Below are 56,074 nucleotides of genomic sequence, written 5' to 3'. Positions count from 1 at the left end.
TGCTGAAGAGATCCTGGCTCCTCTCTGAGCAGTGACCTGCTATGAAAGCCCAGGTGAGGAGATGAGGTGCATCTGCAGCTCAGAAGGCATTACCTGCATAGCATTCATCTTAGGAAAACTGCAATTTGTTTTACTTCACGCATTGTTTATAATAATTCCCAGGAGAGCGGCAGGTAGGAGAGATTAGCATCAGAGTTTTTCCCTACCCAAAGCTAGCTACAGTGAGATGCCTTTTGAAACACTGAAGGACTGTTCTTAGCTCCCTTCCCCCCTTCCTCGGTTTTCCTAAGGACTCAAACAGCCTCAGTCTTTCCAGCTACGAACCGACAAAACCCACCAGCTGTTTCTCGAAAAAGCATTTAGGAGCAGCTGGGCCATAGCCACACAAGGGCAGAAGGGAAACGGGAAAAGACAATTTCCCATGCTTCTCATGTGTCACACTCACTGTAGAGCCCCCTCCTTCAACACATCACCTGCTGCAGTGAGATTTCATTGCCTTTGCTGGCGATAGAGGAAACATGCCTGACTGCAGATGGGACTGAGCGTCAGGAAATGGCCAGCACCTGCCTCTTGACTCTCCCCAAGAAGCCATCCAAGGGAGAAGCTCTTAGAGAAGCCTATTTCTTCTTGTGACCGTCACCATCTGTGAAACACCCTCAGCAGAATGAAAGGGACCACCATCACCCCACCAAGTGTATGGAAGAAAAAAAAAGTAAGGTTATTTTTAAAGAAGAGCATTTCAAATCTCATAGCCAATTTGCAAAGAGATATTCTGGCTGCATTGTTTTAAAGCAATATTTAGCAGCGCACGTTGTGGGTCCAAGTGGCACAGAATTCAATAGCAAGATCAGTACACAACTTAGGGCCCTCCTAGTACTTCATTTTCTGAAAGTCTCTTTTTGAATGCTTAAGGAAATAGCAGCTGAAAAGGTGAGTGCCCTGATGGCTGGCTATGGTTATACCCATCCTGGAGCCAGATCATCTAGCAAGGATCTCACTGCCCATCATGATACAAGACTGAGATATAAGCATGCTCACAATGACCACCCACTAGCTGTCATCCCTGGTTTAATGCAGAATGAGGCTTCCCAAGCCCTGGCTCAGCAGACATTGTGACTTTTTCTTCTGAAGATTTCATTCTCTGAGTGGTGAAGGTTGCTTCCTTGGAAGCTGAAGGGAGCTCTGGAACTGCAAGCTTCCCAGGTCCTGGTTGTGACACAGTGTAAGACTTAAATCACTCTTGCTAGTATGGAAACCGGGGTGCTCTTGTCCTTTAGCCGAATACTTTACCTTTTACCAGGCATAGGGGCCTCCTTAGTACCCGGCAATTAGGCAGACAATGAAGGAAACACATTTGCATAACATACTCAGACCAAAGGTTTCTATGAGTCACCCGGGATGCACTTTCCAGGAAAAAGTGTTTCCAGTGTTGCTGGAGGGCAACAATAAATTGATTAGCCTCTTTAAAATTTCTCATAAAATTGTATTAACAAAACGGTAAATACATTACACAGAGACTGTAACCACAGGATGTTTACATAATGCCCATAGTGGACGAATACTAAATACCATAAAAGACCTGAGACCCCCCCAAAAAGTCCACAAGTTCTGGCTCTCATGAGGCAGCTAGAGCACCATTGTTCCTCCTCCTCCTCTTCTTCCTCTTCTTCCTCACATTTCAGCTTCGGCATTGTGAACTTTGCTGGTGGTTATTGCAATTCCTATTGCTAGGCTTCCGTTGTCAGAAAAGAGCTGAGCCAGGGAAGTGTTCAGCACAAGGCAATCCCCATCTGAAATGACAGAGTCAACACACTCCAGTACCGACCTGGGGGTTGCCTCCCACTTAAGACGCCTCTGGTTCCTGTTGAGCTCGAGCCGGTAAGTGAAGTTGTCGGCTTGGGTCGGCGTGCCAATTAGCATCATCGTAGCGAAGAACTGGGGGTGGCCTTCATACTTCTCCTGCTTCCTGAGGACCAGCAAAAACTGGTGGCCAAGGCAAGAGTGCATGATGATCCAGTCTGTGGGTGCAGGCAGGTGCATGTCCGTGGCCAAGAAGACAATCTCTGCCCCCTGAAGGATGTTGATGCGGTGGGTCTGCCTCAGGTGGGACACCACCACCTCCAGGTGCCCTTCCCATGGGCAGGAGAAGAGTGGGCATGTGCAGGGAACCAGCTGGGGGTCGTGTACTGCTTCATGGTGATGGCAGGGAGGAAGGACGCCTTGTTCCACAGACGTCTGTGCAGCTGCACAGCGGGTCGGTGCATACTACAAGAAGAGAGAAATTACATGTGATAGCAGGTGGACCAGGAATCTGCATAGGTATTCAAGGTACAGACCCCACAGACACCAGACACCTAATACCCCACCTAAAACAGCACCAGTGGGAACACCAGGAACCCAGCACTGCTGAAACCAGGGGCAATCCAGGCCTCAATCTGCACAGCAAAAGGTGCTGGCAGTTGCCTTGCTTTCCAGGAGAAGAGAGAAAACATTTAAGCCATGATAAGTCACTTCAAATGAAAGTGATGTATGTGTTTAAAGAGCGATTTCATTAGTTTGGGGGAGAAAATCTGATTAAAAAAAAAAAAGCCCAACAAAGCAAGGACAGCATGGAGCGTTTTATATAGTTAAGGCTCTTGCAGCTCAGAACAAGGAAATGAAATATGTATGGCTTTATTATTCTTTAATGAAACACACTGGCAAATACTGGTGTTTCTCCTGAAACAATATGCTTTATAACACCCATAATTTGTGAAATAAAAGTCAGGCTTTGTTGCATATGATGCCTTCATTTTTTTTTTTTGGTCAATGTATTTGTATGTAATTGATGCGCTTACCTCCATAAATCTTAAATAGCTCTCAAAAGTGGATGGATGGCAAATTAAGGGCATTTTTATACTAAAGTAAATATGGATTAAGGTAGGGCAGCTAGCTGAAAAGGCAGCAGCTCTTGCAGAATAATTCCACATGAGGACTAGGAAGCAAACTGCTCTGCCTCTGTCAAGTGGATGTTGTTGAAGAGAAATGAGTAAGTCTTATTCAACCAAAAGTGTATCCACATGTAATGCTATTCAGGAAGAGTAATGGCTCTCTGCAATAACTCTGTGCGTAGACAAACCCTAAGGCACAGGGATGCCAGTCATGATTCATCCTACTCAATTTTAAGCATTTACTTCAGCCACCTGAGATGGAGACCTGGTAACACTGGACTGCCTCTGCAGTCAATAGAGGGAGGCAGCCCTTCCCAGTGGCGGAGTCAGATTTTGGCTGGAGTAATTCACCTCCTAAAGGTGGCACTGGCTGCTGCCAGAGTGACTGAGGCTGGGATCCAATCTGTCTAGTTGTACTTAAATTTTAGATGCTTAAACACAGGAGGACAATGGCTCCTTCTGAACTCCTTTGAGATGCTTATAAGGTGTGTAAGTATTAAGAGTACATATATATACACATGTACATTTTGCTTTACCGTATGTTTTAGGAAGATTCATGTAATTCCCCACATACTGCCCCACATCTGCTCATTTTAACATATGTATCCAAAATTACAGGAACTATAGTATGGTTCTTCCCAACACACTGGATGTAAAAGGGAGATGTTTCTTCTTCCTCTGACATTTGATATGAAGAATAATTGACTATTTAAGCCCTATTATTGAACCTTGCAGCTTTTTCTTGGGAGAATTATTACTTCAACAGTACTGTTCTACTTTTCCTCCCTCATTTTTTTGTTTTGCTGTGTAAAATTTAAGAATATAAACTTTCCAGCAAGATAATGAATTGAGGTCAGATAAATTACTGTCATTGTCTGGGAAATAAAACAGGTCATTATAAAGCAATTGAGGATTGTGGTTTTTAGCTGCCTGCTTATCGTGGTGGGATTGCTGGAGAAGACTGGTTCACACTTAATTCTACATTAATTTTTGCATCCCATTAGGATGAAAGTTATGGTTAATTTAAGCTCTTTTGGTGAAGGAGACTACTGCAATGGCAGATCGTAAAAGCCTTTTTAAAAAATCCCTGAAATGCTAATTGCCTCATAAAATGAATTCTAATCTCCCAATCTAATACAGTGGGTGTGAGCAATTACTTTCTCTCACCAAACTGTTAATGCAACATTAGTGATTATACTAATTAAAACTAATGAACTCATACTCACATGCTGATAAACCTCTCAACCGCTCGACAAGTTCCAGCCTTCTATCAGTTTTATTTAACTCCTCTTTAGGAAGATGAATCTTAAATTAACCTCTTGAATAACATTCAAAATTAGGTTTTGAAATGTGAAGCTTTATAGACTGTGTATAATTCCTCTCCAAAGATTACCAGAGTCAGAGAAACCGTTTCCACTGAGGACGTAATTGAATTTAGAAATGCATTCTTCTAATTTGATAAGCCTGGAAAGCAATGGTAGCTCATCCATCTAAACTATATCCAAGGTAAGAAAAAACAAGTATCTCCAAAAATAACTTTATAAAAAGCACATTTTTTGGCTCAGGAACTAGAAAAATAAAGTAAGATGAGCAATTTATTCATTGTATCTTTCTTCTTTCCTTCATTTATGATTTTTTGTGCATGTGTTCAAATAATTGAGAATTGTCTTTCACATCTCACATTTTTGAAACTTTTCCATGAATCACTGCAGCAAAGGATTTTTGGTCTGACTTTGTTCAGTTCAAGTTTATTGAAAATTCTGGAAATCCAGCACAAACCACATGATCTGTTTTTGTTCTCTGACTAGGTGAGAATCATCTTCAAAATCTGGTTTCTGAATTATTCAACATTCCTGTTTCTAAATTCTAAATTTTGTAATATTCTGAAAGAAATACTTTAAAATTATCTGTCTCTGTAAAAAAAAGTATCACAGAAAACTATTATTTTACCTTTACTTTTGAGGTATAAGTGTAACTGTTGGGTGCCTGTGCCCTTGTTGGTCATTCATATGGCTGTGAATAAAACCTCTAAAATTGAAATGCAAAATGGGCATAAAATGGTCACCTTGAGTGCATTTAAATGCTTAAATAAATATTTATGAACATCTTTTCCATGTTTAATCCGCTCCAGTATTTACTTTCCATCATTTATTGCCCGATTACCTAATAAAATTAGGTTTATTATATTGTTGTGTCAGTCCAGTATTATTCTGAATTCTATTTTTGCCTGTTGGCCAATTTCAGTCAAATTTAACTGTGTGATAGAAGTCTTCAAGGCTTTAATTTTCAACCGGTTTTGTGAGAAAAAGCAGCAAGGTAGAGAAGTATAACCCTTTTGTGCCTCCAGGGAGGAAGAGCTTGCCATGTGGGCAATATTACATTGTCAGATAGGAGAGAAAGGAGAGAACCTAAACAACTGCAGTTTGATCCCAAATGTATTATAGACACCATAGAAGCCACATGAGAAAATGTCTTTATGAACAGGAGAAAAGGCTTCAGCCAGGCTGTTCCTCATTAGATGCACGATAATCCCATCACAAGACACCAAGCCACAGGAAACCAGGCTCTGTCTGTCACAGAGAAATTTCTTTTTAATGATGCACCTTATTACAGTGCAATTCTCTTTAAGAACAAGTCATTTGGCAACGAGCAATTTATAAACACACAGTGCTTTTCTTATTAAAAAAAAAAAAAGGTGGTTATATTTGGATCTGGGACATAGGGCTTCTGGGTCCTGCCCCAGCCTTTCTACAGCCTTTCTGCTAAAAATGCCACAAGCGTCTCTAGGTGAAACTCCTGTGTTCTGACTTTGACGTCTGAGGAGTAGGTGGCTAACGCCGAAGACCATAAATTCCTTTTACAACCCATACAGAGCCCCGGAGTATAATTCACTTCATCCCAAGAGGTGCTGAAGGAACATCTCCCGGACACCGCTCTCTATGTGCAGCCAGGACCAAACCCATCCTTGGGGCAGATCCACAGAGGTTTTATTGGTTTCTAGCCGAGGAGCAGAAGGGCACCCCTGTTTCAGACAGGAGATACTTGTACCACTATGGGCTTCTCCTGCTGGAGGTAATGCAGCCTGTGGAGGGAGAAATGGACGCCTGTTCAGACAAGGGTGTAAGTGTGTCTCCCTACCACCATTACACCAGCGACTTGATAGAAAATCCAGGGCAAGGTTGAAGGGTAGATCCAAGGGGTAGAGATCTCTGAGGCAGAGAAGACACAAGCATATCTCTGAATCTGCAGCTGTAAAGCTGAGGCACCCGCCCAGGAGAGAGGGCTTTGGTGTTGCTCCTTATGCTCTGGCAAAACTTTTGTATTTTAAGTAGCAAAGACTTTTGGTCAACTATGCTAAAAATAGTGGAAACAGAGGCAGCAACTTACACGGTACCCCTGTGGGCTGAGCTCCCTGCCCTGTGGGCTGTAGGCACCAGCTACACCGTGATCCCTCAAGCCCTGCTTCTCTGCTTCACATTGGCACAGCTTCAAATGGGAGAGCAAAGGTGGCTGCTGCCCTGAGCAGCCAAATGCCTTGCAATTAAGGTCCTGACTTGCAAATGGGGAATTTCCTCGCTGTAAACTCCTCAGGGTGAGAGAGGGTTGAATCCAGTCCTCCCACACCATGGGAGAGGACCCAGACCCTGATGAGCTGGAGTAAAAGGAGGGTGAGTAGCACCACTGCATTGTAGAAGAATAAACGCTGCTCAGGTCTTCAGAGTGAAGGTTAAATGCCACCTTTCTGCACTTTCCAGTGTTCCCCAGTGTTATACTGGGAGCCTGGATGCCTCATTCATACTTTTACATACAGTAATGCACATAATATGCAAAAAATCAGCCATTTACATGCTCATGAACAGTGCAGCATGTGCTGAGGAGAACTTCCCAAGGAGTGAGGACAATAATTCGTTTGCTGCCCAGTCAAGGGACTCTGACAACAAAGCAGATGCTGTGAAAGATCACCCTTTTCCAGACACTTCACATCTATTCAACTGCATTTTATCCAGTGATCACACACAACTTTGCAAACACTGGGCTATTTGCTTGGGGAGGTCAGTGGCGTAGTCTGACAGCTGTTACAGTAGAGCTTCTTAGCAGTGTCACACTGAAAATGGCAGAGATGAAAACAAAGTCATCGGACATGCCAGCCAGCCTGAACCATCAGAGGGTGTTCCCTCTCTACCCTCATCCAGCTTTAGTACATTCTAAGACACTGCAACCTAATCTTCCTCCTGAGAGGGAACGTCTATCTGCTCCTTCTGTGGATCCAAACTCTTTCCTCCTCAGCCACAGCTTTCTTGGCTGGGTTACAGCAGACTTGGTAGGACCCGTGCATGTTCACAGCACCTTTGGTGGGAGCCAGGGGTTGAGAGGGGCTGTACTTATATCTGCTGTTACAAATCCACTACCTGTGATAATGCTGCCTCCTGCTATGGCTGACCCCACTCTAAGATTCAATTTGCTATTGTGTATAACTCTGTAAAACATGCAATGTTTGGGATAACGCCTGATTCAGGCTGACTTTGAAATATATATTAAATTAGATATGCACTTATGCAAACACATGTATTTATATATAGACTCATAACACTTGCAGGTCTGTTTAAAATGTTTCTGAGTGGGGAAAAAATGCAGTGGGGAAAACCACATTATTTTGTCCAGATTAAACCATTCTGGTACCTTTTTTATTTTAAAAGTTCTCTGTGGGTGGGACTTGGGGGATGGAAGCCCATGCATTTTGACTATGAGCTTATTTTTGTTGCCCTTGTGAAAATAGTCCCAAATTTGAGACTGCATATTTTTTAAAAACCTGTCTCTAGTTCTTTTTATCATGTATTTTTTCTTCTGTAAGGCTCATTGCTGTGGGCTGTGTCTGTCTGTGCATCACAGGCATCTGTCAGATGATACCAATGATGTTGAGCAAAGGTACAACTGCAGTATTATTTCCCAGTTTAGGGTCAAGGAATTTAGGTACAGAGAGATTAATGATCCAAGTGTATTGACCAAATTTTGTTGCCCAGCTTATATCACACAACACTGGATTTTTCATAGTAGAATTGCCTCATAGAGCCCTTGATATTTTCACAATCTGGCCTCCATTAACCTCAGATGCAGCTACAAGTGATCAAACTATACTCAAATCAGGTCTAAGATTTTAGGTTGAGCAACTCAGGAGCAGAGATTTTCTGACTAGAAGCTATCCATGAACAACTTGCTGTAAATGACTCTCCAGTATCATACAGGGCTTTCCAGGCAGACGCATGAACGGAGCTCAGCTCTCCAGGGCAACGTGGTCTTCCTCTCAGCTATAGGACCTCCTTGTTAACCTGCCATCACTTATCTGCTCCATCATCCTATGTGTGACAAGGGACAACAAGGGATGCAGTCACCGTGTAGGCAGGTGAGCAACCTGGAAACATCCAACCTGGAAACATTTGGCTTTGACCTAAAGATTTCTGCAGGCAAGGAGGCACCTGGGCCTGCAGCTTTGGGATGCTTTGAATAAGAGCTCCATGGTGAGTTTCAGGGTTTCTGCTGAAACAAATTGGCTTTTGCTTGGCCAGTGAAATATGCCATTTATCCAGTTTTCTTACTGTTTTCCTCCTCTTCCCTGGCTTCTTAGGGTCTGATTGCTTCTTCTCATCTGTATGGAAACTGTTTCCAAGAATTTTCTTATCCTCAGTTTCTTTCTGCCTCATAAAAGCTTTGCCACCCACCAACATCCACCTCCATGTTACTTACACCCACCACACAGGCACAGCTACTATAAAGGTGACATGAAGAAACTAGTGAGTCTTTTAATCCTGGTCTTCATTTAATTTCTATTCTGTTTTTTAGTATGCTAATGAGATTTTGTAAATCTCTCAGATGAACGAAAAAAGAAAGTAGGAAAACCCCCTGCCTCAACCTATTTTGTCAAAAGCTGTACCATATCTGAAATTAAGAAGTCCAAGCCAGGGCTCATGTTGGAGATTTATTTAAAATTTTAATTACACAAAATCCTATTCATTATGAATGCATGAGTTGAATTTCTTAAGTACTGAATATTAGTTGCAGCTTTGGCAGTGGAAGGATTTGTTTTCCCTGCTATCAAATGGCAGCAAGGGGACAACTTCAAGCTCATTTTGCTAATCTCACTTTGCAACATAATCAGGCGTGACTTGGTGACACAGCACACGGGATGTGTTAATGGCTGTCCTCATGTTAATTACACGCCTCTGAGTGTGCAGAGAAAATGCCGCTTTAGTACACGTCCACACTGTAGCACCACACTTCTCTATCAGAGGGCCCTGAATTTTAGATGAAGCCACATATTTTCAGAGGTATTTTGGAAAAAAGAAGTATGTTTTTGTGGTAGATGTAGCAAAAATATGTTACAGCATTTTAAATATATCCCAGATGGAAAGAAAGACATTATTCTCAAAACTCCTTGCTGGCTTTTAAAAAATCAGGGTTTCAACACAAACCGTCATGCAGTCTTGAAGTGCAAGCAAAAAATATCAAGAAACTTGACATTTTTCAATGTCTTGAAAACAATGTCATTATAACAAAATATAAACAGGATACGTACTAAAGCATTTCAGTCTCGTAGATGCTTTCTGGGAGAGATCTAGACAAAGACAGCGGCAGGATGGAGTAAGGTCATGCTCTCCAGCTCTACTGCTTTAAAACCAAATTTGATGAACTATTCCCAGCTCATGTGGGAGGACACCAAAACTTCCCATGTTTCAGACTGAAGGGAGATGCACTACCTTGCTGACCCTCAGCCAAAGCTGCAAGTGGGTCACAGACACCCAGACAGATGATCCCGGTTTAGCTGCTGTGTTTGCTGGATCCTACTCTGCAGCTAACCTGAGATGATTTTCTGTGCTTTCTTTGAGGAATAAAATACATTGAGTAGATACAAGGAAAACCATGCACACAGGCAATTCCTGTGGAGCATCTGGCACAGTTATTTGCTAGGTGATATAAATGAAAAGCGTGGAGATGAAATGGATGAAATGGAAACATCTGGACCTGTGGAGGTCTGGAAGGTTGGCAAGTTGATCTGCATCACCTGCTCTGGGGTAATTGGCCTTTGCCTACTCCAAGGGCTTAGCCAAGGATGAATCTCAGCTTTAAGATCTGTAGCGACAGAAAAAAGGCATCCTGGCTTTGAGTAAAGACAGTATTAGGCCATGACTGTGGGAATGGATAGGGCCAGACACGCTTGTAGTGTTCGGAGCATCCTTGCTCAGTGCAGGTTTATCTTGCACTCATGCTCACTACCCTCACCCCACATTGCCTTTCTGCTCTGTTACTTGGGTTTGGGACCCCCTGGCAGAAACATTGGCTTCCTGGAAATTTTGAAGGGTTTTTAAAACTAAGAGGAACAATAGAAGACAATTAACTGCTCCTGTTCCTCAAAGAGAAGCCCACAAGGGTGCTCCTTCCAGTACCATTTAACCCCTTTGCAGAGGCACTGAAGGAAGGAACTGAACTGAGGCTACTTTGGTTGTGGTTGTGCAGGAGTTGGTGTCCCCACTGTGATCATGGAGGGAGTGGAGACAGACTCTGCCATGGGAAGCTTCCCTTCCCCAAAGTGCAGACAGCTACTGGGAGCAAATACAGACCCCAGATCCTGAGGACAGCTACCATCAGCAACAGAGGTGGAAAGGGTAGGCAGCTGCACATCAGAAACATGGGCTTCCTCCTCTGCTGGTAGTTTAGAGATAATCTGATAATTTCCCTCTCTATTTTGGTCCTAGAGGACCCTGAACATTCTCCTGGAACACTGCCCAGCCTTGCAGAGGGGCTGTAACCACTACAGATACAGAAGAAGCGAGGCTCGAGAGTGGGATGTGCCCTCAGGACCTGATTTGCTACTTGAAATCCCTTTGCTGCATTTTAGGACTGGGCACAGTGCAGTGACAACAAACCATAGTACAGAGTATTTGATGTTGCATTGCAACTGCTGAGGCACTGGGGCATGGAAAAGTTTACCTTCTCCTTGGACTAGAAAATGATTTTATATCTTGTTTAAGCAAGGGTGATGCCTCTAAACACTGTCCTCTATAGCCACACAGGGGAAGTATTGGAAGCCAAGGCACACACTGTCAGCTCTTCCTCCTGAAGGGCGGTGTGTAACCACTGTTTAGTGCCAGATTGCTCATGAAGAAATGCTGGTTGTGGTTCTGGGTGATGTAGTGAATGGCCTGCATATGTAAAAGGAGATAATCCAAAATATAGAATTATCTGAAGATTCACTTCACCCTTTATCTGCTTTGTATTTTCTATAAAGCCTGTTAACAAAGTGCAAAACCATTATAGGCTTTAATTAAAAGCAAAGTGATAAAGTAGTTCCAGGCTGCATCTGTTCTGTCTGATAGGGGAGGCAGAGTTCACAAAAGCCCTATATCTGACCTGTTGATTTTATGTTTTACATTCACACTGAGGAAGAAATTAATATGGAAAAGGAAAAAAAAAAAAAAGAAAAAGAAGAAATTATTGCCCATTGTGCTCATAAACTTTCCAGTTCAGGCTGGCTCTAATAACTCATCATCCAATATTCATTTACAAGTTACTACAGTAACAGCATGTCTCCAAGATGAGCAGATTTGCTGGTGTCATCTGAGATAATTAGACCAAATCCACCCCGAGACAATCTAAATGCTTCCCTTCTATCAAGAAACCTCCAGCTATCACAATTATATGACATTTAAATTTACTAACTGCTCTTTCAGGAACGCACCCTGGGAGTACCAAAAGATGGCACAAACATTACTGGTTTGCTAGAAGGAGAGAAGAGATGAGGTGAGGACTGCTGAGCAAGGCTGCAGCCTCTCTTGGTGGGACCCCTGTCTCCAGTGCCATCCACAGACACCTCCTGGACAAGGATGGTCTGTGTCATGTTGTTCTTGCAACTGGCATGGGCTAATAGGCAATTAAGCCTACACCAGGCAGGTCACAGATGAGTTCAGATCCTGGGCTGGGGCCTCCCTGCAGGTGGGGCAGGGAGGGAGCACAGGGCACCCAGTGCTGCTGACACTGGCTCTCTGTCCTGCCTCATAGGCTGTGCCTGTACCTACATCTCTGTAACAATCACTGAGCAACGTATCAACCATAAGATACTCCTAATTTTTGGCTAGGACTTTCTCCTGAGAACTGTGTCTGGGGGAACACAAGAGTGGCTTAAAATCACATCTACCTCCCTCATGCTGAGGCTGGTTCCAGTGAGCGACAGGCATCTCAAACTCATACACAATTGCCTGGTGTGGTGGAGGTCATGCTTGGGTTTCAGGAGCATTAGAAAGAGAAGAGGGGAAAACAAATTGTGCCAGGTCAGAATAACTCTCCTTTCCCCTACACAGGCCTGCCCCTTCTCCACTTGTGACGTAGCCCTGAGCTTTCAGCTTGCGCTTGCTCTGGGTACCTGCAACACGAGTGAGGTGTTGAATGAAAAAGCTCTTCCTGTTACAAGACAACACAAATTTCATCATTATTCCTCTGTCAGCTGAAAGTGTGGCTTGACTTTGTGCAGTCAGTCTTAAGAAAGGGAAAAATCGCAAAACAATCCAGAAAACTAATGTGAGCCATTAGTTTTGGGCTTAAAAAGCCCTGCAAGTCTGGGGAAACCTTTTTAGTTTGTGCAATGTATGCTGTTGCTTCATCGATATATTCTTTACAGTAAGGAAAGGGACATTTCTGTGGGAACATTTGGCTTGTGTCACAAATACTTCTTTTAATTTTGTGCAAATCATAGCCTGTTCCTTCTTCTTCCTCCCCCTCAAATTCTCAAAGAATAGTTCTTCTAGAAGTTTTCTTCACATAGGGAAGATGCAGGTGGAAAGAAAGAACAGAAAGGGAGGTTCAGCTTAGCCAGAGAAGACAATGTTCCACCTACAGCAAGAAAATTGCCTTTGTTAACAGAGTGAAAGTTTAAAGGGTTTTGTTGAAGAGAAAAAAAAATCTACAGAAAATGTTCAAGTTAACTTTCATGGTTATGGAAAGGTACTCTATTGATGGCCCCCAAGTTTGCAGTGCTCTGCCTGCAGGAGTAGATCACAGAGAACAGCAGCCTGCCCTGTCAAAATGCCTCAGATCTGAGACAAAAAAGAGGACAAGAAGTCAAGTCTGCCTCCGTGCTGTCCCTCCCCCAGCATTGCTCTTTTGGGGAGGGAATCCCCTTGTATCCCTGAACCCACTGGCACCTGTGCTCTGACCTCACGTGCTACCAGCAAAAGGGATCGTAGAATCACAGAATCACAGAATGGCTGGGTTGGAAGGGACCTTTAGCGATCACCTACTCCAACCCTCCTGCCATGGGCAGCGGCATATGTAACTCGATCAGGTTGCCCTGTCCAAAGTGACCACGAACACTTCCAATGATGGGGCATCCACAAGTTCTCTGGGCAACCTGTGCCAGTGTCTCATCATCCTCATAGTAAAACATTTCTTCTCTATGTCCAATCTAAACCTATACCCTTTTGGTTAAAACCATTGTCCTTTTTCCTGTCACTACAGGCCCTGGTAAAAACTCTCTCTCCATCTTTCTTATAACTCCCCTTGTATATTGGAAGGTTACAATAAGGTCTCCCTGCAGCCTTCTCTTCTCCAGGACCAACATCCCCAGCTCTCTCAGCCTTTCTTCACAAGAAAGATGTTTCATCACTCTGACTATTTTTGTGGCTCTCCTCTGGACCCGCTCTAACAGGTCCATGCCTGTTTTGTCCTGGGGACCCCAGAGCTGGACGCAGTACTCCAGGTGGGGTCTCACCAGAGCGGAGCAGAGGGGCAGAATCACCTCCCTCGACCTGCTGGTCATGCTTCTTTTGACGCCACCCAGGATACAGTTGGCCTTCTCGGCTGCAAGCGCTCATTGCCAGCTCATTTTCAATTTTTCATCCACCACAATTCCCAAGTCATCCTCCGCAGGGCTGTTCTCAATCCCTTCATCTCCCAGTCTGTACTGATATCAGGGGTAGATGATGCAGGGCAGGAAGGCCCTGCAAAGGGACCTGGACAGGCTGGATCATTGGGCTGGAGCCAACGGTATGAGATTCAACAAGGCCAAGTGCAGGGTCCTGCACTTGGGTCACAGCAACCCCATGCAACGCTACAGGCTTGGGGAGGAGTGGCTGGAGAGATGCTTGGAGGAAAAGGACCTGGGGGTGTTGGTTGATGGATGGCTGAACATGAGCCGGCAGTGTGCTCAGGCAGCCAAGAAGGCCAACAGCAAACTGGCTTGTATCAGGAATAGTGTGGCCAGCAGGAGCAGGGAGGTGCCCCTGTACTTGGCACTGGTGAGGCCGCACCTCGAGTACTGTGTGCAGTTTTGGGCCCCTCACTACAAGAAGGACGCTGAGGTGTGTGTCCAGAGAAAGGCAACAAAGCTGGGGAAGTGTCGGGAGAACAAGTCTTATGAGGAGCGGCTGAGGGAGCTGGGGTGGTTTAGTCTGCAGAAGAGGACGCTGAGGGGAGACCTTATCGCTCTCTACAACTACCTGAAAGGAGGTTGTAGTGAGGTGGGTGTTGGTCTCTTCTCCCAGGTCACCAGTGATAGGATGAGGAAATGGCTTCAAGCTGTGCCAGGGGAAGTTTAGGTTGGACATTAGAAAAAAATTCTTCACAGAAAGGGTTGTCAAACATTGGAACAGGCTGCCCAGGGAGGTGGTTGAGTCTCCATCCCTGGAGGTATTTAAAAGAAGGGTAGATGTGGTGCTTGAGGATATGGTTTAGTGGTGGCCTTGGCAGTGATACGTTAGCGGTTGGACTCAATGATCTTAAGGGTCTTTTCTAACCTTAATGATTCTATGATTCCCTCTAGTGAATCAGCTGCACTGCTTAGTTTGGTGTCACCTTCAAACTTGCTGAGGGTGCACTCAATCCCACTGTCTGTCATTGATGAAGATATTAAATAGTATTAGTCTCAGTATGGACCATTAGGGACACCATTCGTTACTGGTTTCCACTTGGATATTAAGCCATTGACTGTAAGTCTTTGGAAGCTGCCATCTAGTCAATTCCTTATCCATCTAACAGTCCATCTACCACACCCATCTCTCCAGCTTAGAGGTAAGAATGTTGTGGGGAACAGTATCAAAGGTCTTACAGAATTCTGGATAGATGACATCTATAGCTCTTCCCTTGTCTACTGACACAGTCACTCCATTGTAGAAGGCCATTGTAGAAGTCAGGCATGATTTGTCCTTGGTGAAGCCATGTTGGCTGTCCTTAATCACATCCCTACCCTCCATATGTTTCAACAGAGAACTCGAGAATCTGCTCCATGACCTTACTGGGCACTGACGTGAGGCTGTCTGGTTGGATGTCGCCAGGGGATGACAACATTGTTCATGGGGAAACCATGGGCAATCCAGCAGCTAGAGACTTGTCATCCAGCAGAGCTGCAGCTCCTGGAGCCTAGTTATTTTTAAAGTCGGAGAGGCTCTTGCTGGAAATCCATTGGCATAGGCTGTGCAGCTCTGGCTGCAGCATCACTGGCTCTTTTTATTGGCTCTGGTCTCTCTGGCTCTCCATCCTAAAATTTCCTATTTCAGTGCAAGTGTAGCACTGGAGAAAGAGGGTGGAGGTGCCACATTTCTTATTTAAAGCCATTCTTTCTCTTTAATGTCCCCTTTCACACCCTCACTTGTCTTGTGGGAAGGTTTTATGTTTTAACTTCAGCCAGGTCCTCCCCAAGCAGGCAGCTTAATACATGCTCTTATAAACTTGCCTGGCTGTACAATACTCTGTACCCTGCACATCATAAAAGCAAATAATTGTACAACTATTCTGATACACTTATGGGTTTTGAGGATTTGAGAATGGGGTGGATTTTTTTTTCCAGCTTTCTACAGACAGCTTTTTATACAGCTTTCTGTGTGACATGTTATTAAACAAGCTGACAAACCACCCATTTCATCATGTCAAAGATGTTTCAGCCTTTCTTTCCCAGGACAAACCTCTCTCCTTCTTCCCGAAGAGCTGCCAAAGCTGGAGGGAGGAAGTACAGAGGGACGCTGAGGGAAGGTCTGCTCCCCATCAACATGTGGCCATCAGGCTTACCCTGCAATTTCCAAATCCACAGAGAATCCACGCGAACTCAGAATAACATCTTTTAGAACCATGGGGCTTGAAAAGCCTTGGAGAAGGATAGTATTACTTAGCAGAAGAAACACCTGTGAGAAACAACCAGATAAATTTTGGATGGGATTTGTCTCACGTAAATGTATATTTCAAAAAGATAGACATGTTCAAATCTGGGCTACTCACCTAAAGTTCCCTTAATAATGGACATAAGTTATACCTCCACAGAGCAATTAATCATCCCTATCTTGAACATCCCCACCTTCAGGGAAAGTTGAAATTACTATGCAGCACCTACAGCAGATGTTCACTTCTCTTCCATGGCTAGAAATGGAGCTGGGGTCACTGGCCAAGAACCAGAAATCAAACCTGAAAAGTTTCACCATGATCAGTGTAGCACGAGAGTCATTCCTTGGAGCAGCAAAGGGTGTCAAGAGACTGCCTCTGTGACTGTTTAATGGGTGATTATGAGCTGCCTATTTGCCTAATGCAGAAAATCCCTTGAACTGACACATTTTCTTCCCAGATAAGGGCTGGTCATCCTAATTTTCAGGCCTCTAGATCTAGCAGTGAAATAAAACTAATTTACAGCTCTTGCCATTAGGAGGACAAATTTTCATGTCCGTCCTTCGGGTGAGAGGCACTATAACAAATGAATGATTACTGACCCATGATACCTATTAGAGATTGCAGTTGGGTCATCTCATTTGTTGTTTTAACACAAGAAATTAAGAGCCCTAGCAGGGCTGTCACAAAAATTGAATTGATAATGAGATGAACACTGCCTTTACCAGAGGCTTTTTCTGGAATTACATGCAGGAAAAGCTCAGCGATGAGAGGACCTTGAACTGTGGGCCTGCATCACAGAGCCCATCAGGACTTTCAGCTTGCACTGGCTTCCTCTCATTGCTATCTGGAAGTGCAATCTAGCTGCTGGACGTCAGCCTTCATACAGACAAAGGAGCTGTTAGCCATGTGCTTGCTCAGCCCTTTTCCCTCCATTGCTGCCCACAGCTAAATTGCCCACCAAAGAGGTTTTGAATCAAAAGGGAGTCAGTGGACAGGACAGTTTGATCCCAACAGCAGCTGCTGTGGCAGACCCCTGTGTGCTTAGCCTGATGCTGATCGCAGGCCAGTCCCTGCTGCCAGGTAACAAAGCTGGCCTTCGAAAGCATCCTCACTGCTGGGAAACAGTTTTCAAGTTTTAGGGGAAATACCGAAGAACATCATGGATAGCACCACTCTGATCTGTGTGAAGGCAAAATTAGACCCTAGCAGTCCTGCAGAGTCTCAAGCTCAAGACGTACATATTTGGCTTCTGCTCAGACCCTCCTGCCCCTAGAGCGGAGGGGCTGTACATCACGCACGTGCTGCTCAGCACCACAGCGCCTGTCCCAGTCCGAGACCGTGCTCCAGCTGTACCCCGGACCCTCAGACCTGCCAACGATCTGTATCTAGCAGCGCTGCTCCTCCCTGCAACCTATGCTGACACACCAGGCATTTCCTATCGTGCAGCAAAGTGCCTTGGCATTGTCTCATGTATTGAAGGAAAGAAAATTGTAAGAATTGACTGCCACTTAACTACTATCTATAATGCCTATAGTCATTAGCTGACTAGTCGTTCCTTTTTCTGATCTAACTTAAGATGGAAAACTCTCCCACTGCCCTTAGTTCATAGAGGTGTATTCAGTGCATCTGCAAGCAGAGAAAGTACTCAGAGCAGTATCCTACCTTTAATTTTTGGAGTTGGGTTATATCTTTCCTCTCTACATTGGGGTTTCGGCTTAGCACTGGATGGAAGGAAATCAGAACTATTACTCTTTCTTCTACAGTACAGCAGCAGAGCTGACTGTCCTGTTTTCATGGGCTGAGGGAAGCACAAACAGGAGGCCCTTTAGGGTTGTGGTGGCAAGACCCACTTCATATTTAGACAACAGCCCAGAAGTTAAATGATCAATGAAGGACTTTTAAATTCTTCACTGCTTTCCTCTATTCACAGCCACTTAAGCCACTGCACTCCAGCACAGAACAGGGCTGTATGAACACAGCTCCTCCACCACTGCAAACCAGAGCAGATCCAGTTCTCACCAGCTTACTGGTGATGCAGATCATTAACCTCATCTGTGCTTGGGGTCTTGTTAGCACTGGTGAGAGCAGCTAATTTCAGGGCAGGCAGTGGAGAACCTGTTTCCACAGAAAGTGCTATTGCAGTTACAGTGGGAAACTTCCCACTCCCTTTCAATTGCTGCAGTCCCAACCCATTCATCACAAATGCTCTTTCCCCAGAGCTGCTTTGTCGCTCTGGTGGACTTGAGGTTGCGACGTTGGCATTGCAAAGTTGGACCTGTAAGTCACATCTCCATTTTGCTTCCCACGTGAGCGTTCTCCACATTTATTCCTGCTGCCGGTTTTACATGAAGATCTGCCTTAGCTTTTGGGCCTGCTCCAGCACCATTTGCTAAAATTATATAAAATATTGATTGGTAACAGATACATTACAGGGGCAATGCTATTGAGGATACATTAAGTAAATGGAGAAGCAGGCCCATGATGCTTTCTTCCTTTCACTCTGTTGCTGTTTATCAGAATGGCAATCATCAGTAGCAGACTTGTACAGGAGCTGAATCAGCCACGCTTAAACTGGTCAGAGATCACCCAAATTAATAGGTTACGGAGAAGACTTGGCACTGTGTTAAACCCCCATAGCTGTGGGTCTGGTACTGTCTGTGGTTACATAGTAGTTACATGGATGATCTTGTGAAATGAGAATGGTTCAAGGAAAAAAAACATTGTGATTCAAGAACCTCAACATTGTGGTGGTCTGCCGTACTGCTCCTTGTTTCATTTTCACTTATTATTGCTCAATATATTATTTCCTTCTCTACTTAGAAAGGTGCCAAGCACTGGTGACAGTGATGGCTGGCTAGTATTTTCCAAGCCATGCAACCCAGGCGGTGAAGTAGAAGGGACAGTAAGAGAACAGGAAAGGGGAAACACAGTCACAACGCCAGGTGATGGGCATCAAGATGACACTGGCAGAAGACAAGAGGAAAGTGAATGTTTCAGGATGAGAAATTAAGGTAAAAAAAGAGTTTCAGGCAGCAAATTTAGACTAAGATATGGAACAAGGTAAACAGCAACTCTTTCCTAACAGTCAGATGTGAAAATGAACATCAGTGGCACCAGTATAAACCTAAACTAACTTGCAAATGCCTTTTTGCTGGAGTTCCTCTCTATTGGCCTTACACAGGTGACTGCAGTTAAACAAATATAGGCTGAAAAATCAAAGAAGCCTGTATATGAAATAGCATCAGGATTAAGTTAAACCATCTGAAGCTGTAAAGCAGCAGAGTTATAGCTAAACTTACGTCCCAGTTCAGTCTGTTGTTGTCCTGATTCTGGCATCACTTGGCTATTTCTCCCTCCATTGCCTGTAAGGGGAGTTCCGGGTGAATAAGCCAAGCTCAGATGCAGACATCTGGTTTTCAGCTCCTACGCTCAGCTGAGACAAATCCCACCCTGCTCCTGCTTTGGCTCATGAGTTTCCTGGCCACCCTTACCCCTCTGATTCTATCTCCTTCTGACCCATTTTCCTGGCCCTGCACTGTCTTGTCCCCACATTTCCTCAAACACGGCCCTCGTGTCTCCGTGTCCTTGTTTAGATTAGTGTTTTATGAATTTAGGCTCTCCTAGTAACATCTCTGCTCTTCCCTGAACTCTGCCTTAACTGAGCCATGAGGAAGGACTATCAATGTCCCACTCTTAAACCTAGACTGCTTTCAGGATCTCAGCTAGCCAGCTGGAGTATCTCCATGCCCTTTCTTTTCTGTGTGAAGATGAACCTTGATACCAACCCTCTAGCTGAAAAACTCTGTAATATTTGGTCCCTCTTGTGAAAGACTCCATGTGTCACTATTTTCACTCTGGCTTGCAGCCTTTAAAGGACAATGATGCACGAGTCTTATGTGCAAGGCCTAAACTGCCAAATAAAGGAGGTCTAGGGACAGACCTCTGGTCCCAAGCTCACGTAACACAATATGGCTGAGAGACAGACCTTTGTTGAAGGGAGACAGGGCAGCCTGAACCCATGCCAAGGAAAAAGTGGTGCAGGTGGTCAAGGTCCAGACCTCAAGCCCAGACCTTATCTCTAATTTATCAGCCTTTATACTGGTCAATAAAACAGGCCAGGAGCTATTCCCTGGCCCTGAAGACAAGTGGCATAGCTTGTGTCCATGTGGTTCAATTCGCCTCTCACATAGGGTGGCCTCTGCATTGTGCCTGGTGGGAACAGTCCCTGGTCTCTCTGGGTCCATCAAGTAGACAGCTTGCTGCCACAGAGCAAATCCAGGGAGAGTGCTGGCCATCACACAGCATGGATGATGGCAAGTTGATGCTGTGGCCTTGGCCTGCTGCGGCTTGGTGGATACAGCCATAGTCAAATTTCCTATGCCCAGAGGTGGCTCATCTTGTGCAAGCAGGAGGCAGAAATTCACATCATGGGAGTTCATGTGCTGCTTCCCAAGCCCTTGAAGGTTAATGGTTACACAGAACTGTCAGTCTTCACGGACGTCTTTTGGCACCTTCCATAAGCACTCAGTCATTTGGAAGGGAAAATAATAAGTGCCTGCCCATGGAAGGCTTTTTCTTTTGGCATCTTATGTCAAGATGCAGTTACATGTCAGGTACATGTTTGTTTTCATAAGGCACTATGTAAAACACACCTCTTCCTTCAAGCACACATTGTGGCAGCAGCTCCTTTGGACCGATTTCGAATCCTCACCTGAACTGCAACTCTTCTACAGCTAGAAGAGGGCATTCAGGCTTCACCTTCCCTGTCAGCTGAAGAGTCACACCACTCTGTAAACTGCCCTTGAAATCAGTGTGGTTGCTATATTAGAAATACTTAGCAGATAAATTGTAGGACATGGAGGCAGTGCATGTTACAAGGCATGATAAGTGTGCAGTGAACCTGCTGTACAAGATCATTTCAAAATCTAGCACAGACCCCTTGCTCTCCCACCTGCTTGGTTCAGAGTTTTAAGGGAGGTTGTGCTTGGGACAGTATGTGGCTAAGCCCATCCAAATTCCAGTCAGCCAGAAATGGGGTTGAGCTTTCTCACACATTATATTTTTTTATGCTGATATGCCCATACTGCAGGTTTGATGGTAAAATGAGCTTTCTCACATAATTTGTGCTCTTTCACCTGAATATCAGGATGTTACTGGCTGGGCAGTTGTTAAAGAACAATAAAACAGGAATGGAAGTGGCATACCCATGTTTCGGTGCGTGCCTCCACAGAGCTTGATCATGTACACACTGATAAATAATTATAAATGGGGACCTTATCCTGGAATAGTGAGAGAGCAAGGGAAAGAATGGGAACTATCTGTGGAAGTTTTCATGTGCTTGGGCATTTGAAAGCCAAGGAGACCATGGATCTAGAAGGTGCTTTTGTTTCCAAGCCCACCAAGAAGAGCTATATCTATACATGTAACTATTAAAGGCATATCTTCCATTTTCACAAACCTGAGCCTATAAAAAGACAAGCTCGTTTACCAGGGAAAGTCTTTGTGAAAAACCTAAAGGGTCTTTAGACGTGCCAAATTGATTTCTTTGTCTTCAAGCACAAATATCAATTAAGCTGAGGTTATGTCCTAGCTTAAAAGCAGGGTGAGATTTATGTGAACAATCAGTTTCAGTTACAGGGAATTAATCTTAAGTGTATCGTACAGGCATAGGAGTGCATTACTTTCCTTTTATGTCATTTGTTTCCTGATACTGGCACTCTGGAGCAAGGGTATTTCAAGTAAATTTTGGTTCTCATTATATATCCAAAACCCATCAGCACAACTACAGACACCTGGTGAAGGGTCACATTCAGTTGAAAGTGCTCTGCTGTGTGCAGGTGACATCATGTTTCAGTGGAGGCACCTCAAGGTCTGTAGACATTGCTGGTAGAGGAGCCGTGGCTCCAGGGAGAAGAGCAGATGCTGAGTAGCCAGAATAGGTCTCACTCGCTCTGGAGCCGTGCATTTCACACTTGGCTGCTTTACTGTATTACCACCCTCATTATTTCTGCTATTATTATTTTTCTAGCATTGAGCATAACAGGTACCCTGAAAAAGGACTGTACAGAAAAGGTGAACCACTATAAACCCAAATTCCTAGCTGGACAAAGCCAGCACTGCTCCACTACAGCCATTGCACCTCTCCTATGAAGCTGTGCTGCTAGGAGCAGGGAGACACAGGGACAGCAGAGGCTTTCACAGTTTGTGTGCTGACGTGAGGGAAGATAAATTTAGGATCCAGTCCTAGTTTTTGTGGATTGTGTTTTACAGGAGACAGACAGTAGCTAAAAGAAACCAGGCTGCAGTTCACTGTTTCCACAAAGAAACGTGGATATGGAGTCATATTTCTTCTGGCCCAAGATGCTTGTGGTTTTGACTGCATGATGACCTCACTTCAACAGAAACACTGGAGGTTTATCCTTGCCCTGATCCCTTCCACCATTAGGGCACTCCTGTGGGAAGTACGGGATGCGGTTCCCACCCCATGGGAGAGCCTCCTCACTTCTAGGTTGCTCTGAAAGCAGTGAATGAAACAGAGACTGAAAGCTGCTGCCAGGGAGTTGTGTCTTCTCCTGCCCTCCATGTTGCCACTCTGTGCTGGGTACACTCATAAATTAAATACAGGATCTAGACTCTTGGGGAGCATGGGACTGCCTGATTTTGCACCCAGAGAGGTGCAAGTGGGAGTCACTGAGCTAAGCAAGACAGTGTACTAAGATGTCAGCCATTTGGCGGCATGGAGGCACACTAGGAACATGTCAGTGCCAGCTTTGGTGTAGAGGGGCTCTTACAGTGTCTAAGTGATCAGGTGAGTCTTTTGGAGTTAGAGACCAAATAGCATCTAATTATATTTTAGGAGCTGGACCTTGCCCTGAGTCCCCAACAGGTCATGTTCATGGACAGGTAAAGAAAATATCACAATTTACCCCTACGCTGGCTAAAGCACCATCTGTCATAGGAACTTATCCATCCCCAATATACTTGGGGAGCACTGAAAACCGTGGATATCTCAGTCTATTGACTGCAGAGGGGTTACTCTGTTCTATGCCACCACACTAGAGCTTGCAACAAACAGGTCTCATACAGCTAGCTGAGAAAAAGGGGACACCTTGAATGAAGATACTGGGAAAATGCATTAAAAAGGAGGGGCCAGGTACTGGAGGTCTCTGCTCCACTAATTGGAGCTGAGCCTGGTGGTGGCTGTGGCCACAGAAGAGGCTGGGGAGAATTAAACTAGGCTTAGTCAGATTACGGGTTCAGTCTGAAATGCTTGCACAGGGGTTCCCTGGATGTGAGGCACACAATATGTGTGGTGTGCAAGCCTGGCATGGTGCCAGAATGTATCAGTCCTAATCTTCATCCTCACCAGCACTGCTGATCTTGGTGCCTGGCAAAAAATCACTTGCAGACCTAGGCATCCATAAACAAATTATGCCCTGACACATTTGCAACCTCTTCTTTTCTTAGAAATGTAGCTCTCTGTGATCAAGGAATCCTGGCTCTGGTTCAGCCCAGCTACATAGCCTTGGATCAGTCTGCTGAGGAAGACCTGGGAGAAAGTCTGTAGGGCAGTAACTCATGAGATGAGAGGGGTGAAAAGGCAAACAGAGGTAGGATTGCTGAGATGGGGATAGGGAACAACTCAAGGATTCAGGAAAAAACACCAGCATGGGAAGATATAGAATCCTAGATGGCAACACAGAGAGTTGGATATGGGAAACTCAGCAGCACTGACGACCTGCCACAAGTGCAGTAGAAATCTGCCCTTCCCCACCTGGTCTCTGACTGCCTCACCAGCAAGGACTCTTCAGGTATTTTACTGGGGACACTGAGCATATTAATGCTTAGCCTGGCACCACATTAAATCCCACCTATCTCTTGTCTGTGTCAACCAATAAAAAACTGTGTTACACTTCAAAGTTGTGTATATCCTGCTTACAGAATCTCTTTGTGCATAGCAAAAGGTGCCTGAACACAGTGACCTAGAAAAGGAGGGTTACAATTTCCTCTCTCCAGCATAGAAAGCCAGCATGACCAATAGAAGAAAATCCGGCTTCTTTGTTCTTGTTCTCCCTTTTAATCTTCATCATCCCTCCAGCTAATGAAAATGAAGCACTTTCTTTGTGATTTGTTAGTGTTGGGGATTACCACAACAGCCAGAGTTGTATTTCCACTTGTACATGAGTGGAAAGTGAGGTATGTGATATGTCATGGTGTTGATTCTTCTTAAGAACAAAATTTCAGATTTTCGTAAGAGTCACGGAACAAAATACCTTTGAAGATGTGGACCATTTAGGCAGTGGAAGGTGACAGTCTGCTGGGCTAGTGTATCTCTGATCTCAAAAAGAGAAATCTGGTTAAATTTTTATGATCTGTGTTTCAAAGTTTTGAGATCACTGAAAGGTTTCAAAAACATCTCAAATAAAAAGTGTGATTCATCTCACCTAACGTCACAGGTACACAGGCATCTGCATATGATCTAGTCAATATAGACTCTCCTAACAGTCGAAGTAAATAACATAGTCCTCTGGGCTCACCTCCTGATCTGTTTTTGCATCTACTCTAAGCATGCCTATTTCCCTCCACAGGGTAAAATGGGACCCTCCATTTAGTCGTGCATCTTCTGTATTTGGCACCAGAAAGGAGCACTATGTATGAAGGGAGGAGTCACTGATGGTGTGGAGTGAAATTAAAGCAAGAAGCACTGGCTCTGGCCAGGATGGAGTTAATTTTCTTCACAGCAGCCCTTATGGTGATGGACTTTGGATCGGTGACCAGAACAGCATTGATAACACAAGGGTGTCTTAGTTATTGTTAAGCAGCACTTGCTCAGCGTCAAGGTGTCTGTTTCTCACTCTGCCCCTCCAGCAAGTTCACTGGGGATGGGAAGAGGTTTGGACGGGACACAGCCAGGACAGATTACCCCAACCGATCAAAGGGATATTCCACAACATCATGCTCAGCAGTAAATTGGGGGGTTAGTCTTTCCAAAGTAGTCTTTGCTTGGAGATCAGCTGAACACTGGTCGGCTGGTGTGAGGTGGCAAGTGACTGCATTTGCATCACTTGTTCTTTGGTTTCTCTCTTTCTTTCACTTATTAAACTGTCTTTATCTTGACTTGTGAGTTTTTCTCACTACTGCTCCTCTGATTCCTGCTGGTGGGGAGTGAGCGAGCGGCTGTTGGGTGCCTAGTTGCTGGTCAGGGTTAACCCACTGTCATGGTTTTAGCTGGGATAGAGTAAATTTTCTTCACTCTAGCTGGCATAGTGCTGTGCTTTGAACTTAACATGGAAAAAACTGTTGAGATAACACACAGGTGTTTTGGGCTGTTGCTGGGTAGTGCTTGTACTAGTCAAGGACATTTCTAGCTTCCCATGCTAGAAGTGGAGTGAGTGAGCGGCTGCGTGGTGTTCAGTTGCCAGCTGAGGCTGAACCATGACACCCACCACAAAGGGCAAAAGGGCAAGATATGTTAGTGAAGACTGAAAGAAAAGGAAACCAGAAAATGGATGTTTGCATGAAATAAACCAAACTCTCTACTCTCCTGGTAGCATTGGTGAAACATGAAGGAAATGGGAATGGTACTCCCAGGACTCCAGTGCCACAGAACAGGCAAAAAGCCGTAGCCTGGAAGTAGCCATTTTACTGGAAGTTTATAACATCTGGTTGCATCAGAGCTGAAGAAATGTCCCCACTTTGTATAAGGTCTCAGCAGTATTACTACTGTAATCCTGAAAATCCTGTTTGAACAATGCCAGCTGTGGGGGCACCCACACTTAATGAAAAAGCAGTTTTGCAAACAAAGCTGAAAGATGACCCGAATCTAAGAGTGAAAAAGCAGGAAGTGAAAAAAAAAATGAAATACTGAGAAAGACACATTTGGAAACAAGCTTGTGGTTTTGCCACTTACGGAAAAGATAATCCACAGCGCTGAGCAACCTGTGCACTCAATTCAGTAGTGGGGAAAGACCTTGCAATACAACGCTGAGGGAAGGCAGAAGTGACAAACTTCAAATGAGCCGGTCCCTCCATGCACTGCAATGACACAGACAATGCAGGGTACACAGAATAAGAAGAGGAGGCTGAGGAGAGACCTTATTGCTCTCCACAGCTACCTGAAAGGAGGTTGCAGTGAGGTGGGTGTTGGTCTCTTCTCCCAAGTAACAAGTGATAGGACAAGAGGAAATGGCCTCAAGTTGCACCAGGGGAGGTTTAGATTGGATATTAGGAAAAAATTCTTCACCAAAAGGGTTGTCAGGCATTAGAACAGGCTGCCCAGGGAAGTGGTTTAGTCACCATCCCTGGAGTTATTTAAAAGACGTGTACACGTGGTGCTTAGGGACAGGGTTTGGTGCTGCACTCAGCAGTTCTAGGTTAATGGTTGGTAGCCAAATCTTGGCCCACCAGCCAACACTGCAGCAACATGTCTTTAGGGCTTCCTCCCTGTTTCAGTTACTATTATTATTGCACAAGAGCTCCTGATGATTTGGGGACATCCTGGTATTTTCTGACCTTAAGCTAAACTTCCTTATGACTGCATTAATTTTCTGTCTGGTTGTGTATGATATGAAATGCGTAGGAGGTCTGGCAGCCAAACATGTTGTGTCCACACTTCGGAAGCTTGCTGCCCGATGCACTGGGTTTCTCATGGTCGTCCACCACACTGAGGTGAAGCTGTGTGATAAATCAGATGTGATGCACCCAGCCTGATCTGGTGCAACCATAGCGACCAGGTTTGTGAGCCTTTTTTTATATAAAGTGCACTTGTGGAAACGCAGCATCCTGTTGCTTCCAGATAAGTGCAAATAAAGAAGGAATGACTAAAGTGGGCCACTCTCCCCTGCCTTTGGATGGGATGAAGAACACCTCATTAACAAGTCTCCTAGCCACGATGATAACATTTCTGAGCATGGAGCCAGCACTGGCACCCTCAGTGTCTCCTTTTCCTACCTCCTCTGAGACAAATTGACCCTGCCTAAGTATGAAAGGACTTTCCTAATCATATTAGGATTAGCTTAGATGGCCAAAAGGGTAACAAAATTAGAGCTTTTAAACCATTATCTCTTATTCATGAACATCTGTGTTGATACAAGACAGCTATGGCTGATCTCATTAAGGCTTTAAAAAACAAAATATGCAACGGAGACCGAGTCCATGACTATAAGAAAACCATCAGTCTTTTTGTAAGAGGCAAGAAAGGGTTCTGCTCAAGCCCAGAGAGGTTATATTCTGATTCTTGATTTAGAAAAATAAAATTATCTTCAATTCCTCATATCTTTTCCTGGGCCCATTATGCAAACTAATATATGCAGTCAGGTAGTGTGCCTATAACTTCATATTATATGTGTCATGCCATAGTGTTTTAAACCTGTTGTCTGCATACTGTCTGATGTAATAATTTATTGTAATATTTTACATAACCAGAGTTGATATACTGTATGAAGAAGCCAGGGAGCATGTCTGATCTCCTTGCTATGACAGCAATAACTGAAGTGATATGGTTATTGTACTCAGAAAGAAACATGAACTCTACAGAAAAACTGGACTGGATGAAATAGGGGATAGGATTGGATTTTGGCTAATGCAGAGTAGATACCTATATGGCAGATGATACAGTGGTCAGGAGTTTTACCATGCAACATGCTTGCTTTTAAAAGCACTAAATAGGACCTATTCACATAACTCCTAACATAAATCAGGAAAAAGTAGGACTTCATGTTGACGTACTCAAAGTATAATTTACTGTGAAAAAATATCCTCCTTTTATTTATATATTTACATATATAAATAAAGCTAAGAATGTCAAAAATCAAACAAAAATATTCTGAATTTGGTTACATCAGAAAGATGGGCCCAAAACACAAAGCCAGTATCTGGAGCTGGGTTTGTTCGGTGCAGAGGGATATACAGCTATGTCCAGCAAAAGAAGATCAAGTAGTGAAACCAAGCGCTGGACTCCTGATCATCCACATACCTGAGTTATCAGCTCACTCCCTGGCTCTGTTTGTACCACTCCAGCTACATCTCTCCAAGGTGAAATGGCTATAGCAAGAGCTAACCCTAACCAGTTGAAGAAGTCATTGGCAATTAGCTTCAGGCAAGAGGTTGCTTCCCATGCCTCTTTCATTCAGCAGTATAGACATAATCTGCCGATCTTGGTCTTTGATACTGTACTTCCTCTGTGCAAACATCACTTCTGCAATGCATTTATACTCATGTGTATAAATGTACACGTGCATGCACACACATACATACGTCTTCTTCGTTGCTCCAGTTTGGCAGAAAACTGAGCCTAATTTTGAAATGTCACAGCTCAAATATAATCCCCCAGAAGAGTTTGCAATGCAGATCACTTCAGCAATCTGGTTCACAGCACAGCCCTAAAAATGGTAATACTGGTAACAGACTGAGATGAGAGAGCAGAAACTTTTTAAGCCAGTCTCACCACTGACGTCTATTATGAAACTACCCTCTCCATCTACAGACATTTAATTGCTACCTGGCTTTTGACCTCATTAAATTCCAGATAATTAATCCCCAAGTACTAGATTTTCACTCTGCCCCAAGACACTTCAACAGGTTTTCTTAGCAATGGCCCTGAAATGATTGTTTCCCGCTCTCAGTGCTGAACATGCTGTGCCAAGCAGTTTAATGCATGTCCATTAATAGTGGACCACTCTGCTATATTAAGGGGAAGAAAAAGACAGGAGAAAAGTACAAGCCCTGCACTATCATCAGTTTTGCAGTGAATTTGAGTGATTGGAAAAATGCAGATTCGACCACTCGTGGGACAATTACCCTGTTGCTCTCCAGGGAGCTCGGTTTGCAGAATAGCCAAAAAGCGACACTGAGCTTCAAAGCTGCTGCTGCCAGAGCTCCGTTGTGCTCCTCTCCTGCCCTGGGGTTGTCACCTGCCCTGCAGGGAGATGACCATGCCCATCCAAAGGGAAGGGATCAAAACCCAGTCGCACTTTTTGGCATTGAAACCACCTCCCACTTCCACTGACCACTCTCCTGTTCAAAGGTGGATAAAATCTCAAAGAAACAAGTACAATGTACTCCCTGTTATGAAACAGGGACATAAAACTTAGCTGTAATTTAGTCCTAAGCAAATTCTACCACAGTTTTAATGTAATCAGAACTTTTCTTCTTGAATAGACCATCGCTGACAGAGGCATAGCTGGGAGGCAGCAACCTGTGGGTGACACCCAGACACTGCCCTCAGGGACAAACAGAAGGTATCTTGCATGAAATTTGCACTTTTTTTCCTGGAGATGCAATAGCATCTTCATTTTTCCTATGCATTGGATAACAAGTTTAATGTAATCTTGAGACGATGCATCACAGACTTGAAAAGTAACTTTTTAAATTTATTTTCTAGACTGTTGGGGCTGGCTCAACAGCCCTATCAAGGAGCTGAAATGTCCTCACAAAGTTCCTGGTTCATGTATTTTGAGGTGAGATAGGGAATAGCGTCTGTCCTTCAACGGGTACTTTTTCTGGACTATAAATGCTATCAGCTTACATTTACTTTTTTTTTTTTTTTATTTCAGCACTGCATTTCTCTTTGTTGTATGTGCCAAGTGCCTAGACTGATTATCTCTGAAAACAGCATAATTAATGGCTTTCTGTGACTTCAAAATCAAACATATTTTGATCAACTTCAAAAAAAGCCCCTTCCTTCTGCCGATGGGAAGTGTGAACCTGTAAGTGCTGAGCCCCTGAGACTTTCCTTGACTTCAGAAGCAGTTTCATCTCTCGTTCTGTAGAATTTCTGAGAATGCCTCCTTAGTGAAAAAGAGAGGAGACTGGGACTTTCTCCTTTCTGCGTCGCAGACCTTGCTTTAACCTCAGAAAGGCCTTGGTTTTTCCAACTCTAAAATGTAGATGATGGTATTTATAAGCAGACTGGGAGTTTCTACTTGAGAGATGTTTTATGAAAGCCTGGCTATTTGCCAAAAGCAAGCATGACATTTTACAGACCAATGAGCCATGGACCCTCTACTGCAGGGGAAAAAAAAAAAAAGAAAAAAGTACAAGAAGATCCAGCCCACTGAAACAGGACTTCCAATATTTAATTAGAAAAGAAGTGAGGCATTAAGGCATTATAACACTGCCAGGGTGGTACCCCCAAGGCAGAGGGAGCGGTAAGTCCAAAGCTGATCTTCCTGATGTGGGATGACCAGGGCTGCTTCAGGAGCCTGCAGGAGCAGATGCTCTGCAGGGAAGAGTGCTTTCGGCCGGCTTCTGGATGGGGAAACCAGCTGGATGGGTCAGGAGGTGACTGGGGGAAAAGTAAAGGATCAGTTTGGCAAAATGGGGCAGGGGAAGAATGCTGCAGCTACTGTGGGAAAGCAGTGGAGAGAGCTGGGACTCTACTGCGGGGGTAAGTGGTGTGTGCAGACATTGCTGGCTTTTATAGAGCGCTGAAGTACCACTCAGGTTTTTCAAGGTGGGGTGACTTTCATGAAGCCTCAGAGGGCAAGAAGTGCTGATCCAGCAGTTGAGATGAGCTGTAACTGCACCTGCAAAAGCTGGGAGAGAGAGAGGATGGGGGGAAGCTGCTGTGGAGGGAGCAGGCTGATGCGCTGAGTGCCGAGAGAACATAAGGCTATTGCAAAACTATCCTGAGGAAGGGGAGTCTCACTGAATCAGTACAAACCTCTATTGTCAATCACCTGTAATTATTTTTTTCTGGCCTTTATTTCATTGCCTCCCCCTCCAACCCCCAGCAAAGATACTCTGTTTTTTACAGCAGACAGTGCTTCTGTGGGGACATCAAAGTTCCCCAAAGTGGGAGGGAGGGAATGCTTAACTTCCAGGCTTTTGTGGGGGATCTCAGGTTGCTGCTATTTCCTTAACATTAAGGAAAAAGAAAACACTGAACAGCCCCTTCCCAGCTTCCCCAAAGCCCTCCTGAGGTAATCATATGTAGCCTTTTTTTCTGTTGACAGTACCAGTTTTAAAAATATCATATTTTGCCCATAGACATGTGAACTCTATCGATGAAAGTCACTGTGCCTAAACTAGACGTCTTTCTAAAAGAAATCAAGGAGCTGAAGTTATGGCCTTAAGCTCCTGAGAAAGGATCTTGGCTTTGGATTTGGGCAGCTGGCGTGGGTAGGTTACCCTAAGAGTCTCTTCTAGCTTTAAAGGATGTGAATTTATGTCTGGGAGGCAAGAAAATTTCACTGTACCCTCACCAAAGCTTCACCCTCTGTTATGTCTGTCAAGTTACAAAACGGGATCCCTCCCTTCCCCTGCTGCCAGCTTCACAGGCTGCCCCTGGGTGCTTGTCCTCAGTGAGGGATGAACATGCTGCGAGTATGCAACGTCAGTGACCAGCAGTGGAAGATCTCAGTCTTGCAACTGGCACTTCATTTAGGCCAAAGAAGACACAAACACGATGCCCCACAGATCCTGGGGTTGGTGGCTCAGTGATCCCAGGGAATGGTGGTATGACCCTTATTTGAGGGACCAGTGCTGCACTTTCCAGAGGGACTATATCCATGAGCACGGTGCAGAAATGGAAGATCCATTTAACTTGTGCAATTCCTGTCTTGTCCAGGGAGCTACAGCAGAAGGAACCCTTGAAGGACTGCACTGTTACTATGTCCTGGCAGACACACATTCCCTTCCTAATTAATATTTTTTAGTGTGTATATATCACTAACCCAGATCCAATGTACAGAAATGGACATGGTAACAGTCTCTTCTCCTTTGATCATGGCAGGACAGGAGTTTTATTAAAGTCTTTGGTACCTGCTGTGTCTACAGAAGGGTTGATTTATGGTTTGCTTAATTAACGTTGTTCTATTGCATATTGATTTTCTGTGCGGTTAATAGTTTAACTTAAAAATGATGTGAAGGCCATAACTACGTTAAGCCTGTATGAACAGCAAAACACCCCGACATAATAAAGCAAAAAATTGTTGCTGACCTGCAGCTGGTGCATCCTCCTTCTGAGAACCTGCTTAAGCATCATAGCTAACACATTCTCTGAAACAATTTTTCTCAGAGGTGAGCTCATAAGCAAGCTAATTAAATACCAAATTGGTTATTGTGGGTGCATTTACTGGGCATGAAAAAGTGATGCATCTCTGACATTTCCCTCTGTAAATATGTTTTAAATAAGCCATTGGTAGTTAATTACCATACTGTAAAATTAAGGCAAATAGATGTGTTTTGGATGCTATAAGGCAGCTGTTTTATGACAATTAAATAACATCAGTGGCTTATGCTTAGCTAAAATTCTGGAAAATCAGGAGCCTCACATCATGGTACAGCATTTATTGCTTCCCCAGGCATAGCTTCTGGATTAAAGGAGGTACAGAGGATGTGTCCACATTAGTGATGAGGGAGGCACAGAGCAGGAAGGAGGGAGGCCGATTTGCAGCAAGCTGTTATATTTTGAGGATGACCTGCCCACACCCCCTGTTTCCTGGCCATGAAGTCTGGGGCAGCTGCCAATGCTGTGCATACACCACAGGGTCGCATCCCACCAGGGTAGCACCCATGCGTGAACTGTGGGGCACAGCTCCAGGCTTTGGACCTTGGGAGGCCCTGCACCCCTGCTGCTCTGGTCCAGAGAAAGATTTACCCCTTTGAGCACGTGCATTTCTTCCCTTCTTCAGCTTTTGGGATTTGAGAGGCAAGCCCACCAGAAAGGCAGGCTTCCTGCTCTTGCTTCTCTCTTTGCTTTGCAACAAAAGCAGCTGCCCAGGGTTGATGGGATTTGTGCTTTTTTGGAGATTTGGCCATGACACTGTACTGCATCCAAGATGCAATTCAGTGGGTGCCATAGCCTGGACAGCACATAAGAGGCATAGCCTCTTAAGGCATCAGCCTTATCTCACACACTGGAAGTGAAGATAATAATAATCATTAAAAAATAATCATTTGGGACCGTGACAGCCTCAGTACTCATTTCTATGGTGAGAGGTAGGCAGAAATTTAAGTTCCCTGGGAGAACAAAGGAACACTTTGCCTTTGACCATGTAGTATCTGTACATCTACTATCGCCTGGTATGCCCCTCCATTCTCGTTTTACCCTGTCCTCAGGCAGTGCACAGCACCCCCTGGAATTTTCTGCCAGTTGAAAACATCCTGAAGATCACCAAGATGACAAGTTTTTATTTGCTGTGTGACATTAGGACATTTTCTAGGAGAATTAAACCCTCCTGGAATTAAACCCCAGAGACTGGCTGGCTGTAATGCAGACACTGAGATTTCTGCCTCTGCTTCAGCTCAACTTGTGCTTGGGACTGAACAAGGCACAGTCTAATTGCTGTTTTGCATGGTGAACCACCAAGAAAACTCAAAGTGATGAAAAGCATTTTTGTTTATCAGTGAAGATAAAGCTGGTGAATACTCCCGAACATTTATTTTTTAATTAGGTCATCGGTGTGGTGAAGCCTAGATGGTTTATGATTGACCTTCCAAGGGTTTTGCCTTCCCTAGGGAAAAGCACAGAGGTTGCTGCTCTGACACACACTTTTCCAAAGCAGTACTTTCAACCTCTACCTAGGTGGATGATTTTTACTTTGGTTGGAAGCTGAAAGTAAAAGGTGCCTATTCTGCTGTCTTTGTTAGGGAAAAAGTCAAGATGTTGGTGCAGCTCTGCCCCAAACCCCAGTGCATGATGACAAGGGAGGTTAGGGCGGCTGCACATGCCTTGTGGTGTCTTCCTTGGACCATCACTTTCTGTCTACCTCTGCCTCCTCCCACAGTCCAAGGTGGAGAGGGTATCCTCCATTTTCATCCTGAAGGCAGGTAGGGACAGCGTGCTGCGTAATGCTGAGGCGGCATGATTGCTTCATTCCCTCTCAGTGGTGGCTGCGTATTAACTGTGAATTAATGAGCCCTCTAAGTATTACTTAACACTCCTAAAATGCTTTATATTTTCTGCTTACAGTGTAATCATCATTAAGGGATTCAAGTAAAAAAATAATAAACTTAGGTGGCTACAATTAAGCTTCAGCATCCTCATTTTGGGTTTTACATATTTACAGCCCAACTGTGAGACCAGAAGAGCATACCACTCCAGCCTCATTGACTCCAAAAAGATGAGCAACTTCACAGTGTTTATGGCAACGGGAGCGGTTTTGCTGATGGGTCCCTCACACACATACAGTAGCTTAACCTACAGCAGGAGATTTGGCTATTTTGGCCTCCATCCCACACCACTTAACTGATGTCAGAGAACATTGTCCCCTGCCTCATTTACAGAGAGAAACCAAAGGCATAGGTGCCTGCAGAGCATCCCACCTAGCTGATCCCTACCACAGCTCCAGGGGCACGATGGACCACTGCAGCACGTAGATGTGCCTGTCAGGTTTGGAGGCAGATAAACCACAACGCCTTGGCAGGATGCAGCAGTAAACAGATCCTGTCTCCTGCAGGGCTTATTAGTTCAGGCGCAGCACCCGCCTAATGCAGCTATTTATCCGCTAGGCTCAGCCTGGCTCCTATCCAGCCTCTACTGCATCTCCACTCCATCCTTTCTCACACCCCAGCTCCTGGGGCAAGCGGGGTAGGAGATGGGCAGCCTGCCAGCGCTGTTGGTGAGCTCAAAGGCAGTGTTTGTACATGGAGGGGAAAAACAGTTTTGGGGACAGAGGTGAGCACAGCAAATTCCCTGTCACCATTAGCTGTAGCCTGGGCTCAGAGCATTGTGTCAGTCATCACTGAGTGTTCTCCAGGGAGCTCATCCTGATTTTGCCCATGAACTCAGGAACAGATGCTCACTGGATGGGTCTTGGGGAAGTCTGGTGATACCCACCAAGAGGTAGGAGCGTTCCCCAACAGGGAAACAAATTACAAACAAAACTGGACTTAGGCTGTAGGACTTCTCAACTGCAGAGAGCTGAACTAGGTTCTTGCTCATCTTTCAATGCTCAGCTATTTGCAAACACCAGGTGGCACAGGTCTTACTGGAGTGCCTGAGCTGTAATTACGGGTCAGCCAGGGCTGGAGCTGGCTGCAACCCACTCTGTGACTTGCCTGTAGAAAGCATCAAGGTCCTTTTCTATGAAAAACAACTCAGAAGCTACTTCATCTGCAAGTTTCTTCTATGTTGTAAAAGTCGAGAAGCAAAAGTTACTATTACAAGAAATGCTGAAAAGCTGCTTTCAGCATCAGTTAATTTTCCCTACGAGTGAGTAAAGAAAAGGTCTTCCCTTCCCCAACATCTGCTTCATCAGACTGAGTTCTCTTGCTATAGGCTGTTGATTGGCCTCTGGCAAATTAAAGTTGCTTTAGTTAAAGCAGCAAATAGGCAAAATACCCAGCCGCAGCCTGGATTTATCTGTCAGCTGGGATGTTGTTTTCTAATCACTGGCTTATTATTAAAAAATCATTAAAAGCTTAAAAATTATTAAGAGATACCTCACCAGTAAGCTCATGCTTAGCTGCAACACTAAATTATCTCCAGTTGCCTTGTGAAGCTCCTGGAGATTAAGCTGGCTTTAGATCTGTTTTCTGATAGTGCCTTCATCTTTTACCAACAGCCTGAAAGAAAACTCAGTCTTTATAATCAGTTATTTACAAACCAGTGGTTATGTTTGTGCAACCTTGCATGACCTTAATGTTTTTGAGTCTCTTTTTTGAAATATTTTCTACAGCAGAAGAAACCTAGTAAAAGTTTTGTCTTATTTTTAAAGCTGTATTATTTCTCATATGATTTAGACCCTTGAGATTCCAGGCAGGAATTGTAATTGGACAAAAGATTTCAGTTTGGCTGTAAGGGGGAAACCAGATGAAGCAATGATGAATTACTGCAAGCATTTGTGTCTATTTTCCTGCCACACTTTAAATCTTGACCTGGGCATAGCCATGAATTGTCTGCAAGTAAAAACACCCCTATTTGTAAGGAATGCGCTCCTGCTGCATTACTGCCTTCTTTGAGTTTGCATTCTGCTGAGGTGGCTGAGGAAAACATGTCTTTTCACCCACTCCCAAAAGCACAGGTAATGAGAGTTCTAAATCTGGGTATATGTCTTGAGACAAATATTTATATGGCATACTGCTTGACTTGGCAGGGGTAAATAGGTCCCCAAAAAATGTTTGCCAGAATGATGGCAGAGAGGAAACTAAATGAGCCAGACAAGCCCTAGACCACATCTCAACTATTTGGTAGGAATGTGAGAAGTGAAAATTAAATGCAAACAACTTCCCCACGGCAACAAACCTTAAACACCAGGAAAACATTTTTCAAGGACGGATGCCTCAGGCTCCTGTCACATATTCTCTGATGAAGCTTGCTTTGGTGGCCTAGGACATTCCTGATCCCAGTGCCTGCATGGCCACTGCTGGGAGTCATGTTCCCACAGCCAAGGCAGCAAAGGGGAACATGAGCCTGCATTTCAGCTGTGTCTTCAGTCTGACATGCTAATACAAACTCTTAATAAACCCACAAAGGCCTGTGAAATGAGCTGGGGGTGGCATGAGGACCAAGCTTTATCTGCCCCTCTGCTGCCCCTGAACTGGCAAAGACAGCTTTTAAGGGACCAACAAAGTCATGTGGGATGGCAATATTTTAATCTGCCCCAACAAAATACAGGTCACCCACAGACTTCCATACTGCAAACTATGAGCTGGCCTAAAAAGGCTGGGTAAATCAGCATTTCCTCACCTCTAGTGATGCTATCTCACCCAAACTCACTAAAATCTGTGTAGCACCCTCTGGCTCTCACTGATCAAAGATAAACAGAAGCAGACTCCATCAGGCCTGGGAGCAGTCCCAGAATCCAGGCAGGGAACAGAAACGACACTACCTTAGTAGCCTCTCTGCTTTCTATGTCTTTGTGCAGCTAACTAAGACAGTTCACATGCCAAAAAGTGGATCTGAAACATTAGGGATCATGCCATAAGTGGAAAGTAATCATGAAGCAGTTAATTGAATAAACCCAGAGAAAGTTTGTTCTGCTGGCAGCCATCCCATAAGGAGAATGCAAGACAGATTTGTCCAAGCGGATTATTTGCTTCACGTGACTTTATCCATGTTATTTGCTCCACTCAGTACTCTTTAGGCACATGTTTACCCTTGTGCCACAGTGCAAAGTCTCTTCAGATAAATGTTGAACACTGTTCCCTCCCCTTCAGCGTTTATTTTGTATTGTTTGTAATTACCAATAAGGGTGCTTATCCCAAAGCATATTCTGAGGTATGTCTTGCTTTCTTTTGCCATCCCTCATCTGCCACAGTGACCTCCTTTCTAATCCAGACTGATTTCATTATTGGGTAATATCCTGGGCTTCGACTGCCATAAGGATTTGCATTTCTAATGAGTTTAAATTATGAGATACTCGTGTAACTGGTATAGCTCCATACTTCTTCACTGGTGACAATCTCCTGTGCTGACCCTTGGATTCCTGAGTATGTCCCACATGTCTGTCTGCCTTCTTCACTCTTTTCAGATATGTCTTTCAGATATGACTTTGGCTTGGTCTTTGTTGATGCCAACATTAAATGATTGCTCTTAAGACTCATACTGCTGCACCCCTCCTTGCACACCAAGCTCTGTTTTTTATGCAGGGTAAGAACAATTCAGGTGAGAAAGGACCTCTGGGCATCACACTGTCCAACCCCTGCTCAAAGGACAGTCAACTGCAAGGATAGGTCATGTTGCTCAGGGTCCTAGCAAGTTTTTAAAATCTCCAAGAATGCAGATGACAGACCTTCTCTGGACAGCCTGTGCTAGTGCCTCACCGCTCCCATGAGAAGGACTTTTTGCCTCATACCCAGGCAAATTATCCCTCGTTTTGGCTTATGTCTGGTCCTTCTTATTCTTATGGTGTGCATCTCTAGGAAGAGTTTGGCTCTGTTTTCTCCATACAGTCCCATTAGTTAATTGTAGGTGGCAATTCCCTTCACTTGTCCAGGCTAAGCAAGCACAGCCCTCTGCCTCTCCTACTCCAGCCTCTGCTCCAGCCTCTTCACCAGCTTGGTGCCCCTCACTGGGCTTGCTCCTCTAAGTCAATGCCTTTCTTGTGGTGGGGAGCCCCAAACAGGACTTGATGCTCTGGATGTGGTCTCACAAGTGCCGAGCAGAGTGTAATATACATTCACCTGGATCTGCCAGTTACACTCCTGCTAACACAGCCCAGGATGAGGTTGTCCTTTGCCACAAGGGCACATTGCTGGTTCACTTTCAGCTTGTCCACTAGGACGCACAAGGCCTTTTCTGCAAAGCTTCTTGCTATCCACTCAGCCTCCAGCCTTCACTGTTGCATGGAGTTATTCTGCCCCTGATACATGATCCTACATTTACCTTTGTCCCTCTGTCTTGCCTGCCAATGGTGACAGCACCCACGGACTGTTTGCTTGCTTTGCCTGAAATTCTCTGTTGTCAATTAATCAAAAAAGTTATTCCCTACTCTTTTCTTGATGGGAGGTTCCTTCTAGTAGAAATAAATTGGAAGCTCTCACCCTGAGATTATGTTGCCAGACCTTTTTTGCTACGTCTGAAATCTCCCTCAAAAGTTGTTTTGGGGAGTGGAAAGAAGATTGTCTTACCTGAACTCATGTAAAAGAGTAGTGAATATAATACCTGGTGTTACTGTGCCCAAACTTTCTGGATTTGTCTTAAGGAGACAATTATCCTGGTTGGGTTTTCTTTTGTATAAGTCAAAGGACTATAGGGTGTCAGTGGGGCTCATTTCATCTAACTTCAGCTAGATAAAAATGACATATCCATCCCAAAGTGGTCTTCTGGCTTTCTTGATCATCAGTGGCAAGAAAGACAGTCTTCCTTTGAGTACAACTCATTTCACTGATCCTAGACTCCAAAAGATGTTCCATCTCAGAGATGTCCTCAGCTGTCAAGTAGTACAAGTAGGGAACTCACAGTACTGCCCCACAAAAAAAGCCTGGCCCCACTGGTCTGTAATGTGTCTTTTCATATTATGGGGGTCCAACCTGCAGAGATAACACATCCCTGCTACAACCAGGCAGCCTCATCTGAGCAGATGTTCCAATCCAGCAGTGAGACATCCAGGCTTACTTCCCTATTATATCTTCAATTTGCCCTGTGCTCTTCAACAAGAGATGGATAAGTTTGCTGGACTCCAGCAGGTTTTTCATATGGTCTTTTCTGGATCAAGTTTGGTCATTTTTAGAATAACTATGTCTGAATAAGGGTCTAAAACTGCAAAACATACATATTTTTGAATCTGCGTGCATGCGTGACACTGAACTCCTGAGTGGCCTTGCTGAGTTCAGGGCACTACCATGATCACTACACTTGCTGCCATCCTGCCGTTTCCATTTCAGCCTGTCATTTCTGTGAAGCCTGAAGGTGACCTTAACTATCCCCTTACCCCAGCTGCCCTACATAATCCTCGTGTGGTGGTTATTCACTCTATTTTCACACTTATTACTTCGCTTATTTTCCACATGGCAGTCCCTAGGAGTGGAAGTATTTTCATCCTCTGCTCATGTAGTTTTCTGCTCCGTAGCAGCCGCCTCCTTGCTCATCTATAGTGTTTGTTTTCTGCACGAGGGGATGTTACTGATTTCATCTCTTTCTGTCTCATTTATGCTCCATTTCTGTTTCAATTTCAGCTGGCACTTGATGTGAAAGCGTGTGTGGTCGTTTGTTTAAGATATTCACAAGGACCAGGACCCGTGTCTCTTCTCCACCACACATTTCCCAGGGGTTGATGGGCAATTCGCCAACCACTCTGGAACTTAATATTTCCATGTGTAAAATACTGGTAATATCACTAAAGCTGTGCAGATGGTTTATATTTTACTAGGGAAGCCGATCTGGAAGCGAAAGGGATTTCAGTTTGGATCAGTTCAGTACGAAATTGCTCTAGAAGAAAAGACTAGAACTGAAAGCTCTACATCTGGTATGGAAATAAATGATTAACTGCTTTCCAGAGTTGTTTCAAACATTTCTACCTTTTAAAAACAATACACCTAAATATACACGCAAACTACTCAGAGCTCTCTGCCATTCTTCCCCAGTGAGGCTTTCATGTTGTTGTTGAGACTAAAGGGGAGAGCTAAAGAGAAATCCTTTAATGTTATATAAGATGTTCAGAAATGCCTCTAAATTAAATAAAAGTGCTTCAAATTGTACACTGCATATGTGTCAGGCAATTCATCGGCCATGCCAGGACACTCTTGCCTCTTTGGAGGAGAATGCTGTGGGAGAGCTGAGCAGGAGTACTGCAGGTGGCTATTAACAGCAGATCACCCAGAGCAATTTTCAGGACATCTCCATACACTGCTGAAATTTTGCTATTCAGCGCAGTCCTCAATAATCCCTAAGGGTTAGAGCTTCGTGGGAGGTTGTGAAAACCAGCTGAGGCCACTGCCCTGCCCAGCTGCTTGCTCCTGCAGCATGGAAGCAGAAGGGATGTGTGTCTGCTTCGCAGTGCACATAGACTGCCAGCTTAAATCCCTGCTGAAAGTGGATTTGCACTGCCACACCGAAGCAGAGGGAAGATATTCTCTTTCACCAGAACTGGCGAATGGATCGTGACTGTGGCTCACTGTGCTGGCTGGACAACAGGCACCTGTGGCACGTCCAGCCGGACCTGCCTGCTCGAGCACGGATCCAGTGCACGATGGCAATTAGATTTTGCAGGCGTGGAAGGCACTTGGCTTCCTCGCCAGCTGCATCAGCCAGTGGTGGCAGCAGTGTTTCAGTGCTTTTTTGTAGCTCTCCTTGTCTCACTGGTGGTCATTTTAAAGCAGGACTTTATCTGTCAAGAGGTAAATTGGTGGCACCAAACAAGCTGGGGGCTGAATGATTGTGATTTCTTCTGAAAGGGCTTAGAGGAAAATAAGAGATCCAAAGCTGCAGTGAAATTAGTGTTGTTTTCCTTTCAGCAGGAGTAAAAATAAAGCTAAAATTAGGTTACTGAAAAACAGATGAGGAGAACCTTTTGCTTTAAGACTTTGACATAGCAGGGAATGAGCAGGATGAGGAGGAACAATAGTGCAGAAGAAAAGGTACTTAACAAAAAGAGATAAGCTATGAAAAGAAAGAAAAATAACACAGTCTGATAAAGTGTTTGAAGTCTTAACATCCATGCTTTCTGTTTCCAAATAAAGCATGTATATTTGTGAGCTGGGAAACTGCTCCCACTTCCAGAAGGACCCAAGTGGAGAGCTCAGGCCCAGGCTCTCCCCAGCTCCATTAGAAGCTGGACCCAGATTGGCTGAATATGGTGGCTCAGTTCTGCTCACCTCTCTTGCAAACTTCACACCAAAAGCAATCCCAGCATATTACCTACACCTTGTTCAGCTCTCCAAAGCAATTCTCTCCTTTTTGGTGGCACATGCACCTCCTGGCACCCACCTCCAGCAGCTCCAAGGAGGACCACAGCTCTGCACTCTGCCATGCCATGCCATGCCATGCCATGCCTTGTGTGCCAATGCCATCAAGAGGTGCTGAATGCAGCCCATCATGGTCATTGCTCCCATGGTCACTGCTCCCACTGTGCCAGGGGAGCAGCGGTCCTTGCCACCCCAGCCTCCTGTAGCCAGAAGAGCGTGGCTGTGTCTCCCATGCTTCTCACTACCTGGCTCAGTCCCCAGTAAAGCTGGGTAAATACTGTCTCCCCTACGCTTCCCCTCATGAATTATTGCAGGATTCATAGATTTTCCCTCTTCTGCACCAGGCTGAGAGATGCTGATAGCCCATTGTGATGGGAAGGCTCTGGAGGTGCCAGGTGTGACACCCAAAGTCTCATCACCGAGCCAGGCAGGACAAGGACTATGGTCTTTCTACAGTGTAGGAAATGCCAAAACCCTGGGGAGACAGGGTACAGTCACCACAGTTCCTTTTCCCACTTTACTGGAGCTCTCAGGATCTGCTGTGCTTCCTTTAAACTCAATTTTTTGGATTACTTAAGAATCTCAGATTGTCTCTGAGTAAAAACAGGAAGTTTCTGAGTGCCCCCATTTAGGTGTGCTGGCACATCTTTGATACCAGGAGAGCATCTTAAGGATTAAACAAGAACTTACAGTCTGTAAATTCTGACTTTGAGGCAAAATTCTTGATGCTGTGAACCTGGCATGGGACTTTTAACATCTGAGCTTTGCAGAACCATACGCAGTGCTTGGCTTCTCTACTGAGGCAAGCAGCAACATGTGCTAATTAATGCCAGTTGTGGGAATGTCCAGGTGTGACTTACGTCTCCTGGGAAGCAGACTGAGACCTCACCACTCATTTCACATAATCAAGGCTTATATTAAAACATCCCTCTTTCCTCCACACGCCATGTGTTAGCCACAGCAATTGCTTTAGGGCAGTACTTCTCCTCAGGGAGGTGTCTGGGCTGTTATGTCTCACCAGAAGGGATGCACTGAGAAATTCTTGATATACTGAGCTGTATCAGAGTGGGTGGATTACGAAGCGATATGTGGTGGCACTTGATGGCTACTCCTTACCCCTGCTGTCAAACAGCCTGTCAAGGGGAGAGGCATTTCTCTAATATTATAATAACAGCACCATCTCCCATTGATAACATCTCACTTGAAACGTCCTTCAGCCAGGTCTGATTTATTATTGAAATTCACCCCCAGAATCAAACATGGGTAGGAAAGGACTCAATGCTTACCCACTGTAACCCATCTCCAGAGCTGTAGCATGACAGGCAGTGCCAGTTAACAGCAGTAATTGATTTTCCACAGTGGGTTTGGGGCAGGAGAGGGGGAGAAGGAAGCCAGAGCATATTAATACAGAAAATTCAGAGACGGTGGCTTTTCCCCTCCCTCTCCCTCCACCGAGGAGAGGCCATAATTATTATTCTGGGAGGCCATGCTGGAGCTCGGAGCTGCTCTGCTTTGCAGCGTACTTGGAGCAAAGCCCATGCCACCCCGCTCGCTCGTTCCATGGCCCCATGTGTCGTGCAGGTGCACGGATCTGCGAGCTCAAGGTTAATGAGCTGTGGGAGATGGGGGCTCCCAGGACCAGGCAGCGGCGGATGGAAAGCCCCCGGGGAGAGTTGAAGGAGCGTGTTCTGCCTCACCTCCACAGAGCACCATTGTGGTCACACTTGCAGGCAGCTGTGGACACACAGACACAGGGTCCCAGGGTGCTCATGGTCAATGTGGTTTCCCGTTTTGCCCACTGAAACCCCTTCAAACAGAGGCAGGGCTGAAGGAGGGATGGCAAAGCAGCACTGCCCTCCACATCCTTACAAAAGGATTTGAAGGTCGGAGGTGCCCAGTGTTCACACAGCTCTGGCCCACATCTGGGATGGGACGCAGGTGCCTTGCCAGGAGCCTGGATTTGCAGGCAGCAGGCGGTTTTGCAGCCCCTCTGCTGCGGCTCTCACAATCCTGCTGGACATTGGGACCAACGCCACTTGGGGTCCCCAAATCACAGCCCCGCACGGGACATTTAAGGGTGTCTCGGCTGAGATAGTGACAAAGGATGTCTGGGGGTTTTTAATAGCAGGTTTCAGAGTCCCTCTCCTCCCTTGTACCAAATAAACAAATAAATAAATCTCGTGGGGGTATAATGCACCATAGCACTTTAATCCTGCTGGGGATGAAGTGGATTACAATGTTATTTGGCTGGCCACTGCGTGCAGAGCCAAACTGTTATAACAGGATTCAAATCCCTTCCCTAACTCAGAGCAGATTTGCTTGTTGCTTTAAAAAATAGCTGGAAGACAACTTGGCCCCATAAACCACACTATGACCCTTTTTGAATATAAGATTGAACTATTTATTCACTCCTTTAAATATGCTGCTTTTTTTGTAATTCAGAATGTTCCTTGAAGTCCCACGGAGAGAAAGGGGTGGTTTTTACAAGAACATTGTAAACACACTTTTTTACTCTTTACAAGAACATTTTTCACACTGTCCAAAGAGTTAAAGTTGCCTGTGAAAAGCTAGTAACTCCTTGAAAGAAGATCCGTTTTACCCATCAGTACACAGCATCTTGCAAGGAATCAGCGCTTGGCTGGGCTGTGATTGTTCTGCAGTCCCCTGCCATGGACAGCTGGGTTTTGGGCCAGGGACCGATGCCAGCCAAGGAGCAAGGACACAGCCACCCACCTTCGCCTTCTCCCCAGGGTGCAGTTAGCAGTGCTCGGGGCAGTTGCTATTAACAGGGGGAGAATGCAGAGGAATTCACCGACCCTCATCTCCGCAGGGACCAGCAAACCCGCTCATTTCTTCCACACACACCAAGTGCCTTAAAACTTTCCCTGCACGCTGGGGCATGCAGCCAGCAACATGAGCGGTGCTCCTCTTAATTAATACGTCCTTGGAGGGAACAGCCACTTAGCTGGGGAGCTCCGTTGCCTGGCCGTACCTTTGCAAGGGGAGACATCAGGGTGAGTGTACACTTGAAGGAAGATAGGTTACAAGATAATGTATAATACAATTGAGAATGAAGGTGACCTATAGAAGTGTGGTAATTATGTGATTTTCTCTGCTCGTCAAGCGAACTTTGATCCCAGAGTAGCACCATGTCACAAGGTGCTGCTGCCACGCCTGGGAAAGCTCGTGGGAGGACAAAGAGCAGAAAGCGGCAGAAAGGACAAAGAGGCTCCAAAACAACTCCCCCCCCTATTCAAACCCCTAACAAACAGGCAAAACGGAGGGTGATGGTTGTAAAATTGTCTTTCCTTGTTTAGAACCGCCTGTGTCAGCCAGTCGTGCACAGGGAAAATAGCAGCAGATCAATAGAGGTGCCTGCACTGACACTCTTACCCTCTTCTCCTTTAAGATACACTGAATTGCTCGTCAGCCTTCCCAGTTAATGAGTATTTCAGTGGGAGGAAAGACATGGGTTTCTTTCTAAGCATGTGCTTCTCTGTCAACCTCCAGACCTCTCCTAAAGGAAGAGGGAAGTGATGGGCTCTGGTCACGGTCAGAGGTCTGGGTTGTGATTGCGGTGACGGCATTCTGATATAACTTTACTGGAGGCCCCCCTAGGTCTAGCTATGGGTCTGTGACTGCAGAAGCTGGTGCAACCTTTCTCTGGAGGGTACCAGGGCTCCCCTGCCCTCTGCCACTTGCCGAGTGCTTTACGTGATGCCAAATCTCTGACACACATACACAATCACCAACCACGGGTCCTCGGGGTGGGCTGGATCCCACCACTGTTCCTGAGCACTCCCTTGGATGGAAGGGATGAGAATAGGGGTCCTGCTGCAATTTGACATTAATGGAGTTCAGTGCATGGGCACTGATTGAGGACCCGACCTATGCGAGGGATGTCAACGTGTGTAATCACACCAGAATATGATGCCTGTCATTTATCATTTGCACCAGTCAGCCAGGAGACCCCTCACACAGGTGCTGTGGAGATACAAAATAAAATAATCCCTTTGCAAAGAGCTTATAATTTTGGAGTAAGCACAAACATTCAAGCTTTGAAGGTAAGGGAGACAAATGACATTGCTCCTAGCCCTTGTTTCCTAGCAGGCTTGTATTCATCGACCGCGAACCTTAATACAGTTTTCACTCCACTTGTCAATTGTTAAGATAGATTTGGGGGCTGTCAACAAAATGTTACAGTTGAAATGACCCAGCTAGAAATAATAGACTATGAAACATCAAAGTAGCCATAATACTGTAAGCCAGCACAGGAATACGTTCAGCCCTTTCATTTTTAATGGTGCCCCAGGTGTCATTTGGCATACGAGGCAGTTTTGGAGGGGTTTCCCTGTCCCAGCTTCAGAAGTGTCTGCACCAGTTTGCTGGAGGGAGCAACCACAATCTCCCTGTGTATCCCCAGGGGAGAAACAGGCAGCCCGAGAAACAGATTCGTCTGGCTTCTGACACCAGTTTTTGGACAAGGTGCACTGCCAGCTGGAGGTGACCGCCTCTTCACCAGCAGGTAAGAGCAGGTGGGGTGAGGGATCTCGCTTGGAGACAGCTGTGGTGGCCCGCAGGCTTCTGGTGCTCACTGGCGCTTGCAGGTGGGTGCTGGTAGCACCGTGCTGGGCACAACGGAGTCTGATCCACCCGTCTCTTCTGGGTGCTGGCACAAGGCAGTGGTGTGCTCCTTACAGAGCTGGTGGGAAACCAAACTGAACACCTTGAGAGTGGATCAGTGCTAAAGCCTGCCATATTTACCCAGCTGAATGTGAGCTGGATAACTCGGGAGCACCTTCAAAGCATACTTCATTTCACAGTCAGAGGGTATTTTTCAGAGCAGGGAGGTTTCTTGTCAGCTTCTCCCATCTACCTGGTGTCTCAACAGGCCCATGTGGGGAAACACGTACCATCGGATTCCCACTGCAATCTTATCGTGGGAGCAATTCCCACCCACGTCAAGACAATTCTCACTGGGGTTTCACTGACATGTCAGACCTTTTCCTAAAGGCTCCCATCTGTTTCCAAGAGAGTTTTGCATCCAGTGCCTACTTTCAAGAGCTGCCAAGACTGTGCTGAGATTGCTTGTCTCTCTGCTAGGCTTTGGGTCTGATCAGTGAAGAACTTGGCCATGGGGATTTTAACACACTAAAATGCCCTATGGTATTAACAGAGAGGAACAGAAGCATCAACTTTTTTTGGTATGCCCAAAGATAAAATACTGCAGCTCCTATGACAGCAAATCTGCAACTGGAGAAGATGTGAACTGATAAACTCAGGTCTAGTCCTAGATATCAGTGGAGCAGCCAGTGGACACCCCTCTGCGTGCTTATGGGACCTTATCAGACAGTGCCATTGGCACTGAAATTGTATTGTGACCTTCAATAACCTTTTTTTCTGCTCTTTTTTTTTTTTAATTATTAGAATTATAGATGAAAGTAGCAGGAGACAGTCACATAAAAGGGGTTGAGCGCAGGAGCTTTCACTTAACAAAATCTCCCCATGCGCTTAGGAACGCGGCTATTTCTTTTATCCACTCGGACAGCCAGATCCTTTCAGATAATGACAGGGCTGCAGGTCTTTTAAATAGCTTGTGTCGGCGGAGGAGCGCAATGCCGGGAGAGGCGAGCCTGCTCCCGAACAGTCACCCCCTGGGAGCGCCTGCCCCAGCCAGCAGTGCTCGCCGGGCTGAGCACAGCCTTGCAGGGGAATCCTCCTGGAGCTGGAGCCCTGATAGAAACAATCTCTCCCTGCCTGAGCACAGCCTGAGACTGGAGATATAACTCTGGGAAATCTGCCTTTTTTGGAGTGGTGACACTGCTCTGAAGAGGGATATACCCTGTCAGTGGACCTCCTGGGGGCCCGCAGTTCAGGGAAGATGCTTCCTGCAACCCCTCTGAGTTTCTTGTGGGATCCCAGCAGAGCCAAAGATAAGTTGCCCTGAATTAATTTCATTTCTGAGCTTGTGTCAGGCTAGTGGAGCGGCATCGCAAATCAGGTCCGCAAGGACTTCATGCAAAACAGGAGTCACTTCGTTAAAGTTGGTCTTTCACTACTCTTGATAAAGTAATTAAAGTTGCTTTCTCCCCCTGCTGCTCCTTCTCTATGTACAAACATCAAGGCTCTGGCATAGATGGAGCCGTTGACACTTCGTCAGTGAAAATTCAGAACCGCGCAAGTAAGAGAAATGTTTTATGGGGACTATTTATAGTTTTGCATTAAGGCAAATGTATTCTCCTGCCTAAAATAGACTCACCTTGCAAACAGCTTAAGGACACTTTCAGCACCAGAAGAATGCCTTCAGACTCCCCTCAGGAGACAGAAACAGCCTTTTTCCCCAAAAAACCAAATAAGACTAGCAGCCGGAGCCCCCTGCGCTGCCCCCCCGCCCCTGCTCCCCACTGCTGGGCAGCAGCCGGCTGTGTTTGGGTGTCAGCCCGGGAGACCACCCAGCGTCCTTCCACCAAAAAGGGAGGTTAATTCATCCAACTAACTTTTCCAATCATTTTCTCCAGAGGGTTGCAACACTCATGCTCATTACACTGGTGAAAGGAATGAGGAAACTTTGGGGAGGGGGAGCAGCGACTTCCCACGATCGCTTGGAGCAGCGGGTTGCTTCCCCTTCGCTCTAAAGGGAATCATGCAGCCAGACAATGCAAACATCCTCTCTGCCAGGGCTGCAATGTGTTAATAGCACTCTCCCCTTGCTGCCACAGCATCATTTCATTCCCTGTGGAGAAACACTGTCGGGGGAGGGGAGGACAACAAGATGTCAGCAAAGAAAAAAAAATATTTTAAACTCACCTTTAGGCTGTGCGTTGGGTTGACGACGCAGACAAGCTGCCCGGCAGCTGAGAAAACCCTCTTTGCCTTGTAGTGCTGAAACCGCAGGTGAATAAGATCTAACACAGCCCCAAAGCACTGGGTGAAGAAAAGCATCACAACTTTTGGCGTTACTGCTGCGGCTGCTGCTGCTGCTGCTGGCGGCAGGCAGGGGAAGCAGCCAGGGAGCCCCTGAGTCCTTGAGCCCGGGGAGGGAGTGCAGTCGGCGAGAGCTATGCTCTGGCACGGCTTAGCATGCCGTCATATTCATCATCAAAATAAGACGGGAAGAGGCTTGCAGCAGCGGGGCGGCCAATGGAAAGGACAGAAATGTTATCCTTGAGGTCCGGAGACAGCCAATAACGAATGCCTCCCCTCCAGAAACTCCCTGATGAATTGAGCCTGGTGGAGAATGTATTATTGAACATTACCATACATCAGCACATTGCATTTATCTTGTGATTACAGCCAGTCATACGTAAGGCTGTGGAGATATGCAGGCAAAATTGATTGCTTAACGTCTTCATTTATTAATTGCCTTAATTTAACAAAAGAGCGCTTGGATACCAAAGCTAAATGTAAGGTGTAGGGAAGAAGCCCACCGGTGACACTGTTAGAAAGCAGCAGAAATAGATTAAGACTATGTTTTACTGAGGGAGAAAAATCAAATACGCAAAGAGAGTTACAGTTCCTTGCAGGGGTTAAACAGAAGTAGAGCTCGCTATATAAATAGATTCACGTCTGTGCATTTGCAGGCTTCAATTTGGATTTTCACCACTCTGAAGTTTTCTAAATCTTATATTCTGCTACTTCACAAGGGTTGCTGCACACAAATAACATTTCACACACACACACACTAAAAAGAGGGGATGTCAGGTCTCAGGTCTGGTGTAACTTGGAATAACTCCATTTAAAGTCAGCAATGTTTTCCTGATTTTCCACTCGCCGGTGGATCAGGTCTGTTGGACACAAAACATGGTAATTACTGGATGCTGGAACTATGAGAGCATAAAAAGGCACAGAGCATGCTTCTAAAAATAATGAAATACATGATGCATGAGAGCATATACAGAGAGAAACTTGCACTGAGGGAAAAGTGGCTTCTAAATCAACAGAATAATTAAACATGCAGAAGGCTTTTGCTTGACATTCATCTGCATATCGGTGGGCAGGAAATTAGTAATTAGCCATTAGATTGTCCCAGGCATTAAAAAAGAATTAGGGAAGTGCAAGGAAAATAACATGCTTTTGCGTATTGTTACCAGCGCGTATCTCTCTTGGTGGGCAGGGATCCTTTTCGAGCCATTGAGTCTCATTAAACTTGAGTCCCCATAACCGGGTTTTCCGGGAGGTGACTGCACCGAAGCAGCAGAGGGAATCAGAAAGCACATTCATTTCATGGGACAATCCTGTGTGATATGTTGCTCTGCTTGTTAATAAATCAAAGAGGGTTAATTTAATTAGCTCTCTGCCAGAACTTCCTATCAGGGTACTATTTATGCTTGCTAGCTAAGTAGTCAGATGGCTTATTTAGCCTTGGTAATCCTTTTTGCCTTCAAAGCAGAACAGATAAAAGTAGCTTTTCTTTCTTTTTTTTGCTTGTTCTTAAACGTGAGCCCTGCGCTGGGGGTGAGGCTGCTGCTTCCGGACAGAGCAGCCCCCGTACAGCGCGGGCTTCAGCCTGGGACTGGATTGTCACAGCTGCCTCTTCCTAACGCAATACTGCAATACTGGCTCTGCCAGACTGCAGAGAGCCTGTGTATTTAAAAAAAAAAAAAAGAAAAAAAGGAAAAAGGGAAAAAAAAAAGAGGCCTGAGTACATAAATAAGTGGGAAAACACGAATGCTGGAACAGCTGACAACAAACCCCCCCAAAACATTAAAGACTGGAGGAATATGTATCTCTCAGTTCTTAACATTTGCTTGTAAATGAGAACAGGAGATAATTTTTGCAGTGCTGAGAGACACTTTGAGAATATTTTCAGACAGACTTGAGGACAAGTGAGTGAATTGATTTGCTTAAATGTATCCTTTTCACTGTTCCCAAAGTAACTGCGAGCATCCAGCTATTTATTATTTATTTCTTCCTGATTTGTAGCTGGTAGCTGCACAAACACTCTGTACCAGCAAATTTCAGTCTGCAAGTTATCAGTGCAAGTATTCTGCCATCAAAGCCTTAAACAAGCAAAAGGTCCTTGCTATTTACGTTGATTATCGCCACCCAAATCCTCTGGATTATTTCTGTTTGAATGATTGACTCAACTGAATGCCTAGGCTTGAGGGGTGCAACCACATCCATGGAGCAGCAGAGATGGCACCCCTCACCCCTGCTGTCCAGCCAGCCTTGGGCTCTGGCAGTGCTGCAGTCCAGACCCCCTGAGACCCAGCTGCCTTCCTGGGGGGCAGGAGAGGTCTCCCTGATCCCACAGGCACACAGGGACATCTTCAGCCTAAATATACCTCCTGGCCACTGGGCTGGTGTACAAAAAGAGTTGTCATTCTGGCAAAGAAAAGACCACCTTCAAGGGTGGGAGAGGGACCTTTGCAGTGCCCAAATCCCTGTATGCATCTGTGCCCATTTTCTGTGCTGACTTTCTACATGTGACCTTCTGAGGAGCATCTCCCCACCAGCAATATTTGTGGAAAAGGATGAAAATAAGTGCTCGGTGCATCCGAAGGTAACTCCTGCTCAGTGCATGAGCTCAGGTTCATGGTGACACTTTTGGAAAATGCCCATTTTTTGCCCATGTTTTTTGTGTCCTGAGACCTACATGCAGCACCCACTTACCGCATTTCAACACACGACTTTGCACCAGCTTAACAAGGGACCCTATGTCTGCAAGCTGCAGCAGCTGGCTCTACATGCAGCTTCGCTTGCAAGCAAAAGCTCAGAAGCATGGTCTGATGTGTGGGTGTGGATCCAGGACTTTCTTCTGTTTTCACACACAGGGGCTCTCAAACAGTGTAACTCCACTGATTTGAGTCTGTGGTGGTCTCATCCAAGCTTGGGGATGCAAGGTCTGCTGCCCCACCTGGCCTCAAACCACGGAGCGGGTCCTCGATGGCGTTATTTAGCTGTATGGATGCAGCCAGAGAGAGGAGGAAGTCGCCCACATGCAAGGGGCACTTGATGACTCCCATTTAACTGCTGTTTGCAAATTTCTGGTGACTGTAGCCATTATTTCCAAGACAGTTAATGCTGTAATATGCAAGTGTGACATGGCAAAAGGCCATAGGCTAAATCTTCATTCTGATCCATATTTTGCCAAATTAGCAGCTTTAATGGCATCACTGTAATACACATGGGATTATAATGCTCTAACAGCTCAGCTGCTGGTGTGGCTGCATCAGGTTAGCACGATAATAGGACCAGCTAGACATAAAAACTGGCCAGAGGAGAGTTAGCTTTCCAGTTTGAAAGGGGAACACTTGTGGGAAACCATGGTTGTCCAGGGACTGTGCAACTTGGCAGGACGGCAGGCTGGGAGATGCATTGCTCAGTCCAAACCCAACATTAAATTGTAGGGCTTGGGTTTCAATCAGGTTTCCTTATCTTTCTGACTGGGCACTTTTGGGATTGACCTTCCTACATGCCGTTCTCCCTCCTTTCCTGCTTTCCTGCCCCATCAGACACCACAGTGAATCGAAGTCCCTTCTTATCCCTGCTTGTATAAACCTGGGTGAGTGCCTCTTGCTGACATCCACAGGATGTCCCGTGCAGATGGCACCAGGCTGCCCTCCATTACTGACAGCTGTAGGGGAAACCTAACCTGCCTCAGACAACACCTGCACTAGTCTTTATCCCCAGGACAGGAGAGGTGGATGCTGTTCAGGGCATCAATAGTATCCATTCAGGCAGCTTACCAGCCTGCTTGTGTGGCCCCATTGCTGACTGCCAGTAGGATTTCTGGCAGTGCTAGTCAACACAGGACGTACTCCATGTCTGCTACTTATATTTCCCTGCACCCTGGAACAGGGAAGGACCCCTCTTACACCCTCGGTCCTGCCTTCTAGGGATGATAGTTGGCTATTTAAGCAGGTCCCTGTCACCTTCTAGCCAAGGTGCAAGTCTGGCTAGGGCTGAAGTAGCAGGATTCATGCCAACCAGGCACTTCTCCTGTGAGTGTTGGCATCTGAGTGCATCAGCCCAGCTCCTTTTATAGTCTTGGGGAGAATGGCCCACGCTGGAGATGCATTTCCCCAGACCTGGCTGGGACATCAGGCAGTATTCTACGTTCTTTGGATGCAAACAATGTATGAATCTTCATCTGCTCTGCTGGGTCTCACAGCAGGTCTTGAGGAGAGGTGTTTGCACTGTTAGTTACAATTTCCTCTGTTGTCCAACAGACCTTTTAAACAAGAACATAAGAAATGTCTTACTAGCTCAGTGCAACAGTCCCTCCAGCCCAACATGCTGTCCCCAGCAGTGACTACAGGAGATGGCATTGTGAGTCAACTCATAGGCAGGAGCCACCACATGCTGTCCATTCTCCTGGTATTCCCTCAGCACCTACAACTGTTGTACTGGAGCATCGGAGGGCACATCCCTAGGGAAGCAAAGCCAGCAATTTTTAAAAGTGGGAGGAGACTTGTAGCCTTCTAAGATGTGTGCCCCCCAGTAAAGCACACATCACTTCATACTGGCTGCTTTGTACTTTGGTTGGACAAGTGGCATCTTCTGGTAAGTTCTTCCAAATGTTATTTACCTTCACCACGAGCATTTTTTATCAAATTCCCAGTGTGAATTGTTTTCCTGCGTAAGTTTTCTGCATGCAGAAAGTCATTATGTTCTCACTTACTGAGCTGGGGCAGCCTCTGCCATCACAGACCTTCTCCATGTGAAGATGCATTTTTTGCCTAAAACCTCCTTCAGCAAATCATAGAATCAGAGAATCATCAAGGTTGGAAAAGACCTCCAGGATCATCAAGTCCAACCATCAACCCAACACCACCATGTCTCCTAAACCACGCCCTGAAGTGCTGCATCTACATGCTTTTTGAACACCTCCAGGAACAGTGACTCCACCACCTCTCTGGGCAGCCTCTTCCAATGCATGACCACTCTTTCAGTAAAGACGTTTTTCCTAATATCCAATCTAAACTTCCCCTGATGCAGCTTGAAGCCATTTCCTCTTGCCCTATCACTGGTGACCTGGGAGAAGAGACCAACACCCACCGTGCTACAACCTCATTTCAGGTAGTTGTAGAGAGCGATGAGCTCTCCCCTGAGCCTGCTTTTCTGCAGACTAAACAACCCCAATTCCCTCAGCCTCTCCTCATGAGTCTTGCTCTCTAGACCCTTCCCCAGCTTTGTTGCCCTTCTTCTCGACAAGATCCAGCACCTCAATGTCCTTCGTGTACTGAGGGGCCCAAAACGGCACACAGCACTCGAGGTGTGGCCTCACCAGTGCCAGGTACAGGGACACAATCACTTCTCTGCTCCTGCTGGCTACGCTATTCCTGATACAAGCCAGGATGCTGTTGGCTGTCTTGGCCACCTGGGCACACTGCTAGCTCACGTTCAGCCGGCCGTTGACCAGCACCCCCAGGTCCTTCTCTGCTGGGCAGCTTTCCAGCTACTCTTCCCCAAGCCTATAGCGTTGCAGCTTTCCAATAGACAGAGAGCGTTTCCTTTGCAAAGCACCTTTCTTGCCCAAGATCAGGTCACTCTTGCAGCTTCTCTATACATTTCTTCTACCTCCTCCTCGTCCTTTCTTGAGCCTGATCTTCTCCCCTCTGCTGATGAGTGCAGAAGCAAAATGATCTGTTTGGCTTACATCATCACGCTGTTATGGGCGTGACGCATCCACTCCTTTGGGTCTCCATTCCCACACCTCCTCTTCACTTGCATGGCAGATTTTACATCACTTAAGCACAGCTGTGGGGGAGCCAGAGCTGCTTGTGGGCAGGGAGGAGAACTCAAACCTCCCTGGAAAACTCATGGAAGTACTCCCTCCCCTCATCTTCTCTGTTGGCTACAGTGATGAGAGGCAGGAACATCAGCGAATCTTTTTTCCTCTTTTAAAAAATCATCTGTTTTTTCAAAAGTGAAGTGCTGTCAAAAGTTGTTGGCTTTACTAAAGTACTTTATTTGTGGTGAATTATTTTGCCAAATATATTTTCAAAAATCCATTTCGACTCCATGCAGCGATATAAGCAATAGCTGCACTGGAATTGTACAGATGCTTTAAGCAGGAACTGATCTTAAACATCTCAACAATTTTCATTTTCTCAAAAGCACAGCTTTTATTGGGATCGAACTATCAAAAGCAGTCTTTAAAGCAGTTAAATAACATGCCAGTTAAGATATCAGTGATAAATGCCACAGATAATCTTACAAAACTAGGGACAAAATGGAATTTGCTGAACTGGAACCAATTTCACAATTCTAAGGTTCTTCCCGACATTTCCTCAGTGCTTTCTTCCTCCCCCCTCTGCACAGCTCGCCTTCAACTGTGCATGCTCATCGCCCTCAGAGCTACTTTGCAATGCTGCACATCCAACACCATTGCCGGAATAACTGGGAATGCACATGGCGGTCGGTCACACGCTTGGGCCACGTCTCCCCCATCTGTCACAGGGCAAAAGTAATTTCTGCACCCCCTGGCCGCCTGCAGAGCATCATCAATGCACAGCTGCTGAGCTGGGCTTTTCCTGCTAATCTCCCTTTGGCAGAAACTTACATTTCCCTCTGGTATTGAAGGACACTAATATGGCAAGAGGTGTTTTCTTTTATTCCTTTCAAAGCCCTACCTCCTATATTATTATCAGCAGTACCTGAGTTTTCTAGTTGCTGGGTCAAGAAGGGAATTCTTCATTTCTTGTTGGGGGATACTTGCTGCCTAGGGAAGAAGGTTGCAGCCTCCACCTTCTTAATTTTGTCCCTTCACACCACTGCATTTGGTATGCTCTCCCTTCCTCTGCTCACTTATTAAGGGGAGAGTTTATGGCAATATTTCATGCCACTTTTCTCTGCAAATGTTATACCCAAGAGAGCATATCCTTTAACTCTCACCAGCAAGCCAGCAGCTCAATAAAGACACTTTACATTTTCATGCTGTTATTAGATAAAGTAACTGCCATCATTTCCTATTCATAGTGGCTGCCTGGTGCCCACATTACCATAAGGACGTATTGCTTTCAATTGCCAGCCTAACGCAATGCTCAGCAGAGTCCTGCTGCCCTGGGCCATATCGGCACGGGGGGGGGGGTGGATGAACTGCCTTGGTTGCCTTGTGTCAGAGAGAAAAAGCACCAGAAGCCAGTAGTGATGGATGGAGGAGGTTCCTTTTCCTGCTGTCGGCCCAGGCAGTGGCTTGTACAGAGGCAGCCTCTAATTCTGAGCAGGTTTTAAGAGCCAGAGAGTTTATCATTTTCTGGGCAGCCCACCTGAGAGGCTGTCTCTGGTCACGCTCTGCGGGCTGGCATTTTGTTCCCAGAGCTGCACTCAGCTGGGGAAAGCAGCAGTCAGCAATGCAGACTGGCGGCAGCGCCAGTGTCACCCTTTAATCTCCTTAGCGTTGCCTCAGCTCCAGTGCTGATTTGTGATCAGGATGCTGGGGGCCTCCCTAGGAGCCTGCCAGAGTCACAACAGGATTTTTTTTGGGTCCAGCTGCTTTCAAACAGACACAGAGACATGTGCATGGAGGTGTGCGAAGGACAGGCAGGCAGCAGGGACGAGGCAGACTTGCTGTGCTTATGTCAAAGTGTGAGCAGCTTCTGGGAGTGCAGACAAGCCCTGCTGAACAAGGTCATGCTGCTCCTGCCTCCACCATGGAGGAGGAGGGCCTGGGCAACAAAGAGGTGGAGGGCTGTATCCAAATGACCCAGCAAGATGGACTGAAGTCCTTGCTCTTCTGGGTCACAAGAAAGATAAGTAATTCAGGCTTGCTT

The 56,074-nt window shown here is 45.5% G+C and overlaps 1 protein-coding gene across 1 annotated transcript; it reads right to left on the bottom strand.

Moving 5' to 3' along the window:
- Positions 1-1,462: 1,462 nt before the first annotated feature.
- Positions 1,463-48,433, bottom strand: SIAH3 (siah E3 ubiquitin protein ligase family member 3). The gene is made up of 2 exons (XM_075081914.1): positions 48,165-48,433; positions 1,463-2,265 (listed from the first exon to the last, which is right to left on the bottom strand). Exons 1-2 carry the CDS (start codon positions 48,297-48,299, stop codon positions 1,672-1,674), a joined length of 729 nt encoding a protein of 242 aa, XP_074938015.1. The 5' UTR covers positions 48,300-48,433; the 3' UTR covers positions 1,463-1,671.
- Positions 48,434-56,074: the final 7,641 nt, after the last annotated feature.

This window comes from Phalacrocorax aristotelis, chromosome 1 (assembly GCF_949628215.1).
Source record: "Phalacrocorax aristotelis chromosome 1, bGulAri2.1, whole genome shotgun sequence".
Taxonomy (NCBI): domain Eukaryota; kingdom Metazoa; phylum Chordata; class Aves; order Suliformes; family Phalacrocoracidae; genus Phalacrocorax; species Phalacrocorax aristotelis.
The sequence above is the reverse complement of the archived record's forward strand: the minus strand, read 5'-3'. Positions and strand labels throughout refer to the sequence as shown.

Excerpts from the sequence above, each read along its gene's own strand:
- SIAH3 (XM_075081914.1), bottom strand. The coding sequence starts at position 48,299 with ATGCTTTTCTTCACCCAGTGCTTTGGGGCTGTGTTAGATCTTATTCAC. Across the intron at positions 2,266-48,164 it reads ACCCAACGCACAGCCTAAAG|TATGCACCGACCCGCTGTGC; the intron begins GTGAGTTTAAAA and ends CTCTTCTTGTAG.